The sequence below is a fragment of the Myripristis murdjan genome, chromosome 3 (genome assembly GCF_902150065.1).
Source record: "Myripristis murdjan chromosome 3, fMyrMur1.1, whole genome shotgun sequence".
Classification (NCBI taxonomy): domain Eukaryota; kingdom Metazoa; phylum Chordata; class Actinopteri; order Holocentriformes; family Holocentridae; genus Myripristis; species Myripristis murdjan.
In genome coordinates, this window is record NC_043982.1 from 44,872,960 (window position 1) to 44,945,048 (window position 72,089).

Sequence of the window (72,089 nt, forward strand, 5' to 3'; positions counted from 1 at the left end):
AGGCCGGGGAGTAAACTGGATTCAGGATATGGCCACAGTCTGGAGAGAGCTGGCTCTCACATCCTGATGACTGACGGCCCCGGGTTCACCGTGTTACCAGCGGTCACACATTTCATAACTAAAACCTGCCTGATGGATGAAGCAATCAACACCTTTATTGACTCACTGACTTCTAAGATCCTGCCTGTCTGACTTCATTACAGCCCACAGCCCCCCCCTCTTGTTGCCTTCAACACCAAACTGAAGTCTTATCTTTAATTCATGGATGATATAATTTTGATTGAGCGCTGAGGGAGGCTCAGTCTGCCTCCATAGGCCCTTCTGTTTTAGTTTAGTTTAGTTCCTGCTGGTTAGATGTTCTCTCTCTTCTTCTCTTTCCTCCCTAACTTCAGTTATTCTGTTATTAATCTGCTTCCTCTTTTTTTTCTGCTTTATTTGATAGTGACGGTGGAGAGAGACAGGAGAGGCAGTGGGGGGGTGGGGGGGCTCCCATCTGTCCCTGTGCCCTGCTGCCCCTGGCTCTGCTCCCCCTGCTGGCCATGCCTACTCCTGCACCTTCCACAGCCTTAAACTCTGCTGCATCTCTGCACCTGGTTGACTCCCCCCGCCCCCTTCCCCCATCTTCTCTCTCTCTCTCTCTGTGTGTGTGTGTGTGTTTGTGTGTGTGTGTACCTGGTATTGCTAATGTTGTGGGGACATAAATCTGTTTACACAGTCACGTTGTGGGGACTCGCCTCCCTTATGGGGACAAAAAGCAAGTCCCCATAAGTGAAAATCATTAATTTTAGGGTGAAGACTTGATTTAAAGCTAAGATAACTTTAGGGTTAGGGTTGGGTTAGGGTTAAGGTTAAGATTAGGGTTAGGGTTAGGGTTAGGCAGGTAGTGGTTAGGGTTAAGGTTAGGATATATCTCCAGGAAATGAATGTAAGTCAATGGAATGTCCTCTGAAGTGATGGAAACCAACATGTGTGTGTGTGTGTGTGTGTGTGTGTGCCCTATGCTCATGTTTGCATGCCCTGTGCCCAGTAGGATCACGAAAATGACATTTGATTTGAGACGATTCTGGAAACAAGTCTCACTGGCATACTTTCTTTTTCCTTTTTTTTTTTTTTTTTTTAATTGTTGGGGGAAAAAAAACCAGATTTGAACGCTGAACGCGAGATGAAACGGTTTGGCGAGGCAACGCGACGTCCTGAGGCATCGACTGGAGGACGGACTCCACCTGCTTCTCATGACATTTAGATACGACAAACATCGACGGCTTTGATCTCTTCAGGCCTGGAGCTAAGGTGGCAACCGTGACAGCTACAGCATGCCACACACACACACACACACACACACACACACACTTGCAGGAATAAATCCAGGACAGGAACATGCTTTGCCTGTAACCAGGAACTTTATTCATGAATTTCTTAAAGGATTCTACATGACCAAACAAGCTAAAAGTCACTCTAATAATCTACGATATGGTTCCAAGGTGCGGGTTAGACATAAATAGCGGGTTCTTCTATGACAGATGAGTTGTACACTACAAACTAAATGATTAACTTTGGATCATCTATGGTTCAAGAGGTTCGTTGCCGCTCGGTGTCCACCGCCGCTCATCTCCTGCGGCGGCGCTGCGTCTTGGCGCGAGTGACCGGCGCCTCCTCGCGGCCGACCACGTGGCACTCCGTCTTCAGGCAGCCGCAGGCCTCGATGTGGGTGTAGGTGTGGCTGACCTCGGTGCCGTCGGGGCAGGAGAGGAGCACCTGCCGCTCGGAGGTGGCTAACTCCTGACAGCAGGAGCAGGAGCGCTGCAGGGAGTTGACCATGGAGGAGTAGCTGAGGGAGGAGAGAGACAGAAAGCGACAGGGAGACGTTTGTCAATCTTCTGATGAGGTCGTGTGGAATATGATGCTTTACCCTCAGCTGGGAAAAAAACAGAAAAATAGGAGAGTCTGGGATCTGATGTAAAAACTGTCTCTCATCACGAGTGGCTGACTGATATAAAAGAGAGCGGCTGTGTTCACGTGACGTCAGCGTCCCGCTTATGATCCTGTTTCTGTGTTTGTGCATGTAAACACCAGATCCTGTTCTCTGAAAGAAACCAGGAAACTGTGTCAAGAGAAAGTTGCACCTCAACAGTGTGATTCTCAGTGGAGAGCTAAACCCGAAATCTTCAAAAAAAAAAAAAAAAAAGGAAGCACATCCCAAACTTTCAGCTGCAGGAGGACAAAATCCTCTCGCTGTGTGTTTTTCTAAAGTGATGTGAGCCAGTCAACAGGTGACCTGGGAGCATTTTCTCCTCCTTGAGTTGAAACTTTGGGATGTGCTACCTTTTCTCATTTTTATTAGAAACCAGGTTCCTGTTGCATGTTGACGTCTTATCCTGGTTTCTGACGGCTGCCAACCGCCGGCGCCGACGAGGCGACGCAACGGAAACTCAAACAACGAGAGCGTCTCACTGCTGGAGCCACGAAGAGACAGAGTTTTGTCTTTCGGTGATGAAAGAGTTAAATCTGCCAGTTGAGACGGGAGGAAGCATCCACATGTTGGCCTGTTCAGGTCTGACAACAGGCTGCAGGACGCCAGCTTCCCAGCATGCACCGGGGGAGCCAGTCAGGTCACGGTGCAAAATGCCAAAGAAACACGAGCAAACATCAAAACAACAGAAGCGGCTCTGATTTAATTTTCCAAATTTTCTCTCCACCCAGAATCTCTGAGCTCCATCATGGCGACCCCGTCCCACCAGCATCTCCATCCTCTGCTCCTCGTCCTCCTCGGAGGCAGCGGCAGCCCGACTCCACTCAAACTGAGGACATGTTTCATATTTCCTGTTGCCAATAAAGTGGATAAACCAAATCCACGACGTGATGTTGTCATTCAATAGTGCTAAGCTCGCTGCAAGCTCAAGTTTTGAGCAGCCGCAGTCAAATTAATCTCAGGTTACCAGTTCCAGAGGAATATCAAATTAAAGGTTTGTGTTGTGAACATCCCAGGCGCCTGCAGTCATCAGTAACCAGGATACCAGACTGAGCATGGATATACAGGGACAGGATAACCAGATTTCTCTGTGGTCCAGAGAAACACCACATCATGAGGAGGATCAAAACCATGAAAAGCCTCACAACAGAGATGTTAAACACAGTCGCTGCTGTCACGCCGATTCTCTGAAAACTGAACTTGGTCCAGCTGATAACAAACCGCCTCACACACACGAACCGTGACGTTCGAAAGATCTGCTCCATGTGATATCAACTTCAACTGTTTTTAAAATTTGTATTTGCTATCAAACTAGATTGACTGATTGATGCCAACAATCAATCAATCAATCAATCAATCAAACTAGGACTGGAAACTTATCTGAGATGTTCACCTCAGTGGAAATTCTTGGATTATGTTCTCTTAGTCAACATTTTTCTCTTTTTTCTCTTTTTTTTTCTTCACAGCATCTGGAACCTCTTTCTCAGAGTCAAACGTTCAGGAAGTGAAAACTCATTCATTTTAACTTTGGAGACTCAGTTTTGACTGGAGAGCTGCCCGGGACGCCTCCCTGCCTTCTGCCCAGTGCATGCTGGGACGGACTCCAGCCCCCTGTGATGCTGACAGATTAGACTTTTTACAGACTCAGTCAGAAACATTAGCAGCAGACTGAAAGATCTTCAGGTCATGACTCATGAATGGAAATGTCGAGCGCAAATTTCAGTTTGTTTTCAGGGAAATGAAAAGTGAAAGTGGAAGCAGAGGCCTGACGGAGCAGCTGATCGGAGGAGACTCACTAGGTGAACGTGCCGCAGGCTCCGTTGCAGGAGGTGACGCTGATGAGCTCTTTGGAGCGGCAGCCTTTGTTCTCCATGTAAACTTTGGAGGTGGTCACGTTGCAGGGGTGATCTCTGGGAATACCTGGAGCGGGCAGGAGACACCAGGTGAGAGGGAAACTCACATCTGACCTGCTGCATGTGGAACAGCAGGAAGTCTGTGCTGACGCTCGGTGCCATCACGGCTGCCTAATCATACTATACTAATAATAGTAATAGTCATATAGTTAATAACTCACTATATTCCTGCCTAACACTGCCTGGACAGTGCTGACCTTTACACTTAGCTGCTTTTCTGAATAAGAAAAAGATGATTTGTGCGAAAATAAATAAATAGATACGTACATACATACATTAAAGCCTTAAATTTTGTTAAAATTCGAATCAACAACCATTAAACAGAACTGATACCTGCAGACACGGTGTTGAGATATTTTAAAAAGAGCAAAAGCAAACGAGCCTCTGGTTTTCTTGTATTTGGTCTCATTGAACTGAAACAAGTCAAATGTAAAAATGCAGAAAAGCCAAGTAGTATTAGTATTAGTATTAGTATTAGTATAACTGTGAGGATTAATCTGACCAGACTTTTTTTTCTTTTGCAGATCACCTAATCTCCTGCCCAATACTACTACTAATACTACTACTACTACTTTAACAAGGGAAAATTATTTACTGCTACTATTACTGGTACGACTACTACTATTACTACTAGAAGTACTTTAACAAGGGAAAACTAATTACTGCTACTAATAATAACAACAGTACTAGAATAGAAAGTTGAACAGAAAACACTTTAAATGAAGGCTTGTGGGTCAGAAATCATTTTAAAGCCATTTTATAGTTTTTGGTTGAATAAAAAAGACATCATCATCATCATCATCTAATATAATATAATAATATAATTTGTGTTTTGATGACGTGAAATCACGGCTGGATGACTGAGTGAAGCCTGCAAAACCTGACAGTTTAGTCTCTAAACGGTCGTGCTGTCTTTCAGAAATAATTGTAATTATAATAATTATAATTCATACAGTTCATACAGTTGCTTATTATTATTCAATTATGCTGCCATCCTGTGGAGAAGGAAAGCATTCATCACTGCTAAAATAAACGTTGTCCCTCCACCATGTTTTCAGTGTTTCCTCTCTTTTAAAATCTGATTCCTGAATATTTAAAGGTAAAGCAATGAACTGTTGCTATGTTTTTTTGGTTTGAAAAAGTTAAACTGGGACGGAACAAGAGAAAAAAAAAACGAATCAAATGAAAGAACAGGAATGGAGGCGGTACATACAGGCATGGCAGCATCCGTCTGGAGCGATGGTCTCCGTTCCCTGCAGGACAGAGAAACACAAAAACATCAAACACACACACACATCGAGTCAGAGAGGCCATGCTGGAGTCACACAGGGTGTAATGAAGGACGTCATCCAGCAGGGGGCAGCGTGATGAGGAGTTCACTCTGCACCCCTTTTCAAAAACCTCATCATCCCTTCCCATACATAATATGTGTGTGTGTGTGTGTGTGTGTGTGTGTGTGTGTGTGCGCCTACAGGTATGCAGTTCTCGGGCTTGTAGTCCGGGCAGATGATTTTGGCCTCGATGGTGATGAACTGACCGCTGATCTCCAGGCACTCGTACTTCTCACACGGCTGCCCGGCGGGACTCCAGATGCTGCCGGGCTGAACGACACAACACACAGCAGCTTGAGCCTTCATCACACACACACACACACACACACGCCTGCATGCACACTCTCATCCGTCCTTTATGTAACCGTCCAGTCTCACTGATGTGGAGATTTATTCAAACATGACTAAAACAAACCACGCTACAGTGCAGTCACACAAAAAAACTCAAGAAAAAAAAAAAAACTCATTTTCAAACAAAGTCATGACAAAGTGCTTTACAGCTGCATTTAAATAAAGTAAACCTGTAAAAAAGCGATTAAAGAAATTACAAAGTATAAAAATTCAGCACGTTTTATTTTAATTATATTGTCATTGTATTGGATAATGCCTTTTATTGTGCGGTTGGGAACCACATTGGAACTATATTTTGAAAGGTGCTGGATAAAGACATTTTATTATTATTATTACTGATCATTTTTATTAGTATTATTATTATTTTTATTGATATAAATAACCGGCCAACCTTGAAGGTGTGTGTGATGTTGTTTGGCAGCAGGACGATGCAGCTGGTCTGGACGCATTTCCCACAACACTGATTTGGGACGGGCTGGTACTCATAACCCTGCACACACACACACACACACACACACACAAAGAATACACAATACACAGCAAACATATGAACTTTGCACAAACACTCGTAAATATGCAAATCCAAGTGGTACACACTGACCGAGATGACAGATTATAGCCGACAGTCAACAGGATGTGAAGACACACAAGGAGAGTCTGTGTGTGTGTATGTGTGTGTGTGTGTGTGTGTGTGTGTGTGATGGAGACAGACAGTTCTCTCACCGGCTGGCAGTGTGTGTCACACTCCACAGGACGACACTGGATGATGTGCAGGCCGCTGCTGGTGTTGATCAGGCTGCTGCACACACACTCCTCACACAGACTCATGTGAACCACCTCTCCAACCTGAGTGGGCGGAGTCAAACAGGTCAGTCCAGACAGTGTGTGTGTGTGTGTGTGTGTGTGTGTGTGTGTGTGTGTGTTCACTGTTCACACTGCGCTGAGGAGCTGGACTCCCAGCTCAGGTGCAGCAACATTACTGCTGTAAATATCCGGTTATGTAAAAGCAAAAAGCAGCTCATTATGAATAAACACAGTCTGGAAATGAAAAGTATTATTACTATTGTTATTTATTTATTTATTTTAAAAAAGTGACACTGTTACATATGATTTGAGCTGAAAATGGTTGGAAAAAGGTTTAATGACTCTGGTATTAAAACTGGCAAAGTTCAACACTCCAATCTGCTCATTTTTCTTTTCATATCCGTTCATGTCCGCTTTGCTAATTTCTGTCACCAATTAAGACCGCACAGAGATTAACGAGAGAGGAGACAAGAAACAAAAAGGGACGAAACAAAACTAAACACCAGATCTCCAAGGTGAGACGTGGAACCCAGACGGCGTGCAGATTTTTAATCACATCCGAGTGTTTCGTCCTTATCCTCGTTCGGTGCAGGACACCGAAGCAACGACGATCGACAATATTCTGGATTATCACCTCAGTGAAAGATTTTAAAAAGTACAAATACACACAGAATCCACTCAGTTACAGCACTGAGGGTCAACGTCATTTGTAATTTTCCACCCTGCAAATATAACAGCAGGTTGTCAGCTACTGTGAGAGCAGAGGGACATCCTCTAAAGCCAAAAAATAAAGACCTATTCTATTCTATTCTATTCTATTCTATTCTATTCTATTCTATTCACTTCATGTCAGTAAAAAGTCTCACCTGATATTCCCGGTTGTTGGAAACACAAACATCCTTAGGAACTGTGAGGGAAACAGTGACACCAAGTGGTTAAATGTGTTAATGACTTTGTATGACAGTCTCTCTCTCACACACACACACACACACACACACTGGGCACTCACTGCAGGTGTATATGGGGCAGCAGACTCCCATGATGTTGTTGGGGGTGAAGCCGGTGGGGCAGGCCGGCGCAGCAGGGCAGAGCTTCACGTCACACTCTGCGGAGATTCAAGATTCAAAACTTTATTGTCACGTCGGGGAAAATAAAGTCAGGCAAGGGCGCGGGAAGGGTGGTGCTGAGGGTGCTGCAGCACCCCCTGCTGAGGAGGGGTGGAATAAATGTCAAATTAATTTTACCACATTTCAAAGTCATTTTCTTTTGAAAATGACTTGATTGTGGCAGTCAGGGTGTGGACAGGGGGAGAAAGTAAAACGTGTATTAATCTACTGCACCTAATGCAAGGAAAACGAAAAACATGTAAAACGCGTGCAGAGGGGCAATCACACCGAGACACATCAGGCGGCACCATCAGTCGGCATCAGGCGAGCCGGCCGCGGCACCGGCCAGCATCAGGCAGCTCACCTGTCAGATCCGGCAGACCTGACCGGGTGGGCGCGGTACCGGACGGTGCCGCGGCCGGCCAGCCTGATGCCGACTGATGGTGCCGCGGCATGTGCGGGTCAATACTGTAGTCTAGAAAACTGGCGATTTTTTTTTCTCGTGCGCCCCCAAGTAGATTGCGCCCTGGGCAGTTGCACTGCCCATAGCAAAAACCGTCCCTGCTGCCGAGTCTGCCAGCACAGCGGGATACTGCTGCAACTCTCTCTCTCTTGTTTGCGCTGCGCTCGCACAGCTGGTTGTCTGTCTGTCACTGAAAGTTTAGCCTCCAAATCAGTGGTGTAGTCTACGTGATACGCAGGTATACGGCGTATACCCACTAGAAAAGGTCCCGCATTTCCGTATAACCACTTAAAAATGCGCAAAGATACGTATCAGTATGTTTTTTTGACATAACGTTCACTTTCCCGTTCATAAAGTCGCCTTCTCTGTGTTACGAAGCGGGCTCTTTTTGACCATATTTCGGGGGACACTACAGCTGGAGCTAACGTTAACGTTTCAGAAAGGGAGCCCCCCCATACGCAGCACCCCCTGGCAAAAAGTAGTTCCCGCGCGCATGAAGTCAGGTGTGTGATTCACAGAGAGGCAGCAGCTGTGTGAGCTTTCTCAAACTACAGACACACTTTTCCTCTTAGTCTGACGTGTTTGGTCAGTTTGTCTCGACAAGTTAAAATCCGAGTGCACCAACAAGGACAACTGGGATTACAGCCCATTCTGATAATCTGTTAGGACAGTGTATTAGGGAGAGAAAAAATTACAGAGCCAGGGTAATATTCTGAGAAAAAACTGTGACCGTTGTAAATTTACAAGAAAAAAAAAATCACAAATTTCTGAGAAAAAAAAAATCAGATTAAAAAAAAGTAACAGAAAAACTATTTTTCCGAGTGTTTTTCCTCCTAAATTTGTGACTTGATAATCTCAGAATTTTCGAGTTTTTTTCCTCATAAACTTACAATTTTAGTCTCACGGAATATCTGAGATTAAAATGGTTAATTTCCAGGAAAACACTCACACTTTTCTCCTAAATTTGTGACTTTATAGTCTATGAATTTTCCATTTTTTTTCTCATAAACTTGTGAGTTTTTTCTTGTAAATTTACCTCTTTATCCCCAGAGAATATCTGAGCCTCCCTCTCCCACACACACACACACACACACACACACACTCCGCTCACCGCACTTCTCCTTGGGGCAGCAGCCGGAGGTGTCGGTGACCTTGACCTGACCCTGGTGGTCACAGCTGAGGGGGGGCAGCGGGGGGCAGACCTTCCTGCAGCTGACCTGCAGTGTGTCCTCCTCACACACACACTCCTCGCAGCCCTGCGTCCACGTGGTGTTGGGCTGAGGACGACACAAACACACAACCACGTGAAAAACCGAGCCCAGAGCGAACCCCGAGGCCACGGCCGCTCAGAGAGGAGGAGAGGCCACTCACCTCCATCCTGTGTCCGTTTGGCAGCCAGCAGAAGTCTGTCAGAGAGGGAGACCAGGAATACAGTCAGCTCCGCTCCAGACGTGATGATCATTAACAAAAACTAACGAAATAACTAAGACTTGGTGTGAAGAAACAAAAACTAAAAACGAGGCTTCACAAAAAACACAATAACTACCTGAAACTGTTCGGTGCTTTTACAAATTATACAAAGTCTTTAGTTTTTGTCTGTCAGTTTATTTGGTTGTTCATCTGTCCTGAGTAAACGCATTTTTTTAAATGCTATGATGTTTTGTTGAGATAAAAAAATTTTCTGACCTTTTTGAATCTTGCCCCTGACCAATACCCCATTTTACAAAAAGACAAAAAACTAAACTAAAAACTAATTTTAAGCATTTTCAGGAAATAAAAACTAAACTAAAATCGCAGAGCTGCTTTAAAGACTAATTAAAGCTAAACTGAAACTGAAAACAAAAAGTCAAAACCAAATAAAAGTAAAAATGAATGAAAAATGTGAATCTATAATATATATATAAATACATAAATCCGCCGCTGTTTCTTACCACAGCCGCGCACACACTCGTCAGAGGTGGCGCTGAGCAGGATGAGGGGCGGCGGGCAGTAACAGCCCTCCAGCTTCACGTCGCTCAAGGCGCTGAACTCGTTGCTGGTGTAGATGAACTTCTGGTTGTACCTGCGGACACAGCAGCACAGCGAGTCAGAGCCCGGGATCCTGCAGCCTCACAGGGGAATAAACCATCAGGCTGCAAGAAATCTGCAGCCTGACCGAGATCAGTCGCACCACACACACCAGGTCACATCATAGGAATCATGACATCACACATCTCACAGGTGATGCAGATGTTTTGAGATGAACCGTCTGCTGCTACAGGAAAGATTTAGTTTTTTCGAAATGTTGAAATTTCTTGTTTGGGGCTCGTTGACAGATTGAAATAGACGACAAGTACAGGAACCAGACGTGCGGACTCTGCGGAGACTTCAACGGCTTGCCTTTATACGACGAGTTCATCGAAAATGGTGAGATCAGTCTCTGTGTCGCTTGCAGCAATGTTCCCATGTAAATATTCACATGTGGGAAATAGGCAGAGCGGATTAAAAAACTGATCGACACTGTTTGCAGTTGAAAGTTTTACATTTCATACGACACTGGAGCTGTCTGACCTCGGGCGCTGCCGTCAGGTTTGTGTCACTGATGAACTCTGTAGAGTCATATGACTCTGCTAAAGCTGCTACTGCAGTATTTTCAGTTTCATGGTTAAAAAATAATGTTACATAGCCTGTGACACACATGACAATAACATTAGTTTCCATTAAGGGCCAGAAAAAAACGGTGAAAATGTAAGAAATCACTGAATCAACTGAAGTGATGAGATGAGTCAGGTTTGATGTAAGTGGGTACACATAAATTACAACATTTCATCACAAAATAACTCTTGGAATGCATTCAGGGGAAAAAATCTCCATGTTGCCCGATCATTTCATCTCATCTTCAGTGTTTGAATCTTGTTTTTCAGCAAACAAGGTAACAAATCAGATGCTGGGATGAGATAATCCCACTTGTTTCCAACCTGAACCAGCTAATTTCCAGAATTTTCTTGAATCGAGTGTCATTTTCTTGACCCTGGTGGCGATCTGCCTCATTCTGCCTCATTTCAACATATTCATATTTGTTCAAAGAAAAAAATAATGATACAAGTGAAACTGCACTGGAAACAAGTGGGATTATTTCATCCTACTAGCAGATTTTTTTTTATCTTGTTTGAGGAAAAAGAAAAATGTGAAACTCAACAGAAGTCTAAATGACCAGTGCTTGGTCATCACAGCCATTCACACTGCTTTAGTGAGTTACATTACCTGAAGTCACAGGTAGGCTCCACCATAGGACCGCAGGCTTTATACACTTTAGGACTGCGGCATTTATAGTCTGTGGAGAGATGAAGACAGAGCAAATGTGATTTTTTTTCTCATTGTGGATACTGCTGTGATGCTCATGTAGATTTGTGCGAGCTGGTGATAATATTTGCAGTTAACATACCGCAGAGTCCGTCGGTAGCGTTCCTCCAGGCAACACACACTCCGGCCTCGGCGCAGGCCTCGGCGTAGGTCTGTATGCTGGTGCAGCCGATGTGATCCAGGTGCATGTGACACACATCGAACTTACAAGCCACAATGAACGGCTCGTAGTTTATCACCTTGTGGCACTCCTTAAACACACTGAGGAGGACGAGACTCTCAGTCAGTGCGGACAGGAAAGTCAGATTGGAGGCATCAATGCACATTATCAAGTTAAAATAAGTGCATGAACCGCACTGCCCAAAAATCTCCATGTTTATTAATCATTTCTTCTCACATTCAGTGTTATAACAAGTGGGATTATCTCGTCCCACCGGCAGGCTTTTACCTTCTTTGCAGAAAAATGAGTTTTAACACTGAATATGAGACTGAACGGCTTGTTAAGACGGAGATTTTTTTAACAGTGCAATGTCAGACACATATCCCCTCCTACCTGCTGCTGATGATGTCACAGATGGTGGCGTTGCAGGTGGGGGGCGAGGGGGGCGGTGTGGGCGGGGGCTCCGTCTGACAGCGACTGTTGTTAAGGCGCCACTCATGAGCCATGTGAGGACAGGACGAGTCGATTTTGCCATTGGGCAACATGCAGTCATCTGTCCGGTTGTTGTCACACGTGCCTGCGAGAAGCCACATTATCAGTCAGAGCAGGGAAAAGCTGGAGAGAAACTTTACATTAAAGTTCTTTTTTTTCATCTCTAGGAAGTTACAGTGTTTCAAATTATAGCCTTAAGTAGCAAGCTAAATATCCTAAAAATGAAATTGAATGCAAGCAAAAGAAGCAGGATGCATGCAGATAATACACAGATGTATAGAATGGATAGATGCTGATAAATTGTGTAATAGTAGTGCTCCATGTTCCTGAGAAGGACAAGAGCTTCATCATTTCTGTGAACTGACCGCACTGTCCCTCGGTGTTGTGGTTGAATTTGTCGTAGGGCAGGTAGATGCTGAATATGAGCCCCGTGAAGGTGATTTTGGCGTCGATGGCGGGGATGACAAGCAGAGTTTCGATACCGTTGGTGGTGATGCGGAAGTCGCCGGTCTGGTACGCAGGGTGCACTTGCTTGTCATTCACGTAGATCTAAAACAAGAACCATCATGAAGAAAAAAAACAATCAAATTCCTGCAGTGTAGTTTAATAAATCTGTAATAATGACATCAAAGCTATTACATAGAGAGTAGTAGAGATTGAAATCAGCTTGTAAGTTCAAGCTGGTGGCTGGGTGCATGAGGGCCATTGTAGGGAAAAAAATATTCTGTGAGAAGTAAGTGGTAAATTTACGAGAAAAACTCAGAGAAATAGTTTTTCTTTTCCTTTTCTTGCTGCTGATTTTAGCCCAGAATCACAAGATTGTTTTTTTTCTGAATCGGCCCAAGTCACAGCAACGTCTCTTCCAAGTCCAGATGCTGAGGTGAAGATTGTGATTCTGGGCTCGGAGCACCAGGATTTCCTTCTTACTAAATCCGACTGCTGTTATGTATTTCTAACATTTTTTTCCAAGTTTTTTTTTCCGGTACATTTGTGAGCTTAAAATCTCAGAATTTTTATGTTTTCCACACAAATTAGTGATTTTTTTTTTTTTTTCTGGTAAATTTGCGACTTGGATCTCAGAGAATATCTGACTTTTTTTGTCAGAATATTAACCCCCTTCCCTGGCTCTGTATTTTTTTTTCTCCTTACAATGGCCCTAATATGTTTTGTGTTGTTTAATAAGGATAAAGTTTAAAAAGTCAAGTTGTTAGTGTCATGCTGCCGTCAAACTAGTCAAATTCAGCCTGGTTTCCACAAAATTTTGTTTCAGATCTGGCAGTGTGAGATTCGTGGTGCATGTCAGAGTTTTTTTTTTTTTTTTCTTTTTGGCTTTTGTCCGCCAGTGTGACAGCTCCTGCACTGTGTTTCTGACTGTCATTAGCTGACCTTCCTGCATTCCGATTGGTCGGGGTCAAACGTGTACCGTGGTCGCTCTCTGGGACAAGGTATGGCAAGAATTTGTGGACGATGAACCATGATCTGACATGGTTAGCATACATCCTACAGTTTGGTCGCAGCTTTAAAGGAGCTGTATGTAAAAACAAAGCGGTGAGAGGTTATGATGCAGTCAAATTACCAGGCTTGTGAAGATGCCATTGATGTCCTTCTGGGTAATAAAGATCTTGTAGCTCTGATAGAAGACGGTGAGGGACTGAGGACAGGACAGGCCATCGGGTGAACCACAGTAGTAGTTGTCAATCACAACACTGAAGTTGTATTTGGGCAGGATCTCTTTCACCAGCCAGTAGGAACAGTTGCCTTGAAATCCATAGTAGGTACCATCGAAGGTGACGTAGTGGGGGTCGCCCCAACCATAACAGATACCTTCATACACAACAGATGTTCAAATAAATATCAGTGCCAGCAAGCTAGATTGCTGATTAAAAAAACAAAAAACTTTCCAATGGCATTTTTAATTTTTAAATGGCCATAGTGAACACTTGAATTTGATTGGCCGGAGGGTAACTATTAAAACTACTTATTCATAAGCATAAGTAGACTAATAAAATATATTCGTAGTCAACAATTTACTCAGAGATGATTTACATACACTTGCTTCAAAATTATTGTGATTATTTCCCAGCAGTTAACAATGGTGTAAAATTAACACAAACACCAAGCCATCAAAACTATTTTTATGTGGATATGTGCAAAATTTAATGCATTATGTCAAATAGGCAATGTGTACAGTGCTAATTCAAGTTTAATAGATGAATCAGCTGGTAGCTTCTCCATTACTAGCCATTCTAACTCATACAAAAACGGTGTGGGGAGCAAACTTTATTTTCAAAAGATATTGCTCCCTAAAATAACAAAATCTATTTTTTTGATTGTTGGAAAGAGGTCATGGTTTATGTTAATGGAAGCGTCACCTCACACTTGCTGCTAATATCACTTACATACAATATACATCAAACAGAAATACATTATCAGATGTCAAAAGTGAAATCAAACAAAATCCAAAAGATGCAAAAACATCTTGTTTCATGAGGATCTTGTCTCAGGTCAGACTTACACTGGCACTGGTACTGGTAGCAGCATCCAGACTTATCATAAATTTTGACAGGAGGATAACCGTTTGCACACACCACTTCCCGGACGGGCTCACAGTGCGTGCGGTTATAGATCACCTCACCATGATGACAAATTCCTGTAAGACAGTTGCTTTCCTGCCATACTTCTCCATCCTGTGAGGATAATACATATCAATTAAATTAGAAGCAGATGACAGAGTTTATAAGTTTTGAGCTGTGAAGTGAATAGAAACTGCTTGTAAACAAACAAATACAAAACACAAATTGGATCAAATCAAATACCTTTTTGGGAGGATGAATACAATTGATATTTGGCTCTGTCGTAGTGGTAGGTGAGATGGAGGTGGTTGACTCAGTTGTTGTGGGAACTGCTGTGGTGCTTATAGCACAGCGGTAGTGCTCAACCACTACGTGACAGCCAGCATCATCTCTGCAGAAACCTACATAACACCAGCCATCATGGTCCGACACATTGTAGACCATGGAACCTAGGGCAAAAATGGAGGAAGGTAGTTGAAGGTGATTAGAGCATCATTAGAAAAATGTATGCTTATGTGAGATTTTTTTTTGGAGAGATATTTTCTTGCCCAGTATGAGGATTAAATCAGGTGATGTCATCTTGTTCTGTCTGTTGTAAACTTGTGGGCCTGTAAAGCCCTTTGAGATTGTAAACAGTAATAATGGCCTTGAAATAAACTTGAACTTGTGAAGTTTACTGCGAAGGGTTAGATAATTGTCATCCAGACTCTGTTAGTATATAGATAGGAATAGGGAAATACAATCCTGAAGAAACATTCACATTATTGTAGGCTTCATGTTGGCCTTAGCCACTGTGCGAAATAAAATAGAAAATACAATGGAATAAGAATAGAATACACGGTTTTGCAAAAGTCCTGCCATGCAGTATGTGTATGTGAGCGGAAACTTAAAATTTGATGAACTTTGAACCCATCATGTGTTGATCTGAATTCTTTTCCAAGGTGTTGATAGCCAGCCAAATTTATGCAGAGAAAAATACAAACACATTCCAATTGATCTCCAAAGTGGTGGTAACAATGAAACTGCTAGATTTGTGAGGCAAAAAAAAACAGTGAATGCAGGTTAAAAAATCTTGTGTGAGAATTTTTTACATACCTGGGGTAAAGTGAGTACCATTATAACTGCACATGCAAGTCACAGGATGTGTAGGTACTGGAAGAGTTGTTGAGTCAGCATGGGTCACAACGGTGAAATCAGTAGTTGTAGGGACCTCAGTGGTGGATGTGTGGGGTAAAGTGGTGTGAGGAATACACTTGCAACACCTGACTCTGATCTCATAATCAAAACACTGCTGCTGGAGCCCTTGTTGCTTGTTGTAACATACAAGGCCAACCTCTTTATTGCAAGTTACAGCTTGTCCCAACTGTGAGATGGAAAGTCCTGGGTATTTAACAGCTCTACACTGGACCTCTTCTGGAGCTGAGCAGATGTGATAACCTTTAGAAATGATGTTCTGAATGGACTCATTGTCTCCACCATCAGGACCAGATGTAGCACTGCCAAGATTGATCCATTCTGACCATTCACATGTCATTTCCCAAGGGCATGGGACAGTTGTTGTAGATGGGCCGGGAGTTGTTGAAGGTGGACGGGATGTGCTTGATATTGGCGTTGTGGTGGTAGCAGTTGATGTTGTTGGTGGTGTAGTTGTTGTTGTGGTTGTTGTTGTAGAGGGTGGTGACGTTGTTGGGGTTTCAGGTGGAGTTGTGGTAACAGATGTGGTTGTAGACGGTGTTGTTGTTGTTGTAGAAGGAGGTGAGGTTGTTGTGGTGTGAGGAATACACTTGCAACACCTGACTCTGATCTCATAATCAAAACACTGCTGCTGGAGCCCTTGCTGTTTGTTGTAACATACAAGGCCAACCTCTTTATTGCAAGTTACAGCTTGTCCCAACTGTGAGATGGAAAGTCCTGGGTACTTAACAGCTCTACACTGGACCTCTTCTGGAGCTGAGCAGATGTGATAACCTTTAGAAATGATGTTCTGAATGGACTCATTGTCTCCACCATCAGGACCAGATGTGGCACTGCCAAGATTGATCCATTCTGACCATTCACATGTCATTTCCCAAGGGCATGGGACAGTTGTTGTAGATGGGCCAGGAGTTGTTGAAGGTGGACGGGATGTGCTTGATATTGGCGTTGTGGTGGTAGCAGTTGATGTTGTTGGTGGTGTAGTTGTTGTTGTGGTTGTTGTTGTAGAGGGTGGTGACGTTGTTGGGGTTTCAGGTGGAGTTGTGGTAACAGATGTGGTTGTAGACGGTGGTGTTGTTGTTGTAGAAGGAGGTGAGGTTGTAGTTGTTGGTGGTGTAGTTGTTGTTGTGGTTGTTGTTGTAGAGGGTGGTGACGTTGTTGGGGTTTCAGGTGGAGTTGTGGTAACAGATGTGGTTGTAGATGGTGGTGTTGGTGTTGTAGAAGGCGTTGTGGTGGTAGCAGTTGATGTTGTTGGTGGTGTAGTTGTTGTGGTTGTTGTTGTAGAGGGTGGTGACGTTGTTGGGGTTTCATTTGGAGTTGTGGTAACAGATGTGGTTGTAGACGGTGGTGTTGTTGTTGTTGTAGAAGGAGGTGAGGTTGTTGTGGTGTGAGGAATACACTTGCAACACCTGACTCTGATCTCATAATCAAAACACTGCTGCTGGAGCCCTTGCTGTTTGTTGTAACATACAAGGCCAACCTCTTTATTGCAAGTTACAGCTTGTCCCAACTGTGAGATGGAAAGTCCTGGGTACTTAACAGCTCTACACTGGACCTCTTCTGGAGCTGAGCAGATGTGATAACCTTTAGAAATGATGTTCTGAATGGACTCATTGTCTCCACCATCAGGACCAGATGTGGCACTGCCAAGATTGATCCATTCTGACCATTCACATGTCATTTCCCAAGGGCATGGGACAGTTGTTGTAGATGGGCCGGGAGTTGTTGAAGGTGGATGGGATGTGCTTGATATTGGCGTTGTGGTGGTAGCAGTTGATGTTGTTGGTGGTGTAGTTGTTGTTGTGGTTGTTGTTGTAGAGTGTGGTGACGTTGGGGTTTCAGGTGGAGTTGTGGTAACAGATGTGGTTGTAGACGGTGATGTTGTTGTTGTAGAAGGAGGTGAGGTTGTTGTGGTGTGAGGAATACACTTGCAACACCTGACTCTGATCTCATAATCAAAACACTGCTGCTGGAGCCCTTGTTGCTTGTTGTAACATACAAGGCCAACCTCTTTATTGCAAGTTACAGCTTGTCCCAACTGTGAGATGGAAAGTCCCGGGTACTTAACAGCTCTACACTGGACCTCTTCTGGAGCTGAGCAGATGTGATAACCTTTAGAAATGATGTTCTGAATGGACTCATTGTCTCCACCATCAGGACCAGATGTGGCACTGCCAAGATTGATCCATTCTGACCATTCACATGTCATTTCCCAAGGGCATGGGACAGTTGTTGTAGATGGGCCGGGAGTTGTTGAAGGTGGACGGGATGTGCTTGATATTGGTGTTGTGGTGGTAGCAGTTGATGTTGTTGGTGGTGTAGTTGTTGTTGTGGTTGTTGTTGTAGAGGGTGGTGACGTTGTTGGGGTTTCAGGTGGAGTTGTGGTAACAGATGTGGTTGTAGACGGTGGTGTTGGTGTTGTAGAAGACGTTGTGGTGGTAGCGGTTGATGTTGTTGGTGGTGTAGTTGTTGTTGTGGTTGTAGTTGTAGAGTGTGGTGACGTTGGGGTTTCAGGTGGAGTTGTGGTAACAGATGTGGTTGTAGACGGTGGTGTGGTTGTTGTAGAAGGAGGTGAGGTTGTTGTGGTGTGAGGAATACACTTGCAACACCTGACTCTGATCTCATAATCAAAACACTGCTGCTGGAGCCCTTGTTGTTTGTTGTAACATACAAGGCCAACCTCTTTATTGCAAGTTACAGCTTGTCCCAACTGTGAGATGGAAAGTCCCGGGTACTTAACAGCTCTACACTGGACCTCTTCTGGAGCTGAGCAGATGTGATAACCTTTAGAAATGATGTTCTGAATGGACTCATTGTCTCCACCATCAGGACCAGATGTGGCACTGCCAAGATTGATCCATTCTGACCATTCACATGTCATTTCCCAAGGGCATGGGACAGTTGTTGTAGATGGGCCGGGAGTTGTTGAAGGTGGATGGGATGTGCTTGATATTGGCGTTGTGGTGGTAGCAGTTGATGTTGTTGGTGGTGTAGTTGTTGTTGTGGTTGTTGTTGTAGAGGGTGGTGACGTTGGGGTTTCAGGTGGAGTTGTGGTAACAGATGTGGTTGTAGACGGTGGTGTTGTTGTAGAAGGAGGTGAGGTTGTTGTGGTGTGAGGAATACACTTGCAACACCTGACTCTGATCTCATAATCAAAACACTGCTGCTGGAGCCCTTGTTGCTTGTTGTAACATACAAGGCCAACCTCTTTATTGCAAGTTACAGCTTGTCCCAACTGTGAGATGGAAAGTCCTGGGTACTTAACAGCTCTACACTGGACCTCTTCTGGAGCTGAGCAGATGTGATAACCTTTAGAAATGATGTTCTGAATGGACTCATTGTCTCCACCATCAGGACCAGATGTGGCACTGCCAAGATTGATCCATTCTGACCATTCACATGTCATTTCCCAAGGGCATGGGACAGTTGTTGTAGATGGGCCAGGAGTTGTTGAAGGTGGACGGGATGTGCTTGATATTGGCGTTGTGGTGGTAGCAGTTGATGTTGTTGGTGGTGTAGTTGTTGTTGTGGTTGTTGTTGTAGAGGGTGGTGACGTTGTTGGGGTTTCAGGTGGAGTTGTGGTAACAGATGTGGTTGAAGATGGTGTTGTTGTTGTTGTAGAAGGAGGTGAGGTTGTTGTGGTGTGAGGAATACACTTGCAACACCTGACTCTGATCTCATAATCAAAACACTGCTGCTGGAGCCCTTGCTGTTTGTTGTAACATACAAGGCCAACCTCTTTATTGCAAGTTACAGCTTGTCCCAACTGTGAGATGGAAAGTCCTGGGTACTTAACAGCTCTACACTGGACCTCTTCTGGAGCTGAACAGATGTGATAACCTTTAGAAATGATGTTCTGAATGGACTCATTGTCTCCACCATCAGGACCAGATGTGGCACTCCCAAGATTGATCCATTCTGACCATTCACATGTCATTTCCCAAGGGCATGGGACAGTTGTTGTAGATGGGCCGGGAGTTGTTGAAGGTGGACGGGATGTGCTTGATATTGGCGTTGTGGTGGTAGCAGTTGATGTTGTTGGTGGTGTAGTTGTTGTTGTGGTTGTTGTTGTAGAGGGTGGTGACGTTGTTGGGGTTTCAGGTGGAGTTGTGGTAACAGATGTAGTTGTAGACGGTGGTGTTGGTGTTGTAGAAGGCGTTGTAGTGGTAGCGGTTGATGTTGTTGGTGGTGTAGTTGTTGTTGTGGTTGTTGTTGTAGAGGGTGGTGACGTTGTTGGGGTTTCAGGTGAAGTTGTGGTAACAGATGTGGTTGTAGACGGTGATGTTGTTGTTGTAGAAGGAGGTGAGGTTGTTGTGGTGTGAGGAATACACTTGCAACACCTGACTCTGATCTCATAATCAAAACACTGCTGCTGGAGCCCTTGTTGTTTATTGTAACATACAAGGCCAACCTCTTTATTGCAAGTTACAGCTTGTCCCAACTGTGAGATGGAAAGTCCTGGGTATTTAACAGCTCTACACTGGACCTCTTCTGGAGCTGAGCAGATGTGATAACCTTTAGAAATGATGTTCTGAATGGACTCATTGTCTCCACCATCAGGACCAGATGTGGCACTGCCAAGATTGATCCATTCTGACCATTCACATGTCATTTCCCAAGGGCATGGGACAGTTGTTGTAGATGGGCCGGGAGTTGTTGAAGGTGGACGGGATGTGCTTGATATTGGCGTTGTGGTGGTAGCAGTTGATGTTGTTGGTGGTGTAGTTGTTGTTGTGGTTGTTGTTGTAGAGTGTGGTGACGTTGGGGTTTCAGGTGGAGTTGTGGTAACAGATGTGGTTGTAGACGGTGGTGTTGTTGTTGTAGAAGGAGGTGAGGTTGTAGTTGTTGGTGGTGTAGTTGTTGTTGTGGTTGTTGTTGTAGAGGGTGGTGACGTTGTTGGGGTTTCAGGTGGAGTTGTGGTAACAGATGTGGTTGTAGACGGTGGTGTTGTTGTTGTAGAAGGAGGTGAGGTTGTTGTGGTGTGAGGAATACACTTGCAACACCTGACTCTGATCTCATAATCAAAACACTGCTGCTGGAGCCCTTGCTGTTTGTTGTAACATACAAGGCCAACCTCTTTATTGCAAGTTACAGCTTGTCCCAACTGTGAGATGGAAAGTCCTGGGTACTTAACAGCTCTACACTGGACCTCTTCTGGAGCTGAACAGATGTGATAACCTTTAGAAATGATGTTCTGAATGGACTCATTGTCTCCACCATCAGGACCAGATGTGGCACTCCCAAGATTGATCCATTCTGACCATTCACATGTCATTTCCCAAGGGCATGGGACAGTTGTTGTAGATGGGCCGGGAGTTGTTGAAGGTGGACGGGATGTGCTTGATATTGGCGTTGTGGTGGTAGCAGTTGATGTTGTTGGTGGTGTAGTTGTTGTTGTGGTTGTTGTTGTAGAGGGTGGTGACGTTGTTGGGGTTTCAGGTGGAGTTGTGGTAACAGATGTGGTTGTAGACGGTGGTGTTGGTGTTGTAGAAGGCGTTGTAGTGGTAGCAGTTGATGTTGTTGGTGGTGTAGTTGTTGTTGTGATTGTTGTTGTAGAGGGTGGTGACGTTGTTGGGGTTTCAGGTGGAGTTGTGGTAACAGATGTAGTTGTAGACGGTGATGTTGTTGTTGTAGAAGGAGGTGAGGTTGTTGTGGTGTGAGGAATACACTTGCAACACCTGACTCTGATCTCATAATCAAAACACTGCTGCTGGAGCCCTTGCTGTTTGTTGTAACATACAAGGCCAACCTCTTTATTGCAAGTTACAGCTTGTCCCAACTGTGAGATGGAAAGTCCTGGGTACTTAACAGCTCTACACTGGACCTCTTCTGGAGCTGAACAGATGTGATAACCTTTAGAAATGATGTTCTGAATGGACTCATTGTCTCCACCATCAGGACCAGATGTGGCACTCCCAAGATTGATCCATTCTGACCATTCACATGTCATTTCCCAAGGGCATGGGACAGTTGTTGTAGATGGGCCGGGAGTTGTTGAAGGTGGACGGGATGTGCTTGATATTGGCGTTGTGGTGGTAGCAGTTGATGTTGTTGGTGGTGTAGTTGTTGTTGTGGTTGTTGTTGTAGAGGGTGGTGACGTTGTTGGGGTTTCAGGTGGAGTTGTGGTAACAGATGTGGTTGTAGACGGTGGTGTTGTTGTTGTAGAAGGAGGTGAGGTTGTTGTGGTGTGAGGAATACACTTGCAACACCTGACTCTGATCTCATAATCAAAACACTGCTGCTGGAGCCCTTGCTGTTTGTTGTAACATACAAGGCCAACCTCTTTATTGCAAGTTACAGCTTGTCCCAACTGTGAGATGGAAAGTCCTGGGTACTTAACAGCTCTACACTGGACCTCTTCTGGAGCTGAGCAGATGTGATAACCTTTAGAAATGATGTTCTGAATGGACTCATTGTCTCCACCATCAGGACCAGATGTGGCACTGCCAAGATTGATCCATTCTGACCATTCACATGTCATTTCCCAAGGGCATGGGACAGTTGTTGTAGATGGGCCGGGAGTTGTTGAAGGTGGACGGGATGTGCTTGATATTGGCGTTGTGGTGGTAGCAGTTGATGTTGTTGGTGGTGTAGTTGTTGTTGTGGTTGTTGTTGTAGAGGGTGGTGACGTTGTTGGGGTTTCAGGTGGAGTTGTGGTAACAGATGTGGTTGTAGACGGTGGTGTTGTTGTTGTAGAAGGAGGTGAGGTTGTTGTGGTGTGAGGAATACACTTGCAACACCTGACTCTGATCTCATAATCAAAACACTGCTGCTGGAGCCCTTGCTGTTTGTTGTAACATACAAGGCCAACCTCTTTATTGCAAGTTACAGCTTGTCCCAACTGTGAGATGGAAAGTCCTGGGTATTTAACAGCTCTACACTGGACCTCTTCTGGAGCTGAGCAGATGTGATAACCTTTAGAAATGATGTTCTGAATGGACTCATTGTCTCCACCATCAGGACCAGATGTGGCACTGCCAAGATTGATCCATTCTGACCATTCACATGTCATTTCCCAAGGGCATGGGACAGTTGTTGTAGATGGGCCGGGAGTTGTTGAAGGTGGACGGGATGTGCTTGATATTGGCGTTGTGGTGGTAGCAGTTGATGTTGTTGGTGGTGTAGTTGTTGTTGTGGTTGTTGTTGTAGAGTGTGGTGACGTTGTTGGGGTTTCAGGTGGAGTTGTGGTAACAGATGTGGTTGTAGACGGTGGTGTTGGTGTTGTAGAAGGTGTTGTGGTGGTAGCAGTTGATGTTGTTGGTGGTGTAGTTGTTGTGGTTGTTGTTGTAGAGTGTGGTGACGTTGGGGTTTCAGGTGGAGTTGTCGTAACAGATGTGGTTGTAGACGGTGGTGTTGTTGTAGAAGGAGGTGAGGTTGTTGTGGTGTGAGGAATACACTTGCAACACCTGACTCTGATCTCATAATCAAAACACTGCTGCTGGAGCCCTTGCTGTTTGTTGTAACATACAAGGCCAACCTCTTTATTGCAAGTTACAGCTTGTCCCAACTGTGAGATGGAAAGTCCTGGGTACTTAACAGCTCTACACTGGACCTCTTCTGGAGCTGAACAGATGTGATAACCTTTAGAAATGATGTTCTGAATGGACTCATTGTCTCCACCATCAGGACCAGATGTGGCACTGCCAAGATTGATCCATTCTGACCATTCACATGTCATTTCCCAAGGGCATGGGACAGTTGTTGTAGATGGGCCGGGAGTTGTTGAAGGTGGACGGGATGTGCTTGATATTGGCGTTGTGGTGGTAGCAGTTGATGTTGTTGGTGGTGTAGTTGTTGTTGTGGTTGTTGTTGTAGAGTGTGGTGACGTTGTTGGGGTTTCAGGTGGAGTTGTGGTAACAGATGTGGTTGTAGACGGTGGTGTTGGTGTTGTAGAAGGCGTTGTGGTGGTAGCAGTTGATGTTGTTGGTGGTGTAGTTGTTGTGGTTGTTGTTGTAGAGTGTGGTGACGTTGGGGTTTCAGGTGGAGTTGTCGTAACAGATGTGGTTGTAGACGGTGGTGTTGTTGTAGAAGGAGGTGAGGTTGTTGTGGTGTGAGGAATACACTTGCAGCACCTGACTCTGATCTCATAATCAAAACACTGCTGCTGGAGCCCTTGCTGTTTGTTGTAACATACAAGGCCAACCTCTTTATTGCAAGTTACAGCTTGTCCCAACTGTGTGATGGAAAGTCCTGGGTACTTAACAGCTCTACACTGGACCTCTTCTGGAGCTGAACAGATGTGATAACCTTTAGAAATGATGTTCTGAATGGACTCATTATCTCCACCATCAGGACCAGATGTGGCACTCCCAAGATTGATCCATTCTGACCATTCACATGTCATTTCCCAAGGGCATGGGACAGTTGTTGTAGATGGGCCAGGAGTTGTTGAAGGTGGACGGGATGTGCTTGATATTGGCGTTGTGGTGGTAGCAGTTGATGTTGTTGGTGGTGTAGTTGTTGTTGTGGTTGTTGTTGTAGAGGGTGGTGACGTTGTTGGGGTTTCAGGTGGAGTTGTGGTAACAGATGTGGTTGTAGATGGTGGTGTTGGTGTTGTAGAAGGCGTTGTGGTGGTAGCAGTTGATGTTGTTGGTGGTGTAGTTGTTGTTGTGGTTGTTGTTGTAGAGGGTGGTGACGTTGTTGGGGTTTCAGGTGGAGTTGTGGTAACAGATGTGGTTGTAGATGGTGTTGTTGTTGTTGTAGAAGGAGGTGAGGTTGTTGTGGTGTGGGGAATACACTTGCAACACCTGACTCTGATCTCATAATCAAAACACTGCTGCTGGAGCCCTTGCTGTTTGTTGTAACATACAAGGCCAACCTCTTTATTGCAAGTTACAGCTTGTCCCAACTGTGAGATGGAAAGTCCTGGGTATTTAACTGCTCTACACTGGACCTCTTCTGGAGCTGAGCAGATGTGATAACCTTTAGAAATGATGTTCTGAATGGACTCATTGTCTCCACCATCAGGACCAGATGTGGCACTGCCAAGATTGATCCATTCTGACCATTCACATGTCATTTCCCAAGGGCATGGGACAGTTGTTGTAGATGGGCCGGGAGTTGTTGAAGGTGGACGGGATGTGCTTGATATTGGCGTTGTGGTGGTAGCAGTTGATGTTGTTGGTGGTGTAGTTGTTGTTGTGGTTGTTGTTGTAGAGTGTGGTGACGTTGTTGGGGTTTCAGGTGGAGTTGTGGTAACAGATGTGGTTGTAGACGGTGGTGTTGGTGTTGTAGAAGGCGTTGTGGTGGTAGCAGTTGATGTTGTTGGTGGTGTAGTTGTTGTTGTGGTTGTTGTTGTAGAGTGTGGTGACGTTGGGGTTTCAGGTGGAGTTGTCGTAACAGATGTGGTTGTAGACGGTGGTGTTGTTGTAGAAGGAGGTGAGGTTGTTGTGGTGTGAGGAATACACTTGCAACACCTGACTCTGATCTCATAATCAAAACACTGCTGCTGGAGCCCTTGCTGTTTGTTGTAACATACAAGGCCAACCTCTTTATTGCAAGTTACAGCTTGTCCCAACTGTGAGATGGAAAGTCCTGGGTACTTAGCAGCTCTACACTGGACCTCTTCTGGAGCTGAACAGATGTGATAACCTTTAGAAATGATGTTCTGAATGGACTCATTGTCTCCACCATCAGGACCAGATGTGGCACTCCCAAGATTGATCCATTCTGACCATTCACATGTCATTTCCCAAGGGCATGGGACAGTTGTTGTAGATGGGCCAGGAGTTGTTGAAGGTGGACGGGATGTGCTTGATATTGGCGTTGTGGTGGTAGCAGTTGATGTTGTTGGTGGTGTAGTTGTTGTTGTGGTTGTTGTTGTAGAGTGTGGTGACGTTGTTGGGGTTTCAGGTGGAGTTGTGGTAACAGATGTGGTTGTAGACGGTGGTGTTGTTGTTGTAGAAGGAGGTGAGGTTGTTGTGGTGTGAGGAATACACTTGCAACACCTGACTCTGATCTCATAATCAAAACACTGCTGCTGGAGCCCTTGCTGTTTGTTGTAACATACAAGGCCAACCTCTTTATTGCAAGTTACAGCTTGTCCCAACTGTGAGATGGAAAGTCCTGGGTACTTAACAGCTCTACACTGGACCTCTTCTGGAGCTGAACAGATGTGATAACCTTTAGAAATGATGTTCTGAATGGACTCATTGTCTCCACCATCAGGACCAGATGTGGCACTCCCAAGATTGATCCATTCTGACCATTCACATGTCATTTCCCAAGGGCATGGGACAGTTGTTGTAGATGGGCCGGGAGTTGTTGAAGGTGGACGGGATGTGCTTGATATTGGCGTTGTAGTGGTAGCAGTTGATGTTGTTGGTGGTGTAGTTGTTGTTGTGGTTGTTGTTGTAGAGTGTGGTGACGTTGTGGGGGTTTCAGGTGGAGTTGTGGTAACAGATGTGGTTGTAGACGGTGGTGTTGGTGTTGTAGAAGGCGTTGTGGTGGTAGCAGTTGATGTTGTTGGTGGTGTAGTTGTTGTTGTGGTTGTTGTTGTAGAGTGTGGTGACGTTGGGGTTTCAGGTGGAGTTGTGGTAACAGATGTGGTTGTAGACGGTGGTGTTGTTGTTGTAGAAGGAGGTGATGTTGTTGTGGTGTGAGGAATACACTTGCAACACCTGACTCTGATCTCATAATCAAAACACTGCTGCTGGAGCCCTTGCTGTTTGTTGTAACATACAAGGCCAACCTCTTTATTGCAAGTTACAGCTTGTCCCAACTGTGAGATGGAAAGTCCTGGGTACTTAACAGCTCTACACTGGACCTCTTCTGGAGCTGAACAGATGTGATAACCTTTAGAAATGATGTTCTGAATGGACTCATTGTCTCCACCATCAGGACCAGATGTGGCACTGCCAAGATTGATCCATTCTGACCATTCACATGTCATTTCCCAAGGGCATGGGACAGTTGTTGTAGATGGGCCGGGAGTTGTTGAAGGTGGATGGGATGTGCTTGATATTGGTGTTGTGGTGGTAGCAGTTGATGTTGTTGGTGGTGTAGTTGTTGCTGTGGTTGTTGTAGAGGGTGGTGATGTTGTTGGGGTTTCAGGTGGAGTTGTGGTAACAGATGTGGTTGTAGGCGGTGGTGTTGTTGTTGTAGAAAGCATGGTGGTAGCAGTTGATGTTGTTGTTGGTGTAGTTGTTGTAGATGTCAGTGGTGTTGTTGATTTTGTACTGGTTATAATTGTACTTCTTATTGGTGTCGTAGTTGTTGACGGAAGTGGAGGTGGTGTTGGCGTGCTGCAGTTCACTTTTTCACAGCATTTTACTTTAATTTCATAGTCATAACATATGGGAGGAAATTGGTTTTTGTTCTGACATATAAAGCCAACTTTGTTGTTACATTCTACAGTTTGTCCAAGTTGAGATAGTGGAACTCCTGGATAACGCACAGCCTGACATTCCACAGCCACTGGGTTCTCACAGATATGATATCCTTTTTTGATGATGCTACTTATGGTTTCATTGTCACCACCTCCAGGCCCATACTGAGGGTAGTCTACATTTATCCAGGCTGACCAGTAACATTTGGGTTCACATGGTGTTTGAGGCTCTGTAACAGCCGTTGTTGTTGGTGTCGTTGGGGCAGGCTTGGTTGTGCAAGAATTATAGTCACAACAGAGAACTCTTACTTGGTAGTTGAAGCACAGAGCCAGAGGCCCAGTCTGGTCTTTGTTTCTGCATGTCAGTCCTTTGGCAAGGTCACATTGCACCACTTGTCCCACATTCTCAATGGTCACATTGGGGAACTTCTCAGCTCTGCACTGGATCTGACTTGGATTATCACATATCTTGTATCCTGCTTGTCTAATCTTGTCATAAGTTTCAGAGTCTCCTCCAGGAGTTCCAAGTGTGGGGAAGCTGGTGTCAAACCATTGTGACCATTGGCAAGGGCTACACGAGACTGGTTCTGTGGACATACATGTGACAAAGGTGTTGGCTATCTATTATATCTTACATTATATAGCTGAATTACTCAACAATGTCAAGTGTGTCACATACCTGTTGACTTCGGTGTAAAAACAAAAGTAGTTGTGAAGTGCCTGGTTGTAGGTGTGCTTACAGGAGGTGTAGGTGTTGGTGTTACCGGGCATGGGTATGCTCTCCTGATAATGGTACCATTATTCCCGCACTCTGCTGTAATGCAATTACCAAGCCCATCTGTTGTGTTGTAGATGGTAACGCCAGGTTGATATTTCTTGTTATTATATGTGCAAGTACAAGCTGTAGAGAGAAGGGAGATGATAAGCATTATATCACACAACCAAGTGTAAGCAACGTTGTGGGTGACTATGGTCTTGCTATGCACAACTCGCCTAATTTTCCAGTTAGAGAAAACATAGCAACTGTGGTAACAGATGTGGTTGTAGGTGGTAGACGGGCTACACTTTCCACTGTTACTTTGCTGTAAGACTGAATTCAATGATTCTTTGCACTTCTCTTTATAATAAGAGAAAAAAATAAATACACACACACACACACACACACACACACACACACACACACAGAGTGCATGTATGTGGTGTGTGTGTGTGTGTGTGTGTGTGTGTGTGTGTGTGTGTGTGTATAGTCTTCTTCTTACCTTGGGCATCATAATGGCATTCAATGGCCAGGGAATTGCATGTGCTTTAAGAGAGAAAATATTACAAAATATTTTCAGTTTTTCCAGTTTTCATTTTTGAAACTGCCACGGTTAAATTACGCCTGATTAATGTACATGCTATGCTCGACCTACCAGGTATAACAATTTTCTGTTGTTGGTACTTTGTCCCCATTATTATAGTGTTTTCCTTCTTTGTCATAGCAGCCACACTGGTCATGTGGAACACACTTCATGGTGTCCTCATCAAAGTATGGCTGAGCAGGCGGACATTTTGGATAGCATCCTACAGAAAAACAAAGAAATACACTGCATCAAATTTGCTGGTAATGTTATATTAAATAAATAAATAAATAAATAAATAAATAAAAGTAACTCTGAGAGGTGGGTCTGAAGCTAATGTAAAAAGTTATAAAGCATTTTGGTTTCAGTGAGGAGTTCCATCTGTGCTAGCTAGCCAGAAGAAAACTGTTCCTATTTTCATTTCAGTTCATGTCTTGTTCATGACTTTGTTTAATTAACAAGTCAAATGGATGCACTCTTGTACCTTCCAGTGGTGGGATCTGTGTAGAGCAGCTCCCTGATGGGTTCCTGCAGGTTTTCATGCAAGGAGATCCACATGGCTTGTAGTGCCACTCACATTCACCAGGGGGATTGTAATAGTCACAGAAGAGAGCTATAAAAGATATGTATTTCTGTTAAACAGATACATCAGCTAGTTTCAGATTTCATATTCAATGTATGAACTGAAGACTTTAGATATGTCTTTGTTTGCACATGGATTTATTCAAAACTTTTTTATCCTCAATTTTATTTTTCAGTTTTTTGTACTTCAGTTCACACCCACATTGGAAAATAAGAGCTCTGACTTTTTAGCCGTTCTCTTCCTGCTGAGGCACAATCCCGGTATACTCACGGCAGATCTTTGGGGTTCTCCATGATGTACAGACTCCAGCTTCATTACAGGATTCAGCATAAGCAGCCACAGCTGTGCAGAAACATTCACAGTCTCCACCAGTGTCACAAGCACATGAGTCAAACACACAGGCATCATAGTAAGGAGTGGGGTCCACCTAGAAACAGAAATAATTGCTGACATACTGCAGTTGCATGTTAAGGGACATTAAAGGACGTACCAGTTATTTTGAATGATTGGCCTGTATACTTCAATTTACACACATTTAACATTTACATTTCATGACTTAGAATCAAAATCCCTGTTTTTTTAAATTATGTTTATATTTAATATTATTATATTTTCTTTATTATAATGTTCTACTCCCATGGCTAACAAAGTCACCAACATTCATAAACCACAGAAATGGTAACTGGCTGTGGAAAGCAAACGTTTTTCCCGGGGACTCTTTTCCCTGGCGGAGGGAGCACTTTGGAAGAAGACTAATTGAAATGTGAAGTCTATACATTCTGTAGATATTAGGATAAATATACAGAATCACTGGTATGGTATTTTATGGGATATATGACTTCTATCAAACTTGCGACAACAAACTACAACACCAAAAAGTCAAGCACCGCACCACAAACATGTGTGGGTGCATCAGAATACCTGATCAAGTAGTCAATGTGTCATTAGTAGTGATCAAACATACAGTCAAAAACATCACCACCACATCAAAACCTACCACAGCATGGCAAGCTGAGAAGACTTGGCTCTGTATGATGCTGCATTGCTTTTGGGACCAGGACTGTCTGTATGGGTTAGCAGTGCAGGGGTTGCGGTTGATCTGAGCATCTGGGCAGCTGGGAGAGTCCTTCCAGCTGTTGCCAAATACCAAGGGGTTGACCACCACAGCATTGCTCCTTGTAGTGAAGTCATTATTTGCATTGCCATCATAGTTGCCACACAGCCCACACAAATGGCCCTGGAAAAAAAAAAAAAGTATTGTATCTTGCTAGGTATCAACTCTGTGATTTTACTTTTAGTTCTCTGAATAAATACATTTTGGTTACGTACAATCATGAACCTTGATGTATTTCATTGTTACCTTATATTTTGGACTGAGCTTGATGAATATGCTGGTCCTCTTGTCCCACATGATGATGAGTCCATTGTTTGCTTCAATAACCAGGTAGATGCCCATGGTACTAATACGATATGGCACAGTTTCTTCCAGCCCACTTGAAATTGCCTGGTAGCTCCCCTCTGTTAGAATCAGTTCTGCACGCTAATGAAAACAAGAAAATGTGATTGTTGACACATGACTTCCTAGCATTTTTTTTTTTTTAATCTTGATTTATAATCTGTGTATCTTCAAGCCTACAACATCTTATTTCTTATGCAGTTATTTATTTTTTCCTAGAGTTAATACTACTAATGAAAGCATTCAATCAGTGATAATTACATGGAAATTAACAACCATTTAATATGGTTGAGACATACTTAAAATTCCAAAGCTTGCATTTCACATTCAGTGTATGTGGGTTGTTCTCCAGATCAAAAGAATATGAACAGTATACTTAATGTAGTTGCTTTATACTTACGTTTTGAAGTTAATCATTTTGGTAACACCTATATTGCCGTTATTTTATCATTTCTGAGTGCCCAGTTGCACCACCTTCAGAGAGGACCTAGAGAGGCCGAGACCCAACATTTCCTGATTTTATAATAAAGTCACTGAAGAATTGAATTTTTAAAAAATCACCTGCCAGCAGCTGCCACTGAGAACTATCAAAATGAGATTGTCTCCCAGGTTACAGAGCATGGCAAACCCTACCACGTGCCCTCATGTAAATGACACTGTATTTCAAGACGGAACCACATCCTCTCTTGAAATGGTAGAGGTGGTAAGCTGGAGTTGGTGGAGTTGATGACAGATCTCCACTGTGGATTTGCACAGCCAAGATGACTCCACAGCCTGGGACTTAAAGGTGAGAAGTGATGAGACCTGAAGAACCAGGGGAGGCAGGAGTCAGTGGCCAGAATAACGGGATCCCATGAAGGAAATGTGGTCACCTACAACATCCTGACTGTCAGTGCCACCTACCACACAAGCCACTGTCAAGTGAGGCCATAGAGCCACAGTGCACAGTCCAGAGTTCAAGATGAAGAAGAGAGCAAGTCCATCTGGGAGTGAAGATTGTCTGTTCCATCCTGAATTCAGAGTAACCTTACCATGATAACAGCCACAAACTGTCCAGCCTGAGAAGGTAAAAGAACAAGACCCTTGAGGTCTCACTTGCATCCATGGTATTATTACAAAGGATCATACAACGGGATTACAGCAGCTGTCAGTGGGAGGAGCAGCAGGCCCTCCAGTTCCACGGCTGCTGGGATTGGAGACCATCCTGTGTTAGTAAGCTTCTGGCTGATGCTCATTGAAGACATCAGAAGAGAGGTTACATTTCTCAGACAAAAGGGATTTTTTCCTTTTATTCCAACTTTGGAACAAGTATGGTGAGACCAGTTTTCCACTGAAAGGTAGAACAGATCTCAACCAGGACAAAGTTATAGAAGGTTAAGCTGGTCTCACCTCCCATTGTCTTATTTGTATTTTGCTGTTTACAGTGGACTGTTGTATCAAGTAGCTGAATGAAGAAAGTGGGAAGTTAAATGTTTGCTAATGCCGCAGAAATAAAGATAAGATAAGATAAGATCAACTTTATTGTCCCGAAGGAAATTTGTCTTGGGCAAAAAGTGCTGGGCACAGCTGCACACAGATATACATTCAATGCAATCCATAGCCAAACAGTAAACTACGAACGAGACACGACAACATACGAGATATTCCACCATGAGCTAAACAGGATCATCGACTCAAGATACAGAGAATATTGCACTTGCCTTGTGAGACTGCACCTCCCATGCACAAAAGGTCATTGCACCTGCCCCAGCATTGGAATTGCACTACTTCTAAATTGCACATACCCTATGATAAATGAAAAGTTAAGTACATACTCAATGTAACAGATAAATAATAAAAGTAAGATAAACTAAAACCACAATCCTATAAGTTACTCACAGAGTCAGCATAATGAATGGACAACAGTTGTCCATGCTACATGGCACTACTATGTTAAAGACTGTTTGTTAAGCAGTGCTATGGATGCTGGGACAAAAGACTAGCCAATCTGGGACATGAAAAAACAACAGCAAGGATACAGGAGTGATTCCCCTGGCTCAGAAGCTCGGCAGAGGTGAGGAAACTGCATAGGTAGAAATAGTTTTTACTCCTGCAATGAGTGGAGGCAAAAATGAAAGAATGAAAGAAACAGGTGCAAAAAGTGCAAAAGTACAAAAAGTGACTATAAAAGGGCAGAACATTTTACACATCCACCCAGAAGACTGACGCTTATGATTTGGGTGTAGGTGCAGTCCTCTTGCAAACCCCCAGGGGATTTCTACCTCAGCTCTTAATTCTTACCACATGAATGCAACTCCTCTGCCTTGAGAGAGGCATTGGCAGTAAGATGAGCTGTACATACTTTATAGGATTACCTGCTGGGAAAGTTCCTTCATTCTTGTCAGTGACGATACATCACCTCAGTGGCTGGCAAAGTACAGGGACACCAACCCCAGATCATGAGGTGGTTTCTGATCAAGAGGCATCAAGAGGATCCAGTCTCAGTTTTGCTGCTTGACTTGAAGACCATAGGGGCTCAAATAAAGGGAATGCTACAATACGCTATACCACTTTTTATCAACAACACGGTCATTGTACATGCTCAGGAAGATATAACACTGCCATTCCTAACAGGAATTAAGAGGCAGTTGGCCATGAACCCTAAAGAAACAGCTGTATATCAGCCAGAGATCATGTAGATGAGCTCTCTGAAAAAAGTGGATCCAAACACAGTAGAGTGGGTAAGCAAGGCAATGTATGATGAAGGTAGACCCCTCCTGACAATCTGCTGGAAAAGTCTTCAGTAAGAAAATTACTTACCAACAATGAGTGGCATGACCTGCCATCTGGAACGATGTGTAGTCCATGCTGTGACACGTATGAATTGCAGAAACCTGCAATCAACTTGAGTGAGCCTAATGAAGACATCAGCAGGGGAAATGAGGAGCATGCAAATGAGGCACACATGAATGCCTCCTCTATTGCCTCTTTTATGTTATTTGTTTACTTTTGGGAACTTTTGCCTTTGTTTCTTTTGTTTATGTGTCGTACAGTACTTTTCCACCTGATTCGACTGTTATCATGCATATGAATGGACATTAGCAGGTGGATTGATCCTGGGTCACTAGGGAGACCCTGGATCGGTCCACCTCCTTCTGTGACTGACTTTGGTGTTTATGCTCTGTCACGGTACATCTCGCTCCAGGTTCCCATTTGACTGGTTAAGATGGATAATAGGAATAAATAATGCAGCCTTCTGACCCACTATAAGGTGCAGAAGGGACCTACTAACCCTAAACCTGTGGGGGTGATTACGACTGATAATGTCCATTCAGTGGTGTGACAACATTCAAATCAGGTGAATTTTCAGGGCAAGATGTTTGAAAATCAAGCCTAAAGGTGTGCCCTCCTCTGCTGAGTTGATCTAGCTAGTTGATCAACCTGTCTAAATTTCCAGATCACCATAGACAAGATGGAAGAAGAAAATCTTCTGTAACTTGAGCTGTTCCAAAACCAATGCAGCAGGGCTTTTGCAGCTCTACACTGACAGACCTCTGCAGAGTAAGCAGAGGTCTCTTACAGGTAAGACATGGCCAACTGGAAGGGAACAGTGGCACAGCAAACCAAAGAAAACAAGGTGAAGAGAAAGCAGCTGGAGTATGTACTCTCAGGTGGAGGACATTCACTGTCTATGTAAGCAGCTGTACAGTGCATTCTGGTAGCGTAGCACTGTATTTCATGAGACGGGATGTCATGTTAGCATTTCCTTATTTGCATAAAGTTGAGGTCTAGGCTACTTACGGACGAATTATGAGTATACGGTATGATTCGCTGGCTCTGGAAACTCCCACAAAACTTTTAAACTAACCATCGTAAAGGTGAAATGAGGACCGATTCAGCAGCTGCAGGGTTTATTTCTCGCCTCAGATGTTTTTAAAAACACATTTCGGTGAGCTGTTTTAGTAATATACAAGAAAGTTTCCAAAAGAGTTGGTCTGGTTTGAAATCCGGAAGAGGACGATCCACTAGTGAAGTGTTGGTTCAGTCAGGTGCAGCCAGGAAGTGTTTGTGTGGTTATAGGAGAGAGCAGCTGTCAATCTTCAGGAGCGACATGCATCAAGCATCCAAATCTAAGAAGCATTGTGAAACCTAGTGTCAAATACCCGTGTGGACATAAACATTGAGCCTGTGGACCGATTTAGGATGTAATATTCTCTCGGTGGTGTTTGGAGATAGAGCTTTGCCCATCGTCATTGACTGGGAGGACTGGATCTTCATGCCCAACCACAGCAAGAAATAAGGGAAGAACTCTTTTGGGGTAAATCCACAGCTACAGGGTGTGTGAATATATACTTCACCTGGTCAAACACCACGAGGGACCAATATTATATCAGGGCAAGCTGCTCCTGCATCAGCCCAGAGGTGGCACAGTTTCATGCCTACTTTCCCATCAGGTTTCCACAAACCCCAGATCCGAGGTGGAAAGAATCACCAACAACTCATGATTTTGTTATCTGTAATTTGTGTAGACCCACACAATGAACATTTGACCAGAAACGTACCTGCTGCTTACGTTTCATAATCATACTTACAGTGCAGCTGGACTCCTTTTGGTTCAAGCATTTTTTGCTATTGTTGATACCTTCCATCTCTTAAATCAGGATTATGGATTTGTTTTATTTTCCCTCACTAAATGTTAGGTATTACATGATTTTTGTGTGCAAGGTTACCTTTTGAATCATGGCAGCTTCTGCCAAGAGCACTGTTATTCCTGTTATTATTATTATTATAATATTATTATTATTATTTTTTACCAAAATTTGGTCCCATATCATAACATGAAACCTAACATCTAATTCTGCGATTCTATGATCTTAATCCTGTTTTAGATCCCACTCCAGACCACTCTTCGAACAAAGCCTAAATCAGCCAATAAAAATAAAGCAATAGTAAATAAATAGTTCATGTTCTTCTTGGACACTTGGTGGGTCCCATGTGGTTATTCCTGCTCAATGATGCAGAATCTTTTTTCCATTTTTATTCATGTGTCTTTGCTTAGCTCTGAAAGATCTGATCAGGCTACTGCTAGATCATTCACCACTGAAATTTGAGTTTTTAATACAGAATTTAATCTCTCCTAAAAGTAATACATTTTATGCTGAGAAAAAAAGGCACACCTCAAGTAAGAAGTGTGAGCATATTGAGCAATGTAGTTGCTTGTGTTTTGTTTTTTTTTTTTGTTTTTTTTGTTTTTTTTTGTTTTTTTTGAAAAAGTAGTTACCCCCAAGAAGATCTTGATGGTCTTAGAGCATGTGGTTCCTGTGGTTCCGCAGGGAACGTTCTCGGTGATAACTCTGAAGCTGCCATTGCCTTGGCCTTTGCCACAGTAGTCCTGGAAAGGATTCACACACATACAGGTCATTAAAGTCACTGAATAAAGTCACATTGTTACTATGATGCTGACTTGTATTACATGATAGCTGTCATTTAATACAATTCTATTTATCCCAGCAACATACACATTTTTTTCTGTGCCTATGTTCAGACTGTACCTTGTTCTCACCATACTCATCTTTTAGGGAGGTGGAGTATTTGTCGGTGCATGGAGAGTACAATCAGACATGAACATTTTTTAATTGTCTCTATAGTGGCCAATTTGCGTTTTTCTACTGGGACAGCCATGCATCAAAGTCAGGGAGAATTTTCTGCTGTCTCTTATGTGATAATAAGAGATAATATACATTATCTCTGACTGTGATAATGTATATTATCTCTGACCCACATAACAGAATAAGATCAAAAAGAGTGAATCACACTTGGAGACAAAAGCAGCGTGTGGCTGTTCACTTCTTTTGCACTGATTTCAGATGATTTCATCACAAGCTGAAGTAACACACCAGGTTCCAGCAGGACTGTCTGCAAGAACCAAGGAGTACCATCTTTTTGCCACAAGGTGTTGCCAGTTAATGTGATTAAAAACTGAACTAAATGCCTGCATAGTCATACGACTTGATTTTGTTGATTTTTAAATGTAATTTGGATGCAGTAATACCTGAGCAAGAGTGTATTCACAGCTGCCATCAAAGGTGTAACGCTTCCCGTCAAAAGTGATGTAGTGTCCATCGCCGTAGACAGAGCAGGTTCCATGGCACTGGTTGGTCGTGCACTGCCACTTCCTGTCTTTACAAGTGCTGTAAACAGGCCAGGGTTAGGTGTCAGGGCTCCCAGTCAAAGGTACAGCTTTCTTATTTGTACATCTCAGTTAGAAGCAGGTACAGACGGAGAGGCAACCAAAAGAGCGTCTATAATGTCTCTCTCCATCTATAGCACGATTTTATTCAACGTGCAGCTCACTCACCAGGTGTTGCAGTCCACTTTGATGGTTTGTCCAGGCTGGTGGAGGGCGCTGTTGTGCACACAGGGACAGACTTCTGGTTTGATGCAGCCTCCTTTGCTGTCGGACACCATCCCAGACGGACACATGCAGCCAGAAATACACTCTGCGCTCATCTGGAGAGGACAGTGTACAGTAGGTGTGAGTGGCAAGACTGTGAGAGTGATGCTTAATCCATGGTCATATGTACATACATACATGCTCAATTTCTCATTTCTGTATTCACTGTAATATTTTGTAGGATTAATGCACATAGTTATGCATAATGCACATTCTTTTTACAAACTCTAAGGCACATATTTCTTTTTCTATTTCTTATAATTTAATTCTTCCCTTGAGAATCTGCACAACTGCAACTGACCCAATTTCCTCCTCAGGGATCAATTAAGTATTTCTGATTCTGATTCTAGTGATCGTGTATATAATTCATTGCAACTAACTGCTGTCGTTTACCAAACCGGTGCAGCTCCATGTCAGGATGTTTTATTTCACCCCAGAAGCCAGAAAATCCAAACATCTATTCTGAGCAGAGGCTAACAATATGCTGCTGTCTGCCGGTGACTCACACAGGCCATGTCGAGTGTGTTGCAGCTCTTCTGACACTCGGACCCTTTAGCAGCCGGGCCAGCAGCAGAGCAGTTGAAGAACACCATGGGAGCAGCACAGACTGCCGAGGGAAACACAAAACTGATATTACTTCATTGTTTCTTTTAGCTCAGTTCAGCGTTTCTATATTTATCCAGATTATTCCAGGCAGCACTTGATTCTCTGGGGCTGGGGCTTCAGGCAGTGGTGGACAATAACAAAGTACATTTGCTGTCTGTATTTAACTTGAATATTTATTTTATTTTTCTTGGAAATGTATGCCTTTTATATGATGGCATATTAGGGCCATTGTAGGAAAAAATATAGGTGGGGGGTGGGTAATATTCCAAGGAAAAAAAAATTGAGATTAAAGTCATGCATTTACAAGAAAAAAACTTGGATTTTTTTTTTTTAGTTTAAAGTGGTAAATTTATGAAAAAACTCACAAATTCACGAGAAAAAAACTGTGAAAACCAGTTTTTCAGAAGTAGTAGAACTAGTTAGTCAGAAGGAAATCCTGCTGGTCTGAGTCCAGAACCCCAACCTCCTCCTCAGCATCTGGACTCTGAAGAGACGTTGCTGTGACTTGGGCCGATTCAGAAGAAAACAATCTGCTGATTCTGGGCTCAGATCAGCAGGATCTCCTTGTTCCTGAATCCCATGTCAGAGTAGAATCTGCTGAAGTGATCAGCTGCAGGCCTGAGACACGGCTAGTAGTGAGTTTTTTCTCATAAATTTGTGAGTTTTTTTTTTTTTTTTACTTTTATCTTGTAAATTCTGATGCTTTTCTTCAGAATATTAACCCCCCTCCACTAGCTCCATAGTTTTGTTTCCCTACAATTCCCTACAATTTCTATGAAACCTGTCATTACTCATTACTTTGAAGCATTGCTTTGAAATCAGATGTGTTTTTTTTTTTCTTCTCTAAAACATGACTGGCCACATGTTGTGTTCCTCACAGGAACCAAACGCTGGGACCTTTTTGCCCTAAAGCCCCTTCAGAGTAACTGGAACATTCTCTGATCTGATCTAGGATTACAGGATGGAAAGCTCTCTCGTTCTCTCTCGTTTCAAATGCTTTATAAATTCTGGGAGTTGATGTTAGAGCATTTGTGAATTGGGCACAATCTTGATTTCCATGCCCTTGCATGCCAAAAAAAAAAAAACATCATGTGGGAAAAGTCATCTGATTTATCTATAATTTTTACATTCATGACCATGATGGGTACACAGCTTTTGAAGTGGACCAGTAAACCTACCTGGCTGTTTGTCAGAGTCTCCGATGCACATGAGTGTTCCTTCCTTACAGGTGCTAGAGGAAAGGTTGAAAAATGCATGCATCACATTAGTTTATCATTTATGATGCTGGAAACACATCGTAAACATGTTTTCAGCTCCAGCGCAAGGCTTGAGGCTAAAATCTATTCTCAAACAATAACATTCTAACTTTTATATATAATATGTAATGTCCATACCACATGATCCCGTCCTTGTTCACGACCGAGCCAGATGGCACGACCAGACCCTTGTCGTAACACGGGCAGCTGGTAGGGGACACACACTTTCCAGAATCGTCCAGGTACATCCCCTCTGCGCAGATACAGCCGTCCACTGGCGGGAAGGAGAGGTGGCAGCTGGGATCTGCGTTGCTGAGGCAGCGGCAGGTCCGGCTGCTGGACGTGATGTTGTATGAGTAGACCATGCTGCTGGGGCACGAGCTGGAGTACTTGCCTGAGGAGGGGAGACCAGATGTTTTATTGAAGAGACGGTGAGACCCTTCCAATCAAAAAAGTGTTTTTCTCCTGTTTCTGTCTCCTAAAATGTGTGAACCTGACTCTGACTTGTATCGGTGCAAAGTTTGTCACTAGAAACGTGTTTTCCACACTCCTCTACTCAAGGTGGAGGTGTGTGTGCAAGCCTCTAAAATCTGAGATTCAGACGTTACTTAGGCCAGCTAGATTTCTTTTTATCCTTGGATGGGCATGCATGACCTAATTGACTTACATTAATTTTCTACAGCTTTTCCCTAATCGTAGCCATTACCAACTTGTGCCTAGCCGTAAACAATAAGCCAAAATGACCACTCAAAATGTTACTTCAACGCTAGATCCAACAAATCCCACAGCCAATCCCATCAACTGACGAGGCGCTTCTTTGCATATCATTAGTATAACCCCTACTGGTGGTGGTGCTGGACTGTTGGTCATGTTTTGTTTTAAAAAAAACAACAAGACTAACTGGAGATGTCTGCTTCACATGAGCAATATTCATAAGAGAGCACAGAGCATGCCAGTGATTTATCTAATGCAAGAACAGACTGAAATAACAAATGTGTGTCAAGGGACTGAAAAGAAGCTCTCAAGAACGTCACTACCGCTCTAGCAAGAGGAACCGACGTGCTGCAATGGAAACAGCCAGCTCAGGTGAATTTAGTGAGTGTGAGTGCCACGCTGTGCTCGCAACTCACCACAGACTGTCTGCCTCCAGCCGCTGAGCTGCACCCCTGCAGCCGAGCAGGCGTGGACGTACGAGGAGATGGCAGCACACATGCAGGCCTCACTGTGCTCACAGTTACAGCTGTCGTACATGCAGTGCTGTCAGGAGACAAAACACACACACACACACACACACACACACACACACATGGCCTGTTACATTATTTTGATCTATTATCTTGTTATATGGTGACATGACGCGCACACAGTTCATGCTTACAGTAATTAATGCACAACTCATCAAGTGAAGAATAACCCCATCACTAATTAACACTGAACCACAACAGTTCATGATACCTCATGTATTAAATCATTAGTTATGCACTGATTAAGCATGAGTTGTGTGCCCTCATTATAAAGAGTTACATGTTTTACAGTAAAGAGGCAATAAAAAGTAAAAAAAGTAAAAAAAAAAGACATGAAATGAAATGAATTCAGCAGCAGTGAGACTCACATCTTTGTAAGTGTCGGGGCTGATCTCCGAGTGGCAGGAAGCAAAAACTCCCTGAGGATCGCTGAGCAGGGAACACCAGTGCTGAGCGTACTTCTCTGTCAGGGACAAAGCAGGACAAGATTCAGCCCCATTCAATTTTTTGTATTGAATTCTTGATAAATGTTTTAAACTGAGATACAAACTGAACTGTGGCCTAAAAACCGATGTACAAACTGGGTGAACCATTACACCCCTACTAATAATACAGATTATTAATGAATGAGAGTGTTGATGAGTACCGTTCTCCAGACTCAGACTGCAGGGGTTCTCAAAGCTGCTTTTGACATCTGGGCAGGCAGCGCGAGTCTTCCAGCTGTTGGCGAAGCCGGCGGCCGTGGCGTCTGGGACGCCGCTGAGCTTCAGAAAATCGTCGGCCTGGTTCAAGTTGAAGTTTCCACACAGACCTGCAGGGCAGAGACGCAGAGTCGCGTTCACATGGACTCACAAGCGGCAATCTGTCACCGTCCTCTCGAAAAATTTAAATCATCTAACTGTTATATAAAAGCAGACATTATATTTTTAGAATTCTTTTCATAAAGCATGTTCTTCACATTGCTGGTACTGATAATTTTACCTCCTGTTAATGCTGGGTCCCAGACACATTTATGCACATTGTATACATCTATGCACACGGTTTTTTGCACATTGTTTTTTGCACATTGGGTACTTAGATCTTTAGATCTCTAGTGTCATCTTTTATTCTTTATTTTTATTTATTTAATCTTGTAATCTGTGGATACTGCTGAAAACTGTGAATTTCCTTCGGGATGAATAAAGTATCTATCTATCTATCTATCTATCTATCTATCTATCTATCTATCTATCTATCTATCATTTTTCATTTCCACTCAAACATTTCTACTGAAAGCAGCACTAGGCCATTTCTGACCACTGGAGGGTCTATTTGAAGCAGCCCTGTTTCCAGTTTCACATGTACAAAAATTAAGAGTTAAGAAAAATGAAGAAAAATGCATTTTTGGGATGGAAATGGGATACACTCTCATCAGGCTCAAACTTTTTCTTTTGCCGCAGCGCTGACTGCAGCGAGAGATGTTTATCTCACTGTAATTTGCATAAGTTTATGTAATTTAGGAATTAGTTACTAAGCTCAAACCAGGACAAAACAGCAGGCTGGCTGCAAATTAAATGGTGGAGAGGAGACTATAACATGGCCAGGGGTCATTTTACTTTAAAATAATCATATAGCTTATTGCTTATTGTAGCTTTAAAACACCTGAGGAGCGGTCAGCTGTGTGGTTGAGTTAGATCTACATACCGCAGGTCTTGGCCTTGTAGTCGCTGCTGACTGTGATGTAGAGCTGCATGACCGGCTGGAGCTGAACCTCCAGCAGCAGACCGACGGAGGTCTGGACCACCAGGTAGAAGGAGGAGGCTCTGAAGGTGGAGATTCCAGCTGGGGATTGAGAGGAGGAGATGCTGTAAACTGATGCTAATTACGGCTGTTTGCAGGGTGTTGTAATATCGTCTACAAATCACAGAGAAACCAGAGATCAGAGAGAGTAAACACTGTGTAGTGCTGCATATCTCACCTGCAGAGAAAGGTAACTGGGCGTAGATGCCATTCACAAAAACCTTGCCGCTGGGCTGGATGCTGATCACCTGTAAAGAAGAGAATCTGTTATTACTGAAATATTTATTTATTTAATCTTAATTTATCCAGGACGTAATTAATAAATAATATTAGCAATATTAATCATCATCATCATCATCATCTCTACAGAAACTTTCTGCTTTCCTACTTTTCTCTCGAGAAAAAAACAGAGTCTGCTCATTATGGAGGTGTGTGGCATTCTTCAAAACAACAGAACAGAAAACCACAGATTTTATTTCTAGTAAAAAGATCTTTTCTCGAGTAACAGCATCATTTTTTAAATCACTGATTCATTGACTTTTCATGTCACCTACTGATAAATTCTCATGAGTAACGTTTGTATCAATGTTTTCTGCTGTTAGTAATGGATTTAGGTTTTCTTCTTCAGTTGTCCTTTCATTTGCAATCAAGGCTTAATCAGAAATGTCTGACAATGTGATCCTTTTTTCATAAAAGTGAGAAATAGAGCTTGTTATAAAAAGGAAAAGTGTCTGTATCGCAGGAAAATCTGGGAACTTAACCTGTTAGCCAGAACGTGAAAGACATCGTACTCTACTGTCAAGTTCGTCTAAAGATTTTTATTTAGAGCAAATATCTTTTTTATTGAAGAAATGGCAGAAAAATCAAATCAATATAAATAGAGGACGATAAAATAATTTTTTTTACAATATGTATGTGTGTCTGTGTGTGTGTGTGTGTGTGTCCCACTCACAGTTGCCCCTCCGGAGAGGCCCAGGGTGACGGAGTTGAGGCAGGTTTCGCTGTCAGTCAGTCCACACTGCACCAGCTCTCCCTGCACCACAAACTGGCCTCCGCTGCAGTCCTGCACACAGACAAACACAACCTGCTTCACACACACTGCTGGTGACACACAACATACACACACACCTCTTTATCAAAAACCTGTTTATCAGAAAAATATCCTGTGTGTAAACATGTTGTGAAAGCACCGGCAGTCATTACAGTATCGATATCGAGGCAATCGCTCAATTGGCTGGTGGTATGTGTGTGGTACAACAGCAGCGTGTGTGTGTGTGTGTGTGTGTGTGTGTGTGTGGGGTTCAGTACCTTGGCCAGGACGTAGGAGCAGTCTCCATGGAAGGTGTAGACTTTACCATCAAAGGTGTTGATGTGGGCTCCGCCCTCCACAGAGCAGGTAACTGGACAGCTCTCCTCCCTGCAGTTCCACTGGCCGCCCTCACACACACTGTCAGGACACACACACACACACACACACACACACACACACACACACACACACACACACACATTTAGTTTGATCATTTACTTACCGTTTGTCAACATGGAAACAATGACTTGCCAAGGATATAATAATAAGGAAACAGAAGAATGGGCAGATAAGCTATATCACAAATCTGGAAAACAAGGCATAGGTAAAATAATTCAACTTAACTAGCACAGGTAACACACTGAGGGTTTTGGGCAGGGAATTGAAACCACCATGACAAAAGTAAAATGAATTAAATGAATCAATATTAAAACTTTTTTATGTATCCATTTTTTGAGTTTGTGGCATTATTTCCTTTCCCAGGGTTATTTTGCCTCTTGCAGCATCTCATTAGGACTCGAATGTTTCTTTTTCTTTCAGTTTGGGTAAAAATACGGTACCATTTTTTGCAGGCGCTGGTGTAGGACTCTCCAGGCTTGTAGATCTTGCTGTTGTAGCTGCAGGAGCACTTGCTCACAGGGACGCAGCCCGTTTTGCCCACATCGTCCATCAGCATGCCTGAGGATGACCACAACATTATCATTTACACTGTGAAACTGTGTGTGTGTGTGTGTGTGTGTGTGTGAGAGAGAGAGAGAGAGAGAGAGAGAGAGAGAGAGAGAGAGAGTTGCACCCCTACAAACAGGTCAAACCGGTCCACAGAGGACGCCATTTCCACTACACTCCATCTCACACTGTCACATCTGGAGGGAAAGAACACCTCAGCCGGAATCCTTTTCATCGACTGCAGCTCTGCATTTAACACTATCATCCCATGGCAGCTGGTGGTAAAGCTGACGCAGCTGGGCGTGGAGACTGCAACCTGCAACTGGATACTCAGCTTCCTGACAGGGCGACGGCAGACAGTCAAGGTGGGCAGGCTGTCATCACGTCCGATCGCAGTGAACACAGGAGCACCCCAGGGCTGTGTCCTGAGCCCGCTGCTGTTCAGCCTCCTCACACATAACTGCAGAGCTAGATTCAGCTCTAATCACATTGTGAAGTTTGCGGACGATACTACAGTGGTTGGGCTCATTAGTGACAACGACGAGTCCGCCTACAGGACGGAGGTTGTGCAGCTGGTGGCTTGGTGCACATCCCACAACCTCACCCTCAACATGGACAAAACTAAGGAGATGGTGGTTGATTTTAAGAGGTGCGACAAAGACCAGCACCCACAATTGACTATAAACGGGGCCCCAGTGGAGCGGGTTAACAGCATTAAGTTCCTGGGAGTACACCTCGCTGATGTCCTTCTCCCTCAACTCCCAAAAGCGTCTGCACTGCCTCCGACGACTCAGAAAGGTGGGAGTTCCAACACATCACCTCATCACATTCTACAGGGGCATCATCGAAAGCATCCTGACATACAGCTTCACATCTTGGTTCGGCAGCTGCAGGGTCCAGGATCAGCGGCAGCTAAACCGGGTCGTCAGGACTGCGAGTAAAATCATCGGTGCCCCTCTTCAGCTCCTGGAGGAGATCTATAACCAGCACTGCACGCTCAAGGCCGTCTCCATCATACAGGAACCTTATCACCCCTCTCAGGGCCTGTTCTCCCTCCTCCCATCTGGCAAGTGGTACAGGACTATCGGCTGCTCTTTTATTGCACGATTTGCACTTTGGTCACTAGAACTAGTGAGAAACGCTATTCTGTTTTAACCTGTGTACTTTTACTATGGGTGAAATGACAAATAAAGGAATGTTGATCTTGACCTGCAGGGCAGAAGCAGCCGTCGGTGCAGTGGTCGCTGCAGGTCTGGCTGGCCTCCGGGTTGGAGCAGGTGTCAGCGCAGGGGCTTCCACACTCCTGGTACTCCATGTTGTGGGGACACGTCCTCCCTGTGAACGCAGCAACACTCCATTAAACCTTCCCTCTCATTCACTCACACAGTCATTACTATTGTAAGGCACTGTCTCGAGGTTCAGATTCACTGAGGTTCAGTTGAGAGCACCAGATTTGGCTGCTATCACACCTCTGATTGGATGTTATCAGTCCTAATCCCCCCACAGGTTTGGGTTAGTAGGTCCCTGCTGCATATTCTAGTGGGTGAGAAGCTGTTAGCATATGGTTCTATCATCGATCTGTCTTAACCAATCAGATCAGATGGGACCCTGGAGGCATGACTTTTTTATACATTTCAGTGGCTTGAACAGAATACACAAATTGGTGCAACCGCCCACCACTCCTCAAAAACTGCAACCAAACAGCACCCTCCTTTCACCAACAGCAACACAGACTGTGGGCTTCAGCTGTCAGACTTATCCAGATCGGCACCTTGATGCCCAAAAGCCATTACGGCTACAAGATTTTCTGATCTGATCTGCGATTGCAATGTCCATTGCATTATGGGAATTTTGTATTTTTGCATCTTCCATCATGTCCTGACTGCAAGGGATGGGCACACATTCAGATTTCTAAGGTCATCTCCTTCAGTTTTCCAGTGGAAATGCCTTTCTATCACCAAATCTTTAAGCTGCCATTTTGCTGACAAAAAAAAATGTCCTTTTGGTTCAGTGGCCTGAAGCTCCTACCATGTAACCAAAACATCATTCAAAACAACCAGGGACCCTTTTCCCCACTTTGTACCCCTTTCCCTCTGTCATCCTCCTTTGCTGTCTCAAAGTAAGAGTAAGAGTAAATTTTAGAGAAATTTGTGTTTCTACATTCCATTGCTTCACAGAAATAAGGTAAAACATCATCCCAAAAACAGCTACATCACATAAAACTCTCTCTTTCCACTCTTCTATTGAAATAAACTGAACTACTGTAAAACCTATAAAAATTGTTAAAATTTGCCCTCTATGCCCTGGTGCATTTCAGTTATGGCATTCCCCAAGGGTCAATCCAAGGTCCCTTACTGTTCTCTTTATATGTGGTCACTTTCTGACATTAATTAGAAAGATAAGATCTGTAATAGCATCGCTTTAGGGGTTTGGACCAATTGTGCTGGACAGCATTCCACTCATTGCACACTGTTGGCATGGTATTCTGATTTGGTGAGTTTAGTGATTCAGCTGCAAAATCATTTAGTGAACCTGAGATTTTGATTGAAACTGTAACAAAAAACATAAGAATAACTAATATTTGTCCGTGTTACGTTAGCAATGTCTGATCAAAGCTGGAATCCTCACAGCAAAGATCTTTGGTTCTCCAGTTCTGGGGCTTTCCGCCGGCATGGACGCACTGCCTGGAGAACTCAGCGATGGTGTTGCAGAGGCAGAAGGGGTCGACGTTGTGACCGGAGCTGTTGCCGCAGTGGCAGAGGTCCGCCACACAGGCTGAGGTGAAGGAGGGAACGTCCAGCAGACCCTGGCAGCTGTTGAAGGCCCGTCCTGTAAGAATCTGCTCACACAGGTGTTTCTACAGGGCAGACAGACAGGTAGACAGACAGGTTGGGATGAATGGACACAAATAGAAGGAAAGGACAGACAAGCAGGTAAACAGTTGCACATTCATAGATAGGTGGAAAGCCCGAATTTAAACCATTGCTTCAGCAGTTATTTAAAGCAGTCCATAGTTGGTTTGAATTTTCAGTCAAGCTTCTGGTCCAGTGTAAGGTGAGGCCTCACCATGTCGTTGCAACTTTCTGTGGAGGCCAAAGTGTAGTCAGAGCAGCTCTCAGTTGGACCATCCATCTTCCAGAAGTTACCATAATCCGCGGGGGATATCTTTGCACCTTTTGGGGGGAATTTCAAGAGAGGATAACTTCACTGCTAAGGGCATTAACTTATGTAGACATGCTTCTAATCATAGCCCCTTCAGCAGACCTGTGTGAGATGGGCTCTCACTCAGAAATGTGTGCTAAAGTGATTTTCAGATAGTCAAAATTGTACTCAAAAAGATGGCTAAAATCATTAAAAGTGCAACTGCAATTTGACCAAGGTCTGCTCACCACAGATATTCCGTTTTGTTTCCTGTATATTTTGTGAATAATAATTAAAGTTTACCGTGGCTGTAGAACTCGTTGTATTGCTGGACTCCGTTGAAATCTCCACAAAGACCGCAGGTCTGATTCTTGAATTTCACGTCGAGCTCCACCTGAGGAGTCAAACACATCGCCTTCAGCACCGGAACGTTTTTTAGGACATGACACAGCAGCAGTGGTCATGTTCATGGATCATAGACTAACTCTTCATTCAGCTCTTAGCAGACTAACAACACCCAAAATCAGGCTAAAAGGCTAATTCTGGCATTTCTTTTAGTCCTTTTGCAGGGTCACACCATCTGAACAGATATAAGGGTTCAATTACAGTACTGTAGAGCAAGTGCAACCAGGGTGGGGGGGTTAGGTCTAGGGTTAGGATAGCATTTAAAGAGTAAAGCAGTCTCAGCAGTGTTAAGGGAGATGCTTGTGAGGAAACACATTAGCAAGAGGACACAGCATGTTAATTAACAAAAACATAGAAGAATACAAAACCTATATATGTGTACCTAAAATCCATTTGTTAGAGCTACTCTTGTCAGAATGCAACGTTAGTCTGTCCCAATACAAGCAAAGTGTCACTTGAGATTTAAAACTTGTGCATAACGCAAACAGATATTGCAAAAGCATCATTCCTTCAGGGTGTAAATGCAGCCACACTCATCCATCGTGTCTGTTCTTTAACTTGCAGTTCAATTCATTTTCATTATCTAGATGGGGAGAATGACATGTCTGCCAGATTTCCATTCATTTTGATGGACAGAAAGTTCCAGTCATTATTCTCCAGAAGGGAGAAAAGGCAGGACTCCATGGACTCAGATATCATCTCAGAGCCGCCTGTTCTTCCTTCTTTAAGGATTGTTTGCATTGCTAAGGGCAGAGCACCCAGCCAGGAACTATTGAGAAGCGCACTCGCCCTATTTGCTCAACTAATCACGATTTATCATGAATTAACACAGTGACACTATTTACCCTTGATACAATTACACAGAATCAATATAAATTTTTAGTTGTTTGGCGTACACTGTGTTTAATGTTTCAGTTTGAAGTGCTGTGACTTTTAGTATCAACAACGCATACGCAACAATAATGCTGACAGCGTCCCTTTTCTTTGAAAGATAAAGAACCATTTTCCCACCAGAAATGAATCCTCCTCGTTCCAGACAGCAACCAATCCCAGCTTTGCATTGACTCTGATGTGGGTGGGAGTCTGCTCAATCAGGACTCCTGATTGGCTGAAAGGCAGGACGGCCCTGGACAAAGAAGAAAAGAGACATCAGTGCTATGATCAGTATAACCAATCAGAGCCTTCATTTAGTTATGGGTCCATAATTTATACAGTTAAACACAGTAATCCATAAGACACCGAAATGGTGAAAGATCTATGAACAATTTTCCTATTTTTTTTTTTTTTTGGAAAATATTTTCTTTGAGTCTACACTGCAGAGGAAAATGCTTTCATAAATTGTTCGTGCCTCTCTGCCATAAATCATCTTAATCTGTAAGCCGGTCACCTGATGAACCTTGGCTGCCGCCTCAGCACACAGAACTTTATTTATACTGTCCATCCTCACTCCTTTTATTTTTTTAAACACTCCTCTGTTGTGTTTCTGAGATGTCCTTTTAATGTCTTTTAATTTTGATTTTATCATGGTCATTTTGTATTTCTAATAGCAGACTTTTGCACACGCAGGCCAAAGATACATTTCTACCTTTTGCAAGCACAAAGTAGACGACAAATTTAAACGTTGAAGTTAAACTCCTCATGCATTAGACTACTATAAGCTGTGTTTGCAGTGGATTAATACAAATGTGTTCTCTGCACTTTGTGCATGGATTAAGGTACAGATGCGTGGGCCACCATGCACTGAAACCTTCCTCTCTCTGCACACCATGCTGGGATCATTACCACAGTTTATCAGACGACAGTCAATGTTATCTTTCCATGCAAATACTACACTTCAATACAAGCTGCAGCGTACACACACACAAATAAACCCAAGAGCCACAAATACCTGAACTCCCTTAATACCATGCACTGTATTAAGCTTAGATTAATATTTTGGCCTTTCTTTTAGTATCGAATATCCACCACTTGTGATATAATGGAGGTTTCTCCCTGAAACCTCCATTATACATGGAATAGTCAATTTTATTTTCTTTGCACATTTTATTTATTCATCAAGTCAAGATAAAATTCTGTAAATAAAGTTTTAATTGACAGGCAGATATTTTCTATCGTTGAATAACTCAGGTGGGTCATCCTGCATAGAATCGCTGCTAATCTTGAATAAATTGTTCTTTGTGAATTTTGAGAACTGAGTATTTTAGAGAGGGTCTAACTGCTGTTTGAGAGGCTTTTAGACACTGACGATAAGACTGAATCGTTTGAAATCAAGCTGAATTCACACTAACAAGCTGTGCTGAAAATTCATCAGTATTATAACCAGCTCTACAAGTCAATCTCACTATTATTTTGGATTATTTTGGATGGTAAAAAGAAATTTTAACTGTAAAGTTTAACTGTAAATGGTTCTGTGATCTGAATACTCTTTGTCAGCAGTTATAAATGTTAACATTTACTTTACAGTGTGTAAAATTTTCCATTCAGGTTCTTTGGCACTAAACAATTGCTGTATTTGGAACTTGACCACTGTTATTTATTTATTTTTTATTTTTTTATTTTTTTGATCGATCCATCCTGTTACTCTTTACTCTGTTTTCAATACTGTTTTTCAATAGACCTGAAAGATACACTACTAAAAATTATCCACCTTAACAATTCATTTAGTCTTAAAATTTAAAAATCTTGTGTCTCTTAAACCAAAGTAAACAAAAAATTGCCAGTAGGATGAGATAATCCCACTTGTTTCCAGTGCAGTTTCACTTGTTTCATGATTTTTTTCTGGGATCAAGTACAAATCTGTTGAAACAATGAGGCAGATCAGCCACTAGGATCAAGAAAATGACTCTCAATGCAAGAATATTCCGGAAACAAGTTGACTAGCGTGAGAAACAAGTGGGATTATCTCATCCCACTGGCAGATTTTTACCTTGTTGGAAGAAAAACGACCCAATTAACAAGATTTTAACACTGAAGACTAGATTGAATGTTTTTTTTTCTTGGTTTTGCAGTGTCACACAGTGGCGTCATTCCCTTGAAACTTCAGCCTCTGTGTCCTCAGATCCCAACGAGGCTGTTTTCTTCTAAGTACAGCCAAGAGACTCCACAAACGGCCGCCTCTGGTCTTCATGAAGCTGCTGAGTGACAGGGTTGTTTTTTTTTTGACTAAACTTACGTCTCGCCATTGACGAGCACTGAGCCCTTGGAGAGCTCCACCACGGTTCCCTCCAGCTTCATGACGATGCTGCTGATGGTGGGGAAGCCGTTGACCTCCTGCCTCCTGACCTGGATGTTGAAGTCCGTGTAGCTGCCCTTGCACGTAGACGTGAAGATGTGGTTACAGGTGGACGGCAGCTGGAAAACATCTCCATCGAAGGTCTTGAAGTGGAAGTTACCCCACGTACTGCAGACCTGGCCGTTGTGGACAGGACTGACTCCTATGAAGACACGACAGATGAGCTGGATCATCACCAGCTCTACTGACAGCTGCCTGCATGAGGACAGGCGTCTGTTTATGCAGAAACTCACCTGTGATTTCAGGAATCTTGGACATTGATGGGATGACATTTACAGCAGTTTTTGCTTCTGTGGAAAGAGTTAAAAGTCAGTAACTGGTGTGTTAATCCTAAAAAAAAACAAAAAACAAAAAACAAAAAAACCCTGACGTAAAGGAAAAGGTCGTTTATCAAGCCAATCCAGACCACTTCTACACCATTTCAACAGTCATTAATCAGATCTAAAATAATACTTTAACCAAGAGACAATAAGGCCAAGCTCTTTCAGGTGCAATGTTCCAAAGTAGGTAAACATTTGAGCTCTTAGCAGCCGTGTTTGCTGTGTGTTTTAGGGTGAATAATGAGGCTTAATGTACGTACCGCTGTGCCAGGCAGCTAGGATGGCAGACACGGTCAGCCATGATAGCCACTGGTTCGCCATAGTGATCCGCCCGCCGAGAGGAGCTTTGAGGAGGATGGGAGGCCGGCCAAGGTCTTTATACTCGGAGGGCAGGTCTCAGTGTGACAAGGTAAGGAGTGGCATTCCCATACATTCAAGTGGCACTTCATAATAACCAGCCCTGCCCTCCATCCCGTCCCAGAGTGTTTTAAATCCGTGTTCTCTTGGTCGCTCCCCCTTCACAGATCTGACATAAGACTCAGGCTTTAAAAAACATGTGAAAAGACCCAAAGGATGTTCAGTAACATCCTACAGCAGCATCCGTGAAGGACTCACTGCACAAATTCTTAAAAGAGTTTAAAAAAGGAAAATCTGCCTTGGGATGAGGTAATCACACTTAAGAAAGTTTCAGAAACAAGTGCATTAGCATTGGGATTATCTCATCCCACTGGCAGATTTCTGTTTCCACACTTGGTTTTGGGGATTTAAATTATGAATAGTCGGTACTCAACACTACTACTGACTTGTTAAAGAGGACATTTTTTGCAGTGAACAATTGAACAACAATGATTCATTGTAGCGGGGCTCCAAGCAACTGCTTGGAGCCCCGAGCCGATAGGGGGCCCCCGAGACTCGGGGCCCGAGGGCTGTTTTTACCGAAATACACTGGTTGTAAGGGCCCCCTGGGAATTTTTGCTTAGGGCCCCAACAGACTCTAGAATTGCCTCTGCGACTATGACCAAAACAAAACAAGCCTCCTGCTCTTTCAGTTTGGGCGATGCGCTGCAAAAAGCTGTTGGTTTGGTTTGTTCATGGATTACCCAGAAAATTTTTTTCTGTTCTTTAGTGGAAACGTAATTTCAGCTGTCCTGCCTTCTCACTCATTTGTTGTTTTTGAGATATACATGAAAGATGATCGGGGGAACAAAAATACTGGTAGAGCATGTCAGCACAAAAACACAAAGAAATGAAATTAAAAAGCAGGCTTTGTCTTCATATCTGGTCCAGACCTTCAGGATACACCTACAAGCCCTCACCATAACCAAATTTGCCTTTCACTTGAGACCAATTATGGACTGAAGTGGAACAACGCTATAGACCATTGAAGACTTCCCTAATCCTCTCTCAAGCATTATTGTTTTTTTGTGTATATTTGCTTTGTTTAATCATGTTTTGACTCATGTGATAAAGCGTAAAACGCACTCAAGGTGTGTTCAGATCTCTTAGCGATTAACACTTCTCTCTTTTGTTCTCTTATCGCCAACAGTCATCATTTACAATGGCAACAGAACATGAATGGAAACCAGAGATTGCCTAAATTCTTGTTCTTTATGCTGCACCCAATTACAGATCCATTAGTATTGTTTCACTGTCCACCCAAATGAGATTATGTGGTTTGTTAAAACAGGCCTTACAAGCGCTGCAAAACTATCATCGCCGCGTACAATCTGCACAGTCGCTCTTGTAAAGCAGCTTTACCAAAATAATCTGGTGCGGAGGAACATGCTAAACCCAAGAGAAACAAGTTCAGATTTATTTTCCATTTCTTATTTTTTTGTCATGGGGTTTGGTCCTTAATCCCAAGAAAAACATTTTTTGGACAACTGACAGAAAGTATTTGTAATATAAAGTAAAAGTAGTAACTTATTCAGAGTTACTGCTCATTCAAACCAAAGGACGAGAGTAAATCTCAGCTGATATAAAGTCAGTTAAACCAGTCTGTTTTTCCATGGCACATTCATATTTACCTGGAAAACATATGACTACATGGTGTTTTTTCATATATATCTCATGTCAGCATTGCAGTATAGTTTCAGTTCTTTTCCTCCTGATCCAGTTTGAAGACTGAGGTGTTCTGGGTGGGGAGGGAGGAGCAGCTGTCAAAGGAATCTGATTATATTGAGTCAAGCTGACGTACAACACGATGAAACATCCACTGACGTTATCCTGCTTTTGTGTTTTTAACCCACAGGAGAGAAAGGAGACTTGTTGATTTAGTGTCAAAGATCAAAACTGATGATTAAACCATCGGAGCAAACCTTCATTCAATACCTCTGAACACTTGGATTCCTCTAATATAATGCTATAAACACGAAATTATTATCTGTGCATGAGTGGATCGATGCAGCAAGTCATGATGCTTTTCCAACAAATCTCCAAACTCCGGTTTTGAATTTAGCTTGACCAGAACTAGGCACACATTCATCTGGGCTCTGAAAAATGGCTAAATGTTGTTACACAGACATGCCAGTTCCACCAGTTGGATCCTCAACATAAGTGAATCACACTTGCTTTTGACCAATCAGAGTGAAAAGTGACTCAGTTCTACCTCTCCACAAAGTTTTGTGCAATTTCGTTGATAACTTTTGGAGATGTCCTGCGAACAAACACAGAAACAAACAGAATGGGGCGTAAAAAAAAAAAACCCAGATCCAACTCTTTTGGTGGAGGAAAATACAGAGTTCAGTCCAAACTAAGGGACTGGTAGGTGTCGGAGATGGAGATCTGCATGGGGGCTGAGAAGACGGACTAGACAAATATCAAATGTCATGTTTACAGCTCATCTTAACATCAGATCACCAAGTTAAAACCGAGTCTCATCAGGATAGGACAGACAAGGAGAGAAGGTGTGAACGGCATTCTCAGCTGGATTTGGATTTGGCGTCTGGATTTCCAAACTATCTGTGACCATCATAACGGCTCCTGCAGACTTCAGAGAGCAGAAATACTTTATTGATCCCCGAGGGGAAATTCGGTAAGACGTCTCGTAAAACCACAATTCTGGCATCTTTTAAAGTGACAAAGACCACAAACTGCATGGTGGTTTGAGTTGGGGATGAGGTGACATCTCCAGGGTCAACTCTGTTACTTGAGCGATTGGTCCACAAACTGCTTATGTCACAGTTGCATAACAAGGCAGACGGCCAAACTTCTGTCCCACAAAATGCCCGAGCCCTTACAAAATGAGTCATTCTCAGACGTAGTTGAATATTTGAATTCTACGCCTGCAATCCCAGGTTGACGTTCCCCTCACCTGCTGACTATTGGAACCGGCTCTGCACTGCCCTGCCATGACTTTACAGCTTCACTGCATTTATTTCTTCCATTTCTTCCTTTTTTCTGTTACCACGAGTGGATAAGAGCAAGACAAGGCAGAAAGAAAGAAGGGCAGAAAAAGACAAAACAAAACGAGACAGAACAGGGCGAGACAAAAACAAAATGGAAAGAGATTAATTGTACTGAAAAGAATGTTAAGCAAAAAATTTGGTCAGACAAGGCTGTGGTAGGCACAGTAAACATCATTTCACAGACATGTGTAAGCCTGCATGTTTTATTCATGTGTGTATGTCTCATGGTGTTGAGTATAAAGGGAACATGTAGAGTATGAAAATGAGTATTCATGGTGATATATGTGGTGATAACTATGTACATATTAAGAAAGAAAAAAAATCATACAGATGAGGGAGTGTACCGATACATGATACATGAAAAAAGAAAAATGAGAGAGGTGAAGGAAATAAGTAAGGAGAGAAAGACAGGGAAAAATATAAAAATGAATGAACGAATGAATAAATGGCGGTAATATAGACCCTCCAGAAAAACGCGATTATGCGATTTAAACTATAAGTAAAGTAAATAAATGGGGTTGTGATGTTAATTTATATGCGACGCCCGGCCCGACGTCATCAGCTCGCGCATTCACAACACAAGACAACACAACAACGAGCTAATGGAAGAACGGCGCCCACAGGAGAGAGAAAAGATGATATTGCACTGAACAAGGTTCCCACAGATGGTGCAGTAAGGCTCTTAAACTATTTAGACCTATAGGTTTGGCTCATTGAGAGCTGTTATTTTTAGAGTTTAGAGTTGATGTTCAACAGTTGAGTTTAAACTGTTTTTGGAAACATTGTAGCAGGGGTCCGTTTCACAAAGCAGGTTTAGTGAAAACTCTGAGTCTGTTAAACCTGAAATGAGGGAAACTCTGAGTTTTCCGTTTCACAGAGGGAGGTAGAGCAGAGAAGCAGAGAAAGAGGGGTAACTCTAGCCTGTTTCCCAGAGGGAGGGAACTTAAACTCTCGCTCAGTTACTCTCGCTCAGGCAGAACTAATACGCCACGCCAAAACTGGCCTGCTGACTGAATGAATGAGGAAGTTAAATACGGTGTGCGGCTGAAAGAGGGCGGACACAGAGAGAAACTCGAGGTTTCATGAGAAAAACCTGGTCCCAACCAGGTTAGTTTCATGGAGTCTGTTACTGCGGTAACTGACCGAGAGCTTAAGTTACCTCCCTCTGTGAAACAGGCTAGAGTTAGCCCTCTTTCTCTGCTTTGACTTACCTCCCTTTGTGAAACGGAAAACTCAGAGTTTCCCTCATTTCAGGGTTAACAGACTCAGAGTTTTCACTAAACCTGCTTTGGGAAACGGACCTCAGGTGCATTTTCCATCAGGTGAACCCACTAAACCATGGGCGTCGCAGCCGCGGGGGATGCGGGTGTTGCGACACCCGCACTTTCACAGAAACATGATTTCATCTCCCCACTTTTTCCCGAGGTAACGTTAGTCACCGCTGAAAAGCAACCAAGTTCATAAACGCAATGTTTCGGCTCTTCATCAGTATTTACAACTGTTTCGAGCAGCAGTCCTTCCCTGTTTACGATGGTTGCTAGGCAACAGTAACTTCGTTCTTGTTCGTAGTCGGCGATATGCACGTAGCTCGCGCGCGCGCAAAAGTAAACAAAGCCTCCCCTTTTGGAACGGTGTTCTAGTCAGCCTGCTGTGACCTGGAGAAACAGACCAGAGGTATGAAACGGATGGTTCCATATATCTGACTGGAGAGACTAGATCTAGTAAACTATAGAGAACGGCTATTTAGGCTAACTAGTTGGTAATGATTTTTTTTTTTTTTTTTTTGGTGTCTCATGGGACAAATTTATATAATTACATAATTATATCTTTTTGTCATGCTAGATACGAGCAGCATGCACAAACCAAAAATACAGAAGAGGATTGACTTATTTTTCATAACAAATAGACAAGTAAGTGGAGTTATGGTGACATGGACTTGATAGGACTTTGCTCTGGTTGATCTCAGTCATCCAGTTTTGTAGAGGTACATTAGTTTTTTTGTGTTAATTCTATGTAGGTGTTTACTTGACGTTATTTGTTTGAGCTGAAACCTGTTTTAAAATTATTTTTCCCTTCATCAGCTCATCCCTATCACGTTATGTTGTTAAGGAGAAGCAGTCCCATCATGACTCAAACTCAGCAAAACAGGACACAGTAAATGTTGAGGTGAGTGGTCAAATGAAATTACGTTTAATGTTTGTTCTCATCTCATACAGGGTATCCGTGGAGTCTTGAAAAGTATTAGAAGGTGGTAAATCAATTTTGGGAAAATTAAGACCATTAAAAAGTGGGCTATTAAAAAGCCACTGTCTTTGATTTTATGTGTCCTCTTTATGTGTTCTTTGGACATTAGGAGGTGAAGGACACAAGATGGCTGTCCCAAGACACAGCCATTTCAACTCTTCAGAGGAATCTTGCAGCTGTGCTGGCAGCTCTTGCTGAGGAGGCAGAGAAGAAGGACCCTGTAGCAAGGGGCCTTTATACATACTGTGCAACATACAGGTTTGTGGCTGCCATCCACCTCCAGGCAGATGTCCTTCCCCACCTGACACGGCTTTCAAAGCTTTTCCAAAAGGAAGAAGTCAATTTTTTGGCTATCAAGAAACATGTAAGTTGATTTTTCTTAGTACACATACATTTGATCATCAAAATGATCACCACAGGGGTGATCATTTTGACCTCACCTCTTTTTGGACCCGTTTTCGCACTCAGGTATTGAATATTCAGTGTTTCAAGTTACAAACTTAAAAAATAGTATAATAACCTGTAATTTTACTAATTAAAAAAATCATATTTTCAAAAGGTAATCGAGCCATACTTGGACCATCTCATTGAGCACCTTGAGAGGAGATTCCCACAGATGAACATCCTAGGTGCATTTAACATATTCAGCCCACAAGCAGTGGAGAGGGGAGATGATGACTTTCAGGGGAACTTACAGCTGCTTGCCCAAAAATTTCCAACTGTGGATGGCAGAGCAGCCATTGAATTGATGGTAATTATGATGTTGTGAAATTATGGGTAATTTTGGTGGCTGGCGTGTCTTTGTATTATTGATGCCTGTTCTCACCTCCGCCTCCTCTTTGTAGACAGGTGACTGCAGAACCTGTGATATATTAGGGTTGGCTATTGGGGCCGGGCAGTCTCTCGGTTTCAGGCACGCAGCCATACGGTTTTAGACCGCTACTAAGCGTTGTTTTTTGTTTGTTGTGGAATGGAAAAGAAGGTAATCAGAAGATTTGATCTGTCTGTCACTCACGCAGCGATAAGAAGTCTAAGTTTTTTTTGAAAATAAATATCTCGAACCAGAGGAAAAGTGTCTGGATTTTATGGCCATTTAAAAACAATAGCGCTGTAGCGCGTCTGACACGGAGGCGTGTAACCGAGAAGCAAGAGCGTCTTTTATAAGAAAAGATTGCGCTTACAGATTTCTTTGAATTTTTTTTTTTTTTTTTTACTTTTGCTTTCCTAACAATTTTTACTCTTTGCATTATCCTACTAGGATAAGTCACAGTTGGAGGTATTGCAAGAGCTGGCCTCTGACTTTGATGAGCTGAAGCTCCTGTACCCAAACCTGGCCCAGCTCTCTGCCATTGCACTGACAATTCCTGTGTCAAGTGTCAACTGCGAGAGAGATTTCTCAGCTATGAACAGGGTGAGAATTTTGTTTTCACTTTTCTGCTAGCAGTTTAAGTAGGTATACATTTGTTTAATATGAGTTATGTGATTATTTTTCAATAGATCAAGACAGACCTCAGGAACAGGCTGCAGGGGAAAAGCCTAACTGCCTGCCTCCGGATCAAAATAAATGGTCCGTCTGTGGCTGAGCTCGACTATAGTAAGGCTCTGGAACAGTTCTTTGAAAAGCCCAGACGGATTGCTTGTACGGATCCAACCTGCACCATGTGCAACAAAAAGTAGAAGAAGTCACACAAAACAGCATACCTCTGCCTCTGAGTTCCCTGTTTTTATCCTTTGTCCATGTTTGCACTTTTTTATTTATGTTAATTTATTGTACTTTTAAATGTAACCAGCAATGGCTTGTTTTAAGATTGTGTGTATGTTTGTTAAAACCATTTTTTCAAGATTGTGCCTTTTTGTAAGATTCTACGTTTATGTATTAATAAATGGCTTACAATAACACATAATAGTCATAATTTCAAAATTCCTGTCAACTTTTAACTTGTTGTTTTATTGTCATTGTGTGTGATATTATATCACAAGAATATTTCTAATCATTATTGTTACAACTATCATTACAGTGCACGATGCCAGTGTCTTCATCAAGCACATGCGGACCAAGGGGCCACCTGGATACAAGGAGGTGGTCAAACCCAGGTGTGTGGAGGACTACAACCGCTACATGGGCGGAGTGGACAGAGCTGACCAGCTGTGCTCCTACTACAGTTTCTCCCACCGCTCCATGAAGTGGTACATCCGCCTCTACCACCATGTCAGAGAGGTCACCCCGGGTCAACGCTCACATCCTCTTCAGAGAGGCAACAGGCATCTCCATGGCCACACCAGACTTCCGCAGCCAGGTGGTGACAGGCCTGCTCGGCAGGCCCCTGGAGGACGCCCCCCCGCTGCCTCCCAGAGAGATGCCAGGAGTCCCAGCCCGGCTGTCTGCAGTGGGACAACACTTCCTGGGACTGAGAGAGGGGGGCAGCAAGCCCGACTGCAAGGTGTGCTCCAGCAGGAAGAGAGGCCCTGCTGAGAGCAGCAGCAAGAAGTCTGGACGGAAGCAGACTACCTTCTTCTGCAAAACCTGCCCTGAGCAGCCTGCCCTGTGTCCTGTCCCCTGCTTTGAGACATACCACACAAAGATGGTCTACAAACCAAAGTATCTCCCCCCAGAAAATTAGTCTGGCCCAGTGGCAATAGCGTGGGGCCAGTGGCCTGTCAAGGAACATTTTGAAAATGGGATATTTGAAATGTGAAAATATGACTGATGTGAGAATTTCATTCATTTAATTAAAATAATAAAATAAAATAAAAATCACCATTTATAGCATAAAGTAACAGTCTTATGAAAAAATATGGTCAATTTACTCCTGCTAAAAGTTTTTTTTTTTTTTAAATCTACCGTTTTTAATTTTAGACATGTTGAATTGTTATATTTGATTTAATATTTACATATTTAGATATTTGATGATGTCAAAAACAAAGCTTCCTCTGGAGCAGGCCTCACCAACCTTTTGAGACTGAGAGCTACCTGAAGGGTAGAGAGTGATATGGAGGGCTACTTGTTTGATATGGAAGCCGAGCAAGAGATGAACATCCTGCAGGCACCTCATTGTGTTCATTTTCTGTTTTCTTATAAAATATGTAAATATGATATTAAAGTCTTGTTTAGCTTGATTAGATCTTTTTCTTCTAAATATTCAGCTCTGGCTTATGAAATATTCTAATATGATACCAAATTCTTGTTTTGCTTTATTAAATATTTTTTCTTCTAAACATTCAACTCTGGTTTCAGAATATATTTATTTATGTACAGTACAGGCCAAAAGTTTGGACACACCTTCTCATTCAATGCGTTTTTCTTTATTTTCATGACTATTTACATTGTAGATTCTCACTGAAGGAATCAAAACTATGAATGAACACGTGGAGTACTTAACAAAAAAAGGTGAAATAACTGAAAACATGTTTTATATTCTAGTTTCTTCAAAATAGCCACCCTTTGCTCTGATTACTGCTTTGCACACTCTTGGCATTCTCTCCATGAGCTTCAAGAGGTAGTCACCTGAAATGGTTTTCCAACAGTCTTGAAGGAGTTCCCAGAGGTGTTTAGCACTTGTTGGCCCCTTTGCCTTCACTCTGCGGTCCAGCTCACCCCAAACCATCTGGATTGGGTTCAGGTCCGGTGACTGTGGAGGCCAGGTCATCTGCCGCAGCACTCCATCACTCTCCTTCTTGGTCAAGTAGCCCTTACACAGCCTGGAGGTGTGTTTGGGGTCATTGTCCTGTTGAAAAATAAATGATGGTCCAACTAAACGCAAACCGGATGGGATGGCATGTCGCTGCAGGATGCTGTGGTAGCCATGCTGGTTCAGTGTGCCTTCAATTTTGAATAAATCCCCAACAGTGTCACCAGCAAAACACCCCCACACCATCACACCTCCTCCTCCATGCTTCACAGTGGGAACCAGGCATGTGGAATCCATCCGTTCACCTTTTCTGCGTCTCACAAAGACACGGCGGTTGGAACCAAAGATCTCAAATTTGGACTCATCAGACCAAAGCACAGATTTCCACTGGTCTAATGTCCATTCCTTGTGTTTCTTGGCCCAAACAAATCTCTTCTGCTTGTTGCCTCTCCTTAGCAGTGGTTTCCTAGCAGCTATTTGACCATGAAGGCCTGATTGGCGCAGTCTCCTCTTAACAGTTGTTCTAGAGATGGGTCTGCTGCTAGAACTCTGTGTGGCATTTATCTGGTCTCTGATCTGAGCTGCTGTTAACTTGCGATTTCTGAGGCTGGTGACTCAGATGAACTTGTCCTCAGAAGCAGAGGTGACTCTTGGTCTTCCTTTCCTGGGTCGGTCCTCATGTGTGCCAGTTTCGTTGTAGCGCTTGATGGTTTTTGCGACTCCACTTGGGGACACATTTAAAGTTTTTGCAATTTTCCGGACTGACTGACCTTCATTTCTTTAAGTAATGATGGCCACTCATTTTTCTTTAGTTAGCTGATTGGTTCTTGCCATAATATGAATTTTAACAGTTGTCCAATAGGGCTGTCGGCTGTGTAGTAACCTGACTTCTGCACAACACAACTGATGGTCCCAACCCCATTGATAAAGCAAGAAATTCCACTAATTAACCCTGATAAGGCACACCTGTGAAGTGAAAACCATTTCAGGTGACTACCTCTTGAAGCTCATGGAGAGAATGCCAAGAGTGTGCAAAGCAGTAATCAGAGCAAAGGGTGGCTATTTTGAAGAAACTGGAATATAAAACATGTTTTCAGTTATTTCACCTTTTTTTGTTAAGTACATAACTCCACATGTGTTCATTCATAGTTTTGATTCCTTCAGTGAGAATCTACAATGTAAATAGTCATGAAAATAAAGAAAATACATTGAATGAGAAGGTGTGTCCAAACTTTTGGCCTGTACTGTATATATGTTTAAAAAAAAGCCTGTGTGAGAATGGAATTCTCACTCTCACAGCTGCACCTTGAGAGACTGAGACAGACAGAGACCAACTGAGGGAATCAAAATAAAAAAAAGAAAAACATCCTGAAAAGAAAGAAAGAGAGAGAGAGAAAAGAAGAATAACACCCCTGGAACAGTTACAATACTGCTGTTAATGTAAACTCGACGGCATTGAAAATGAGGGTAACCTCAATGTCCATTCGAGAATAAATAAAGGTTGAAGAAGAAGAACAATTCAAAGTAAACTTGGTGAGTGGAAACAAATAAGTAACCTAACTGTCAAAAGCCATTAGCCGTAGCAGCTGTTAGCAACAGTTAGCATTGGTGGCCATTGCTGGCCGTTTGTATTGGTGTTAACTGAAATAGAATTTAGAATTGTTTTTAGCTGGTTTGTGTGGGTTTAAAAAAAAATGTTTTAACTGACAATATGAATGACGATTGTAATAGTATAGTGTATAGATATGTATATTTTTTTCTTTTTCTGTCTTGTTTATTTAAACACTAATAATATAAATAATATTAATCGTATGATAATAAGATAATTTAGAGAATTTAGCATATTAGTGATTATTTGTACTGGCTGTGTGTTTTCAAGGCCAGGAGTGAGCGAGCAACTGAGCAAACGAGTGAGCGAGCAAGCAGCAAGCTTGTGTGTGTGTGTGGGCCTGATCATCATCGTCCTCATCATCACTCTCTTCATCGTCAACCCCCCCCCCCCATTCCCCCCATCGTTGCCCTCCCATCGAAAGACTGAGGCTGTGTCCGAAATCACTCCCTAACCACTATATAGTGCACTATATAGTGATTACGCCATTTTGAAGGGGTGTCCGAATGTCTTGTGATTATTTATGTTCACTATATAGTCCACTAGATGTATCCCACAATCCACCGCAAAATGTAGTGAACATCCGATGGTCACTAACCAGGCAATATATCCCATCATGCATTGCAGAACGGCGCCGAACAACGGGCGGAGTAGTGTCCGAAACGGTCCACTATTGAGTTCACTATATAGTCCACTACATTGAATTCCCTATATAGTGAGTAGGGAGGAGGGAGGGAGTGAGCGATTTCGGACACAGCCTGAGAATCCTCAGCTCAGCTGGCTCTGAGGAACAATACAGTTGGGACTTTTTGTTTTGTTTTGTTTTGTCATTTACATGTTATGTTGATACTGTTGTTGTCCTTATTATTTGGTTAATTATTTTCTTTATTTATGTACTGATTATATAGTGAGACAGACCACCTGCAGGTAAGAAACAAAATAGACTTTAAATATAGTAAATAGGAATAAAAAGTTTAATAATAACATAAATAGTAGTAGTAAAATATTTCAAACAAATAAAAATAGATTAAACATTTAATATTAGACCTAAATTGATATTCAATGAATTAGATACTTACCTGACAGGTGGAAAGAGGGAAAAAGGGTTATTTATTCATCTTTTATATTTATTTATTTTGGTTAGGTTAGGTGGTTTTGTTGTTGTTGTATGTCAGTTTGATAGGAAGAAATCAGAAAAAAGAAAAAATAAGTTGAGAAAAATAAATTGCATTAATTATTTACTTTTAAAATAACAGTGATCTCTTGTTTGTTTATTTTTTATTTTTTTACTCGCACCCATTTCTCCCGAGCGAACTAAGTCTTCTGATAAATTGGTCCACATTTAGATTATAACTTTATTTACTTTATTTTAATAACTGGTTCTATCATAGCAACCGGTTGTTACAACTTGGCAAGCCAGCCAGGAGTCGAACCTAGAATCTAGGAGAAATGGGGGGGGGGAGTATTTAAATAAACAAGACAGAAAAAGAAAAAAATATACATATCTATACACTATACTGTTACAATCGTCATTCATATTGTCAGTTAAAACATTTTTTTTTTTTAAACCCACACAAACCAGCTAAAAACAATTCTAAATTCTATTTCAGTTAACACCAATACAAACGGCCAGTAATGGCCACCAATGCTAACTGTTGCTAATTAAAGACTTACAGGTGGTTTGCTCTGGATTCTCTACGGATTCCTGTCAAACAAACTTGCATGAGTGAGAATCTTGAGTGACAGCTGTGAAAGTCATGTACTTCCATGGACTTTTTTTTTTTTTTTTTTTTACACATTAGCCCTTTTTAATTCTGACAGGAAATAATTTATAATGCAGTCACCTGAAACTTGACCGTGAGTCATTTCAAAGAGGTGCTGAGAGATATTAATTCCAACAGGAACAGACTGACAGTAGGACAAAGGTGAGCATCTTGATCTTGTAAAATGACCTTTAGAATTACAAGAACAGCATCATATGACCCATTAAAATCCTGGTTTCCCTCAGCCACAGCCCTCTTCCTTTCCTAGAGAAAGGATTTATGGATATCATGATGCTATATTAAAAATTTGTGGGCAAAATAACTGCAGTGTAAGAATCCACATGTGCTTATAATGTAGTGTGAGAATTTACTTCATGTTCTGATACACCTCCCTCTAACAAAGATCTCTCTGGTGTATTACAGAGGGTTAAAGTGACAACTCGCCGCTCTGCAGTGACCAATCAGAACAAGATCATCTGAAGCAAGAAGAGCCATAAATTGGCTTATCAGCTGGCAGGCTAAGAGCCAAAAGCATGCCAGGAAATACAACATGGGATCACTAAAGGCAGCATTCACACAGAATCCAACAGCCCAGTGATTTGTCCCAGCATCACCCAGTGGTGTTGGCGTGTCACTACACGGGCCATTTGTTTAGAGTATGATAATAATAATAATAATAATAATAATAATTGTTGTTGTGAAGCTGTTATTTTGTTAACCTTTTCCTGTTTGGTGTCTCACTTCCTTTATACTCACTAGTTGTTTCTAGCTTTGCCACCACCTAATTGCATTGATTGAGTTCACCTGTTCACTCCCTTATTTAAGACTGCACTTCCCCTCACTCCTTCTTTTCACCTTCACATGGGGCGGCAGACCAGAGGGCTGTACTACGAAGCAGGTTTAGTGGGTTAGCGAGGTATGTTGAGTCTAAAGCCAGGCTTTCCTGTATCACGAAGGTGGCTCTCTTTTAACCCGGCTAGATCACCATGGTAACTTATGCTAAAGTTTAACCCCGTCCAGCTATGAAAGCGGCGCTATCTCACCATTTAACTCTTTTGGAGATGGCGTCACCGTTCATTGATAATCCGGTGGAGCTGGGAGCCAGGATTGTCCGTGGCTCATTACGGAGACAAAGAGGATTTAGGGATCGCGCGGATCCGCTGGCATTTCCTGACGGTATTCTCCATGAGCGGTATAGATTTTCATCTGAGGGAATACGCTACATTTGCTCACTTGTTGAGCCAAGTGTCAGGAATGCCACAGCAGAAGTTGTGCGCTCACAGTAGGACAAACGGTGTGCGTGGCACTAATAGTATACCTGCATAATGCAGGTATACTATTAGTGGTGCACAGACTTCACGTTTGTTAGAAATATTCCGTTGTATCACGGACTTTGTTATGGTAGGCTAGCCTACTTTTTTTTTTTTTTTAAAAGGAAACCCCTTATATTATAACGGTGACTATCACGGCATCCGAAGGTGATGATTGGACGGGAGCAGCCCGTGGTGATTCAAACGCACTCCAAACGCCACTTATTCCCATTTAGAAAAAAAGATTTAACAAAAAAGGAGCAAACAAACATCAACAGAAATGGCTCCATAATTCTAGTTCAACTTCAAATGTAACGAACAATTATCTGAAACTACTGACAAGGAGCTCTAAGCAGCGTAAATAGTGGTCAAAATTGTCATGTAACCATGGTAACCAAACTACACTGCTAGACTCACCCACACACACCTTCAGTCACCTGACTTAACCTCAGGCTTTACCTCCAACTCCTAGACAACACTCCCATAAAGCTACTGAAGTTACATATTTCTAAACTAAAATTCATAATACTGAATGAATAGGAATGAGAGTCAGTGTTGACATACCCCTGATAGTGAACATAAAGCCTGGGGATGTTGAGCCTCCTTCGTAGTACAGCCCTCAGAGGCCTGTACCATAAAGCTGGATTTCGGCTTAGCGAGCTAACTTCAGGCTTAACCCTGGGTTTTCTGTACCATAAAGGTGGCTTACTTTTTATCGGGCTACGTTGCCATGGCAACATATGCTGAACACCTAACCTGCTCCGGAGCAGGTTAAGTTCAGGATAAGAGCTCAGCAGGTAGAAGAGCCCCACCCACTGACCAATCAGCTCTCTTGGAAAATGACCTGCACATTTTCCCTTTCTTCTTCTTTTATAAAATTAAAATTAATACATTTTAGCCTACAATTCTTCTTGTATTTTTTTTTTAACTCATGACTCCGCACTGCCCAACCAAAAATTGATCTTGTAGACTGATGTAATGATTTTCTAAAAAATGTTTATGAAAATAAATGAGGGGAATTTAATTCAGAGGGTTAAATAAAAGTCTGATAAAATACACACCAGCCTCTGGGCTCCTTTAGGTTTCCATTAGTTTGCTCATATTTAGTATTTAGGGAGTCTGCCCTGAAAAGTCCACATGAGAGTTGATGCTAAATGTTTTACTGTCTTTAAGTGACAGTGAAATAATATTTTAACCAGCAGAATAAACACAAGGCGTCAGATGGTTTACAAAATGAAATATCAAAACCAGCTGAATCAAAGTGACGATTCTGATGAAACTCAAACTGAGGGCAGAGGTCCAGCGAGGGTTGCCCCTCACTGTGAGAGAGGGCCAGTTCCTCTGCAGGAGTGTACGGCTGAGTGGGAGACACATTCATTTACAGAACACGCAAATATTAGTGTTGTCAGATCGACTCGTGCCGTTATGGTGGGGAAGTACACTCTAAAAGCTGCTGGGTTGTTACAGTAACCCAAATGCTGGGTTCAGGCAGCTGGATCATGGGTTGGGTGACTTTGACTCAACTTTGGGTTAAAAATGGTGACCCAACGCAATGGGTTGGAGATGCTTGCAGCCAGCCAGCCTTTTTTGAGCAGAGGACGACACGACTTGACCAAGCAGCACGCAGCAGCGTTGCTCTGGGTCCGGGATGTAACTGAAAACGGTAAGATAGTGAAACTACAACTAAAGTGAGTTAAAAAAAAAAAAAAAAAGAAAAAAGAAAGAAAGAAAAAAGAAAAAAGAAAAAAAAAGAGAAAAAGAAAAGAAAAAAAGAAAAAAGTTAGCTGGCTGTATTATAGTGCTGGGCGATATGACCAAAAATTCATATCACGGTATAAAATGCATCCCTCACGGTAACGGTATATATCGCGGTATAAATGTTGCAGTGTAAAACTTATCATGGAAGTGTTTCTAAATGGGTTTTTTAGACCCTTTGCAAGGCTAAATTGTTTTAAAAACAATAACAAAAAAAAAACAACAAAAAAACAAAGATATAATGTAATTTTTTGAGCATTTATTGTCCAAAGAACAAGACAGGTACAGATTTAGAAGTACAAAAATTCTCACAAAAATAAAGTGAATATTGTAAACAGTTCTCTTGTGCAAAAAGTGTCACAGAACATTTGGTTTAATATTTAAAATTAGTTGCAAACATAAACACTGAACTTTGGTTCCTCTACTCCAAAGTGCAAAATTTTGGACTAGAGGACTTTGGGGGGTTACGACGGATCTTTTGTAGCACAGAGGAGATACGTTGCTCAAACACTCGGTATGTAGTATTATGAGTTGTAGAACATAATAAATTATCTTGCAGGAGTAGATGTTTACCAGTAAGCTTGACTCCAATAATTTAACAATATGTTAAATTATTATTTGTTTTAAAAATGCAAATTACTTATCAAACAGACCTAACAATTCAACTACCAATGAATCAGCAGTAGTATGCCTGTGATAACACAGATTGAATATGAAAAATAAGCCGAAGTGATACCTCTTCTCTAAATAGACAAGCTAAGCCAGTGTGCTGCTGTTAGCCAGTGAAACTACAGCAGAGTGGCAACTCTTCACTTTGTTTCACAATCTATGTCAGTGCGCTGCTGTAGCATGGAAAGTTTCTCTGCCTTTTGGCTCATGCGGTGCCGGTGTGGTTGTTATTATGTGAAATTCCAAGTTAAAAATAGATTCCGTTTTATTTGGCTAATTCCGCGATTCCGTTCGCAATTCCGTGATCGATAAGTTGACGATACCACGGTAGAGCACAAATCTCTACCGTGGCTCAATTTATATCGTTTCTACCGTCATACCGTGTATACCGCGCAGCACTACTGTATTATAAACCTTAGTTCACATTGGACAAGCTAACAAGTTACCGTTAGCTAGCTAGCGCAACCCATAAATAACTGTAGGACATTAATAGCTCAAATTTTGCTCAAATTTTGCATCCTTATGCAATATGAAAACAGTTTAATTTAAGTATAAGTATATTTCAAGTACATTGAGTATACGAATGGTTTACTTTAAGTAAAAGAGTAGTACAACTCAAGTACAGGAAATAGTATAATTTAAGTATACTTATATATACAGTACAGGCCAAAAGTTTGGACACACCTTCTCATTCAATGCGTTTTCTTTATTTTCATGACTATTTACATTGTAGATTCTCACTGAAGGCATCAAAACTATGAATGAACACATGTGGAGTTATGTACTTAACAAAAAAAGGTGAAATAACTGAAAACATGTTTTATATTGTAGTTTCTTCAAAATAGCCACCCTTTGCTCTGATTACTGCTTTGCACACTCTTGGCATTCTCTCCATGAGCTTCAAGAGGTAGTCACCTGAAATGGTTTTCACTTCACAGGTGTGCCTTATCAGGGTTAATTAGTGGAATTTCTTGCTTTATCAATGGGGTTGGGACCATCAGTTGTGTTGTGCAGAAGTCAGGTTACTACACAGCCGACAGCCCTATTGGACAACTGTTAAAATTCATATTATGGCAAGAACCAATCAGCTAACTAAAGATAAACGAGTGGCCATCATTACTTTAAGAAGGACACAGGGTCTGGCTGCTAGTTTCTTTTTTCTATTTCAGGTTGAAGTTTTTCAAGGAAAACGTCTATTGTTGAAATGTTTTTTCTCATTATTAATCTATGACCTAATTTATTTATTTAATTTTATTTCAGATGTTATTTGTTCTTATTAACAAAGATTGTTATGTGAAATGGCATCTTGTTATGCAGTGATTGTGTACCTGCTGTACAGATACAATGCATTGCAATTTGAAGTCACACAATTTTCTCTCATTAACTCAATCAGAAACTGAAAGCACACACACACACATGCACACACACACACACACACACACACACACACACACACACACACACACACACAGAGGAGCGCTGACACCTTTAGCCCCGCTGGGTGTGGTGGTGACCTCATATGTGTGTGTGTGTGTGTGTGTGTGTGTGTGTGTGTGCATGTGTGTGTGTCACCCTGTGTGAAGAACCAAGCGTTTATGTGAAACCTCCCACCCTGCTGAACACACACTCCTTCACGTTATCATATGACCAGGTGTTCTCATAATAACAAGGTCCTTCCTCGTTAATGAGCTCTTATCCCATAACCCTCTCTTGCAATAACGACATCTTTTCTTATAATATTGACTTTTTTCCCTCCTTAAAATATATTTTAATTATTACAACCTGATCTTTTTTTGTCATTTTGAGATATTTTAAAGCTTTCATGAGAATCAGGTTCTTATAATAACAACAAAAACTATCAAAAACTGTCGAAAAATTCAGTTCAGTTCTTACAGAAATCTCAAATTGTAAAACGTTTTTGACTCCAAATCAAAGCCTGAATTGTTCCTGTGGTGTTCCTCGAGGTCTTGGTGTCCTAATGTGGTGTTCTGAGTATTTTTATCAATTATCGAGTGGTGAAAAATAATATCTGTGGGCGTGTTTATGCGCTTTCCCTACAATTGCTATCCTGACCACACACGTTAGGGAAAGCGGATAGCAGGTCCTCAGAACTACCTGCTATCCCATTTGGACTTTTACAAGAGCGCGCCCAGGCGGCTTCAGTGCACGTCCACTTGGACACATGTGGACGTGCACATGTGGCTCCGCCTCCCCAATTAACTCGCCTATAAAGAGCCACCTTGCTTTAGCCTCAGTTGAACCCCTGATGGCAGAGATAGTTCTAAATCGTGACCTTCCTCTCTCCATCACGGGTTTCAGTTTGAGGATTTGGGATAGTGCAGCCTGCTCCTAAAGGCAATGGCACCTGGCACACTCATTGGTTTAACTGGCGTAACACCCAAAACATGCCTATGCATAATGTAACGGGTAGTGCAGGTGTTTTAGGGATAAAGGCAGGTGTGCAAGATCGCAACTTTTGCGGGGGAACACCTCTTACGCAATGCTAAATCCCCAAATAACGGGTTTAGGGACTCTGACGCAAGATAGGGCCCCTAATGTCCATCCATAGTCACTGGGGTCCAGAGACATGCTCTGTAGAAGGATCCAGTCCCAGGTTTGTAGGTGGGCATGGAGAGAATGCTGTGCAGCTGCACCCTCTGTTGGAGGTAGAGTCTCTGGTTTGATCAGCCCAGCCGCTGCCTTCCGTGAGAACATGTTATAGCGAATTGCACCCAGAGTGGTACCTGGTGCACGGTAGATGTACTGGAGGATCACAGTACCAGCCTGAATCACTGCATCCTTGGTAGCGTGTATGTCAAGGAAGATGTCCATATGTTCATCAATGTCCCCTGCACAAAACCTGCAAAAGAATGCACTTCAAGGTTTGTTTCAGATATTTCAATATACAAATATTTCATTATGATATAAAATCATTATTATTATTATTATTATTATTATTATTATTACCTGTCAAACAGAGTTGTTTTCCCATGGCCAGCGATTGCAGAAACCAGATCACAACCAGTGAAGGTGTGACAAAAGAGCAGGTAGCGTCTGTCTTTCTGAGAGAGCTTACTTATATACTTACATATCTTACTTATATACTTACTTATATACTTACATATCTGACGTTAAAAGCAGTATATTGTGTCCGTCCATGATCAGCAGAGAAAAAGGTTGCAAATGGCTTCAGCATGTCTGGTGCTGTCTAACGTTAACGCCAAACTTTATCACTTTGAATGCCAATCAACTACAGCAACCACCACTAAACAATAACTAGGCCTATTTATCATGGCAAATAATAAAAAAAAAGAAACTATTTTAACTATGTTTTAATTTACATGTACCCTGCCTGCAGGGTACATGAGTGGGTGCAGCTGTTTTTCCACCAGGGAGTGGTCTTGGTGAAAAATAAATGCTTGCAATCAACTCAGAATCATGAAAAATCCCTAGTTTGACGTCTCAAAAGTTAATCAAGTCCAATTTAAGCACTTTAGAATTTTTGAAAATTGGTTATCGGTACCTCGACTTTAAGCAGATTTTTATGAGGCTTCCCAGGAGTTGAATTTCAACCTTTTAGTGGGCTACATGTTATTACACACTTTTAGAAACACATTGGTGAAGAAATTTCTTGGTAACGATTTAGTTGGCAGATTGATCAAATATCTGATAAAATGCCCTTACTAATAACTAGGAAGACATTAGCTAAAATGTTAGCTAGGACAACGTGAGCTTACACTGTTGGCTTGAAAAACATTAGCTAACGTGTTTTTAGCTGGGAAAACATGAGCTAACATCCTGTTGGCTGGGGAAAGTTAACATCTTGTTAGAAAAACATTAGCTAACATGTTGTTAGCCAGGACCGTGTTGCTGTGTTCAGACCAAATGTGAAGCAGATTTTCACTGCAGCACTGTTACACACAGTGTCAGTGCAGACAGATGCAAATCACACCGGGTGACACGAATGATGTGAATTTTTGCGTTGTGAATGACACAAACACACAACATTCATGTTGATCACGTCAAAAGTCCCCAGCAGCGCCACGAGGACATGCAGAGTTCTGTGGCCCGACACTGAACACATCCACACAGAACAGATAAGGAGAGGAATGGACCTCAGACTGGACCACGTGGTGACCTCTGACATGTGTCTGCTTCTCGTTTCCAGTTTTTGTCTGCACATCACTATGAAGCAAAATAAACAGCTGGCACAGCGGGCTCTCCAGGCAGCAGAGCGTATGCTTCTGGCTTACCGGGGATTCAGATCAGAGAATCTCTAATCCAGGGAGAAGTGGCACTCCCGTCTGACTTCCGGGTCTCGGAAACACGTCTGTCCATGTGAGGGCGCTCACGGGCGAGTGCAGAATGAATGGGAGTCTATGGGGCTACACCCCTAAAAATCCACTTTTCTCTGGAAATAATTTTTTGTCCAGTAATTTGAATACTGTTTTCAAAAGTGGGGGCTAAAAAAATACACTCAGCTGAATATTGGATTTTTTAAGTTCACCTATTTGTTCTAAAAAGCTGTTCAAAAAGTGTGATGACGTCACACATTGAGAGGTGCTGCTTTACGGTGATTTCCAGAGTCCGTCTCCACAGAGCAGACGGAGACACTCGAGAGAGCCCGTCTGTGCTATATTAGACATTCTCTGTACACACAAATATCAACTTTGATGGAAAAGTCCTCCTTAAGAGTGGTGTTTCCCGTTTCTCTTGGTCTTCAGGTGCCATCAGGTGGGATCCCTAAACAGCCGCAAGTCCATCACTGACCAATCAGCATTCATTAGCAAATGCTAGCGTGTTATGGCCAACAACAGCCCAACCTGTAGGAAACTGAAAGGATAGAAGG

General features: G+C 42.6%; 1 protein-coding gene across 1 annotated transcript; it reads right to left on the bottom strand.

The window, feature by feature from the left end:
• Window positions 1-1,605: 1,605 nt before the first annotated feature.
• Window positions 1,606-50,792, bottom strand: LOC115357256 (mucin-5AC-like). The gene is made up of 49 exons (XM_030048675.1): window positions 50,768-50,792; window positions 50,415-50,676; window positions 48,254-48,368; window positions 47,141-47,231; window positions 46,763-46,869; window positions 46,325-46,553; window positions 44,906-45,031; window positions 43,591-43,708; window positions 43,030-43,168; window positions 42,674-42,784; window positions 41,900-41,969; window positions 41,626-41,763; window positions 40,589-40,753; window positions 40,311-40,405; window positions 39,829-39,955; window positions 38,837-39,092; window positions 38,621-38,673; window positions 37,343-37,443; window positions 36,741-36,892; window positions 36,435-36,573; window positions 35,664-35,774; window positions 30,308-30,487; window positions 29,945-30,184; window positions 29,218-29,374; window positions 28,849-28,977; window positions 28,437-28,587; window positions 28,284-28,327; window positions 27,789-27,925; window positions 27,442-27,611; window positions 22,783-26,875; window positions 15,906-22,416; window positions 14,748-14,953; window positions 14,447-14,618; window positions 13,508-13,755; window positions 12,297-12,480; window positions 11,833-12,016; window positions 11,362-11,540; window positions 11,181-11,250; window positions 9,869-9,999; window positions 9,309-9,343; window positions 9,049-9,214; window positions 7,378-7,473; window positions 7,235-7,275; window positions 6,288-6,410; window positions 5,956-6,054; window positions 5,355-5,483; window positions 5,096-5,135; window positions 3,766-3,889; window positions 1,606-1,828 (listed from the first exon to the last, which is right to left on the bottom strand). The coding sequence occupies exons 1-49, from the start codon at window positions 50,790-50,792 to the stop codon at window positions 1,606-1,608; spliced, it is 16,992 nt and encodes a 5,663-aa protein (XP_029904535.1).
• Between the last annotated feature and the right edge of the window lie 21,297 nt (window positions 50,793-72,089).

Bases quoted from the DNA above. Each gene is read 5' to 3' on its own strand.
- LOC115357256 (XM_030048675.1), bottom strand. From the start codon at position 50,792: ATGTCCAAGATTCCTGAAATCACAG. The intron at 39,093-39,828 runs GTGAGTTGCGAG...TCCCCTCCTCAG, and splicing joins CTGGAGGCAGACAGTCTGTG to GCAAGTACTCCAGCTCGTGC. The intron at 27,612-27,788 runs GTAACACCAACA...GTATGTCCACAG, and splicing joins GGAGAGCATACCCATGCCCG to AACCAGTCTCGTGTAGCCCT.